This window comes from Hemitrygon akajei, chromosome 11, assembly GCF_048418815.1.
Source record: "Hemitrygon akajei chromosome 11, sHemAka1.3, whole genome shotgun sequence".
NCBI classification, from domain to species: domain Eukaryota; kingdom Metazoa; phylum Chordata; class Chondrichthyes; order Myliobatiformes; family Dasyatidae; genus Hemitrygon; species Hemitrygon akajei.
The window spans coordinates 125,003,421-125,075,509 of NC_133134.1; the positions used below are offsets into that span (position 1 = coordinate 125,003,421).

At 42.2% G+C, this 72,089-nt stretch overlaps 1 protein-coding gene across 2 annotated transcripts; it reads right to left on the minus strand.

Annotated features, from left to right (window-relative positions):
* Positions 1 to 1,503: 1,503 nt before the first annotated feature.
* pfdn4 (prefoldin subunit 4) lies at positions 1,504 to 28,814 on the minus strand. 2 transcript variants are annotated; one of them, XM_073061627.1, is made up of 4 exons: positions 28,679 to 28,814; positions 20,297 to 20,404; positions 16,473 to 16,613; positions 1,504 to 2,051 (listed from the first exon to the last, which is right to left on the minus strand). In XM_073061627.1, exons 1-4 carry the CDS (start codon positions 28,700 to 28,702, stop codon positions 1,920 to 1,922), a joined length of 405 nt encoding a protein of 134 aa, XP_072917728.1. In that variant the 5' UTR covers positions 28,703 to 28,814; the 3' UTR covers positions 1,504 to 1,919. The 2 variants fall into 2 exon arrangements, with proteins under 2 accessions (XP_072917728.1, XP_072917727.1); XM_073061626.1 differs by lacking the exon at positions 28,679 to 28,814 and adding an exon at positions 26,902 to 27,111.
* Between the last annotated feature and the right edge of the window lie 43,275 nt (positions 28,815 to 72,089).

The following is a 72,089-nucleotide window of genomic DNA, read 5'->3' on the forward strand; positions in this document are numbered from 1 at the left end:
TGGCTGAAAGAAGATTGTAGCTGTGAGCTTAATGTCCAAGGATACACATTGTATCAAAAGGACAGCCAGGTAGGCAAAGGGGCTGACATGGGTGACTAGGGTGAGGCTGAAGGCAATGATCCTCAATCTCATTTAGGATTGAGATGAAGAAAATGTTCTTCATTCATTCAGAGATTGCTAAATCATCATTCAGTGTAGATAGAATTCTAAAGGCTAAAGAGATTAAGTACTATTGGGTGAAAGAAGGAACAAGGTAATGAATTGGGATGATCAGCACTAATCTTATCGAATGTTGGACCTGTCTGGAAAGGCTGAATGACCTACTGTTTACATTTCTCCACTAATAGGGTAATTTGAGATATCCACAATATATCACAGTGAGTTAAAATTAGACATTTTAAATCCATTGTGGTGTATTGTGGACTCCTCAGATAAATGACTACAAATGAACAATGTTGTCAATCTAGAAAAATATAATGAAATGCAATGTCCACATACCGAGATTAATTATTTACAAAGTATATTGCTCCAATAAATAAGAACTGCCAATAGTCGTATAGTGTCAGTGAACCTACAAATTATGAATGAAACCATTTTCTCACCTGCTTGGGATTTTTTAAAAATCCAATCATTACCAGCTTAAAAACGGAACTATGGCAAATTGGCATCTTGTTATATCAAACCTAACTCTCAGTTCACACATTAACAATGTACTACTCAGGAGGCAAGCTTTGCTCTCAAAAATCTCGCTCCTTTTCTGCTGATACACAGAATGCTGTAAGGAAATCATGCTTGAGTATCAAGTGAAGGAAATCTAGAGGGAAAATATAGACGGAAAATAGAAAAGGACTAATTCCACACAGTTGGGAAGTCAGTTGTGTAGGTATTCAATTTTAAATTGTCTGTAATAAAGGTGAAGAATGCAAAGCAGGGGTTAATGAGAAATTTCTACATGTAAAGCACAGAAAGCTGGGCCAAAGGGAACAATTGAGACAGAAGCCATTGCATCTTTTAACAAGACAATTCAATTTCCTTTAAACCCATATCATTTAAATCAGCCATTAATTTTGCCTGTATGTGTAATTTTTTTTATATACTACTGTTAACACTGCTGGGACCTTTTCATCTCCTTGTCAATTCCATATTCACGTGGCATTTTCCCTTTAAAGCCATAGGCTACAATTCTGCCAATACAGTATGTAAATACTTCGTTATTTATGAGTTTGATTATTAATAGATCAAATATCAAATGTATATAATTCTATATTCACAACTTAGTAAAATGAAAGGCAAGTAAACTCTACTTTAAACTTAAGTATCTAAGAATACTTGCACAACTGCTCCTTCAGAGTATTTAATTGGCTATGTCAGAATGAACAGTAATATTCAATATTAAAACTTATTTTTCCCTCAGTCTATCATAAATATATATTTTTTAAGATTATACATTAAACATTGATTATATTATAATAAACCAAAGAGTTCAGTTATATTCAAAATACATTGTGATAAGTTAGTACTTTTATTGAGAATGGGGATTGTGCAGGTGAACCAGGATAGACTCTGTCAGCATATGATAATGCATTCAAAATAATAAACTTGAACTTGAATGTGAAGGATAAATCTTCTGTGTTTTTTTGTCATACAGGATTTCGGATCTAAATGTTTCACAAACATTTCAAAAATTAAAGTGTGAAATCACTGTAACAAATAAATAACGAGTGCAAGCACGTATAAAAAGATTTTCCATCAAGTAAATGGAGCCGTAGATCAAAAATGTTAAAAGATTGTTCCATAATAATTAACAAAATGATAACTTTTTTCTTAAATTGGCATTTCCTAAAACAAACTGCAACAGCTGACCATCCGAAAAGTTAATCATTCAACTGAATGAGATGTGACTTTTGATAGTAAAGAGCTCAGTTGTCATCTGCTTCAAGGTTAATGTTGTTTCCAAATTTTGCATAGAGCTGAACTTTAAGATCGGATAACACCTGCTGAATGGCTTCCACACGAGACTGCAAAGCCTGGATCTCATCTTGAAGACTTTGCTGAAAAATAAAGTAGAAACTTATCAGGGTGCAGTTAAGCTAATGGATATACAATAATAATTTCATTTGTGGATTATTTAAATGTCTGAAACAAAACTGGACAATTTATTAACATTGGGTGTACTGAGTCACTTTACAATCAAAACAAACAAGATGAACTGGTAGGGTCAAAGACAAAGTGGATTTTCTGTTAGCCAGGCAGTACCATCCCTTGCATGATATGAGCTGTCAGCACCTCAAACCATCACTGCTTCTTTATTCTGGTATTTTGCCTGTGTAAAGAAAATAATTGACAAGATAGTCATGTACATAGCAGAAACAGGCACTTCTGTTTACACTGTCTGTGAACATCAAGTAATCCCATTTACCAGCACTTCATCCATAGCCATCACCATGTTGTTGATTTAGGTGCTCAACTAAATATTTAAATATCGTTGGAGTACCCACCTTCATCACCCCATCAGACAGAACGTTCCAGATTCTAACCATCTGACTTTCATAAACACTCACTGATGTTCAAAACTATTAAAAATCAAGTTTATTATTAAAACATGTGCATATAATTATCTTAATATTTAAGTTACCAACATATTTTTAGCTAATTATATTACTTTGAATTTAGAACTCTTCCTCACGATCCTACACATTCCAACAAAGTAATGCAGTCAGGAAACTCCCAGTGAGCACTCCTCAGGAAGTTTGGGCAATTTAAGCAACATTGCAAAAATTCCTAATGCCTCTGAAAGAAAGTACATTTCTCAGAAAGCAATTGTCACAAAACATAATATCCAGTTAGCAGTGCATTTCAATTTCCTGCTTCAACCTCCTGTCACGAATCACCACTTAAATCACACTATACACTCATTAAGACAACGCTGCTGCAAAACTAACTAGTTTTTTTAAATGAGCAAACACGAGGAAATCTGCAGATGCTGGAAATTCAAACAACACACAGAAAATGCTGGTAGAACACAGCAGGCCAGGCAGCATCTATAGGGAGAAGCACTGTCGACGTTTCAGGCCAGGACCCTTCGTCAGGACTGATTTTCCCTGACAAAGTCCTGACGAAGGGTTCCAGCCTGAAACGTCGACAGTGCTTCTCCCTATAGATGCTGCCTGGCCTGCTGTGTTCTACCAGCATTTTGTGTGTATTAGTTTTTTTTTAATACCTAGCCCCTTTTTAGACAGAACGAGAGAAATAGAACGAGACTGGAAAGATCCACTGATTTTCACTAACTTAGTTTCTGGCTGGATATTTTCTTCCATCAATATGTTATTCCTTCTTGGACATGTGTCTCAGTTTCATGATCTGCTCTGGGTCTTAAATGGGTAACCTTTTGCCATGCAGCAGATTGATACTCTTCAATTGCACTTTAGGTCTGGATATCTCCCAAATTGATACCTCCCCCAAATGAACTTGCTTAATACAGGCTTAGTTCAAATAAAACAACATTGAAATAAGTACATTTATTTGCATTTGCATTGTTATATCCAATTCCTCAAGGTTGTCATATTGTCATAACCGGGGGGGGGGGGGGGGGCAGATAGCGGGGATGAGATCCTACTACCTATTAAATGCTCCCAATGGTGTGCGTCTCAAATAGCCTGCAACAACCAAGGCCAGCTCCAGGCCTTTACATGTGGCTTAGCTACTAGGCCTGTTGCAACAGTTTCTATTGACAGAAGAAGGGGCAAAGGTAGGTTAGTGACACCTTAAAACTAGTCGCTTTGGACAGATGGGACTCGTCAGCCACGTTTGGCAACTTATCTGGGAGAAGGAAAACTGATCTCAAACCTCCGCTGCCCTCCAGCTATACCTACTCATGGGAAAGGCTTTGGGAGTAAATCCCAAGGGAAAATCCAAAGCTGGAATTCCTAAGACAGTCCTATATGGAGTTCAACGCTGACTGGCAATTCTCACGACAGCACTGATGCCAAACTACATTGGTCAATGCATTTGCTTTGGATTCATCAGATTCATGGAGAAGGAGAGCCTGCTGCATGGGCAAAAGCTTGGTCACCAAATCGTACTCTCCTGCCTTGTGTATCACGTAGACAGATAGGAGACAACATTCATGGTTGACCTCAACCAACCGAGCGCCTCAGTTATATCCAACTGTCCTCCCCCAGAAAACCTAACAAAAGCTTATTTTATTCTTGGCTTATAGTTCTCAAATTACTGAGAAGAGTATAAGGGAACAACTGGTAAAAGTTGAATGGGATACTGAATTAAAAAGCAGGCACAAACAAAGCATAAACAAACTTCAAAAGGACAACAATCAGTATACCTAATGAAGTGATGCGTAAAAATTATGGCTAAGCATTTGGTTCATCAGTTAGCAGTTTTGGTAGCCAACTAAAATACCCATTGTATTTATTACAGTTTTAAAGCAATAACAATTTCTAACATAATTAAAATTGTAAACTAAATAGTCAAGGAAGTAAATTCTTGATTATCACTATAGTTCCAGGCAAAATGTTGTGAGAATATACAAATAAACAAAATAAATATGTAGGTAAAGAAATGCTCAGGAAGGAAGAGTTCCACTTCATTTAATATTTGTAACAATATTAAGACAGGCATCATCAAAATCTGCCTGGGAATTTCAGGGGTGAAGTTGGGAAACACATCAATGTACAAAGAATGCTGAAGGTTTGGTCTGTTCTCAAGAAGTCATAATTTAACAGGTAGATGTTCCAAGTAAGAAAGTTTCTAGCAATTTTTTTGCCCTGTTAGTACATAGCCAGTGTGTTAATAATGGATCCAGAGATAGTGAAATGCTCCAGCGTCCCTGATAACTACATCTGCAAGAAGTGAATTGAGATGTACTTCCTTAGAAACCATGTTAAGGAACTGAAGCTGCAGCTCGATAACCTTCAGCTCATACAGGAAAATGAGGAGGCGACAGAAAGGAAATAGCCACCCCTAAGTTCCAGGAGGCAGGTACCTGGGTGACTGTCAGGAGAGAAAATGGAATGCACAGACAGTGCAGAGCACCACTAAGGCTGTTCCACTCAATAATAAGTACACTGCTGTGAATACTGTTGTGGTGGTGAGGGCGGGGGGAGGACTTACTGGAGGATGCCACACCGAACAGGTCTCTGGCACTGAGTCTGGCTCTGCGGTTCAGAATGGAAGGGGAGAGAAGAACGCAGAAGTGATAGGGGAATCCATAATTGCCGGTGGACAGTGTTAGAATGTTTATTTGCGACTTGAGCTCTTTGAGGCATCAGTGAGGAGAGCCTTGTGTGAGAGAAAGCGGAAAAGCTGTAGGTAACATTTTTTTTCTCCAATTGTTTTCCTTCTTTATATTTGCACAGTTAGAACAGTAGGAATGCCAATCAGGACAGTTGAATGTTCCTCTTGTGGTATGTGGGAAGGCAGGGAGATGTCCAGTGTCCCTGATGACTTCCCTTGTGAGAACTGCATCCAGTTACAGCTTCGGACACTCTACGTTCAGGAGTTGGAGCTGCAACCGGATGAACTCGTGGCTGAGAAAAGGCCATAGAGGCCATAGTTGGGAGCTTAACATCGAAGAATATACTTTGTATCAAAAGGACAAGCAGGAAAGTATAGGTGGTGGTGTGGTTTTGTTGGTAAGAGGTAGAATTACTTCTTTAGAAAGAGATGACACAGGGTCAGCAAATGTTTAATATTTGTGTGTGGAGTTAAGAAACTGCATTGATAAAAAAAATTATGGGAATCATATACAGGCCTCTAAATAGTAGCCAAGATGTTGGGTTGAGATTGCAATGGGAGCTAAAAAAGGCATGTAATAAGGGCAATGTCAAAATTGTAATAGGGGACTTCAATACGCGCGGGGATTTTGAAAATCAGGTTGGTATCAGATTGCAAGAGAGGGAATTTGTTGAAAGCCTACAAGATGACTTTTTAGAGTAGCTTGTGCTTGAGCTTTATAGGGGAAAAGCTATCTTAGATTGGGTGGCGTGTAACAACCCACATCTTATTAGGAAGCTTAATATAAAGGAACTCTTAGGTAGCGGTGATCACAATATGATTAAATTCATACTGCAATTTGAGAAGAAGCATAAGTCACATTTCTGAGAATCACAATGGAATAAAGGGAATTACAGGGGCATAAGCAAGGTGCTTGACCAGGTGGATTGGAGGAGGATACTGGCAGGGAAGAGGGCAGAGCAGAGGTGGCTGAAGTTTCTGGAAATGGTTCACAAAGCACAGGATATATATGTCCCACAAAAGAGGTAACTGACAAGGGAATTTAAAGACTGTATAAAAGCCAAAGAAAGGGCATATAAGGTAGAAAAAGTGAGTGGGAAGTTGGATGATTGGGAAGCTTTAAAATCCAACAAAAGGTAACTAAAAAAGCTCTAAGAAGGGAAAAGATGAAATATGATGGCAAACTAACCAATATAATAAAGCAGGACACCAAAAGTTGGAAAATGTTGCTGGTGAGGTACTAATGGGGGACAATGAAATGGCAGATGGACTTAATGAGTACTTTGCATCAACCTTCACCGTGGAAGACACTAACAGTGTGCCAGAGGTCCGTGTTAGGGAGCAGGGATGAGTGCCATTGCTATTACAAAGGAAGAAGCACTTGGCAAACTCAAAGGTCTTAAGGTCGATAAGTTACTTGGACCAGATGGACGACATCCCAGGGTCCTGAGAGAGGTTGCTGAAGAGGTAATGGGTACATTGGTCATGATCTTTCAAGAATCTGTTGATTCTGACATCGTCCCGGATGACTGGAAAATTGCAAATGTCACTCTATTCTTTAAGAAGGGAGGAAGGGACACAAGACATTATACAAAGGACGCTTCACATTATGGATCATATACAAAAAAATAAAATTGAAGCAATAGTAATAAGTGTGGATGCTGAAAAGGCATTTGATTCGGTTAATTGGAATTTTCTTTAGAGTTTTACGTAGATTTGGTTTCCAAGACACAATTATTAAAACTATAAAGACACTATATGACAATCCTACTGCTAGAATTAAAATCAATGGATATTTATCAAATAGTCTTACCCTAGAAAGGGGCACGAGACAGGGTCGTGCATGGTCACCACTACCCTTCGCGTTATATCTGGAACCATTAGCTCAATACATCAGACAAAATGAAGATATCAGGGGAATTACTATTAAAGGGACAGAGCATAAATTGACTTGTTATGTGGATGACATTTTGATCTATCTAGGGCAACCAACATACTCTTTACCTAAATTGATGCAATCTTTGAACAATATGGTCAATTATCAGGATACAAGATCAAACCAGATAAAACCCAATTACTTTCATATTACTATAGCCCACTAAGAGAAATTGAAAGTAGATATCCCTGGGCATGGCACATAGAGTCTTTCAAATATTTGGGCATCATTATACCCAAAGATTTGGCAAAATTATCAGAATGTAATTATCAGCCTTTATGAGGATGTTAGGAGAATTCAGGGTGACTTGGATAGGCTGGGTGAGTGGGCAGATACTTGGCAGATGACGTTTAATGTGAATAAGTGTGAGGTTATCCACTTTGGGAGTAAGAACAGGAAGGCAGATTATTATCTGAACGGTGTAGTTAGGTAAGGGAGAAATACAAAGAGATCTAGGAGTCCTTGTTCATCAGTCACTGAAGGTGAATGAGCAAGTGCAGCAGGCAGTGAAGAAGGCTAATGGAATGTTGGCCTTTATTACAAAGGGAATTGAGTACAAGAGCGAGGAAATCCTCTTGCATTTGTACAGAGCCCTGGTGAGACCACACCTGGAGTATTGTGTACAGTTTTGGTCTCCAGGGTTAAGGAAGGACATCCTGGCTGTAGAGGAAGTGCAGTGTAGATTCACGAGGTTAATTCCTGGGATGTCTGGATTGTCTTACGCAGAGAGGTTAGAGAGACTGGGCTTGTAGACGCTGGAATTAAGGAGATTGAGAGGGGATCTGATTGAAACATATAAGATTATTAAGGGATTGGACAAGATAGAGGCAGGAAATATGTTCCAGATGCTGGGAGAGTCCAGTACCAGAGGGCATGGTTTGAGAATAAGGGGTAGGTCATTTAGGACAGAGTTAAGGAAAAACTTCTTCTCCCAGAGAGTTGTGAGGGTTTGGAATGCACTGCCTCGGAAGGTAGTGGAGGCCAATTCTCTGGATGCTTTCAAGAAGGAGCTAGATAGGTATCTTATGGATAGGGGAATCAAGGGATATAGGGACAAGGCAGGAACCGGGTATTGATAGTAGATGATCAGCCATGATCTCAAAATGGTGGTGCAGGCTCGAAGGGCCGAATGGTCTACTTCTGCACCTATTGTCTATTGACTATATAAAAAATTAAGGAAGATATGGCAAGATGGAACCTGATTCCTTTTTTTCAGTTTCAGTTCAAGGATTGAGTCTATTAAAATGAATATACTGCCCAGACTGTTACATCTCTTTCAGACCCTACCAACAGAGATTAACCAAAATCAATTCAATGAATGGAACAAGATGTTATCAAGGTATATCTGGCAGGGTAAAAGGCCTAGAGTTCGTCTCAAAACTTTGCAATTAGCAAAGGAAAAGGGGGGATGGGGCCTACCTTCTCTTAGAGATTATTATTTTGCAGCACAGTTGGGAGCTGTGATATGTTGGTGCAACCCATTATATGACGCTCAATGGAAAAACATTGAGGAGCGGGTACTTCCCATCCCCATACAAGCAATTTTGGCTGTTAACAACCTGCAAAGGTACATAAATACTATTGATAACCCATGGGTGAAATTGACTCTTAAAATATGGAAAACTACTATAAAAGAATATAATCTAGAGGGAGATATTGCAATTCTTAAATGGTGTGCATATGACTCTGATTTTACACCAAATAAATTGGATGCTAGATTTAAGGACTGGACAGCTAAAGGAATAACAGTTCTTTGCAACATAATGAAAGAAGGAACACTGTTCAGTTTTGAAATGCTTAAAGAGAAACACTTATTAGAAAAACAAGACTTTTATCAGTATTTACAAATGTGAAAATATGCTAATAAGACACTTAAAAATGTAACCAAGGCAAGTACATGCTTGATAGAGCTATTTAGAAAAGCATATAATTCAGATAATGGTAGTAGAATCATTTCAAGCATGTATAAGGGGTTGTCAAATCTTAAAACACATTCAACTTCATACATTAAAACAAAATGGGAAAAGGAAGGAGGGATAACTATATCTGAGGAAGAACAGACAATAATATGGAGGTATCAATAGAAGTGTACCAGTTCACAGAAATGGAGGGAGTTTGGATGGAAAAACTTGATAAGATATTTTATTACATTCTCTCAGAAATCCCATTATGATAATAACCTCCCTGTTTGCTGGAGAAATTGTGGAAATCACAATGCAAATCATTATCATATTTTTTGGGACTGCCCTGTTATCAAAAACTATTGGAGGGGGATACACAATGCCCTACAAGACATCTTTACATGTGAAATACCCTTAGAGAGTAAGACCATATATTTTGGATATATACCTCAAGAATGGGTGAAAAGAGATAAATATTTATTGAATATACTGTTGGTGGCTGTTAAAAAGACTCTTACTAGGAAATGGTTATCACAGGAGAGCCCAACTTTAAATATATGGATGGAAATTACAATGGACATTTACAAAATGGAGAAGATAACAGCATCTGTTAATCATAAGCTGGAACAATTTGATTCATACTGGGAAAAATGGTTTAACTACATAATGCCTCATAGGTCTGATTTTATTCTCACAAATCAATGATTCTGTTGTTAAAAAAAAATCACTTCCTACTTGTATATAGTTTTTTTTCCTTTTGCTTGTTTTTTCTTTCCACTCTTTTCTGTAAGTGTATACCTCAGATAAATATTTTGTGGAGATTTGTGATATATATGATTAGATGATATATATGTACAATGTCTGAAATAAATCTTACGGAAATGTTTGTTTGATGATGAACTTCAATAAAAAAAATTATAAAAAAAGGGAGGAAGGCAAAAGAAAGGAAATTATTGGCTAGTTAGCCTAACCTGAATGGTTGAGAAAGTGTTGGAGTCTATTATTAAGGATGAGTTTCCAGGGTGCTTGAAGACTAATGATAAAATAAGTCAAAGTCAGCATGGTTTCTGAAAAGGGAAATCTTGCCTGACAAACCTGCTAGAGTTCTTTGAGGAAGTAACAAGCAGGGTGGACAAAAAGAGATACAGTAGATGTCATTTACTTGGATTTTCAGAAGGCACTTGATAAGATGCCACACATGAAGCTGCTTAACAAGATAAAATCCTATGGCACCACAAGATACTGGCATGAATAGAGAAATGACTGACAGGTAGGAGGCAGTGAGTGGGAGTAAAGGGGGTATTTTCTGGTTGGCTGCCAGTGACTAGTGGTGTTCCTCAAGGTTCAGTATTGGGACAACTACTTTTACATTGTTCGTCAATGATTTAGATAATGGAATTGATGACTTTGTGGCAAAGTTTGCAGATGATACAAAGATAGGTAGAGAGGTAGATAGTGCGGTGGAAGCTATGTGATTGCAACAGGAATTAGACAAATTGGAAGAATGGACAAAAAAGTAGCAGATGGAATACAGTGATGGGAAATGTATGATGATGTATTTTGGTAAAAGAAATAATGGTGCAGACTATTATCTAAGAACCTAAGGTCTACAAGAATGATTCTGGGAATGAAGGGATTAACATATGAGGAGCATTTGGCAGCTATGGGCTTGTACTCTTTGGAATTTAGAGAATGCGGGGGAGCACATTAAAACCTACTGAATGTTGAAATGACTAGAGGAGATGGATGTAGAAAGGATGTTTCCTCTGGTGAGTTACCCAGAACTAGAGGACACAGCCTCAAAATTGAGGGGTGACCTTTTAGAACAAAGGTAAGGAGGATTTTTTTTTGCCATAGAGTAATAATCTGTGGAATGGTTTGCCACAAACTGCAGTGCAGGCCAAGTCCGTGGGTATATTTAAAGAGGAAGTTGATAATTTCCTGATTGGTCGGGGCATCAAAGGATATGGTGAGAAGGCAGGTGTATGGGGTTGTGAGGGATCTGGGATCAGCCATGATGGATAGATGGAGCAGACTCGATGGTCTGAGGGGATGACGGATAGGACATCTATGTTGCAAATAGGCTCGGACAGAATGAAAATGAAAGTAAGCTTTCCAGTGAAGTATCCACTAAATAAAAACAATGTAATGAAAAGAATAGAATGCAAGGATGACCCTTGTATGAATCCAGAAAAATGCACATAAGTGGGGGAAAAAGATATTGCTGGAAATGTTGGGCAGAGTTGAATACATAAGAACTGAGTAAAAAGAGACAATTTTACAATACTGGATAGAAGATAAATGCTTCTCATTTCTTTGAAGAAATGGCTATCAATTGTCTTAAAAGATATCAAGCAGCGGAATTCATCAAATCAAATGGCCAGGAAGGAAAAAAGGTGGGGACAGAAAACAAACGAGAAGCAGGAAGAGATTAAGCAAAACCAACTGAGTAGATAGCTCATCTTAATTGCAAACAAATCCACCACTCGTTCATGTTGGTATTAGAAATAAATGAAAAGGTAATAAAGCAAATTTATGAGGTTTAGACCGAAGAAAGTCATCCCAGGATGATTGTTAAAGAAATTATATTTTTTTTAAAGCAAAAAAAAGTTAACAGCTTCCTGTAGAGAAACTGTACAAACAAACAATTAAAATTTCATTCAATAAGACACTTCACTAATCACACTATTCACACAATGCTATTTTTTGATCCAATTCCAAATCCCTCACACTCTCTCAATTTAACATCAGTTTCTGTCCTTTGAGCTTGAAGATAGATACATATTTGAAGGATAATGCTGAGAAGCACTAATGATTTCAAAGCTAAGCAGGTAACTGAGAAAACCTACAGCTACAGAAATATAAATGCATCATCTTGAAATCAAACAAGCCTAATGTTCCCCAAAACAAAAAAAATCAATCTAATTTTCCTATGCAATATGTTGCAACAGCAACAGAAAATTACTTTAGTACAATGTTTCTGAGATATTTATTTTCAATTACATAAACAGCTTGATAAAATTTCATATCTACACTTAAAACTTTATAAAAAGATGTCATTCAGCACACCATCAATTTTTGGCACCATGCCTGTTCCATATGTATAATCTTTCTAATTTCATTTTCACTGAGAGTAGCTTATTTTGCAATTACAGTGCCTATAAAAAGTATTCACCCCCCTTGGACATGTTCATGTTTTACTGTTTTACAACACTGAACCACAGTAGATTTAATTTGACTATTTTGACACTGTTCAACAGAAAAAGACTCTTTTGTGTCAAAGTGAAAACAGATCTCTACAAAGTGATCTAAATTATTTACAAATATATAAGAGAAAATAATTTATTACATAAGTATTGTTTCTCTTCAAGTCAGTATTTAGTAAATGCACCTTTGGCAGCAATTATGCGTGGATAAGTCCCTATCAGCTTTGCACATCTGGACACTGTAATTTTTCCCCACTCTTTACAAAACTGCCCAAGCTCTGTCAGATTGCATGGAGAACATGAGTGAACAGCCCTTTTCAAATCCAGCCACAAATTCTCAATTGGATTGAGGTCTGGACTCTGACTTGGCTGGTCTAGGACATTAACTTTGTTGTTTCTCAGCCATTCCTGTGTAGCTTTGGCTTTATGCTTGGGGGTCACTGTCTTGCTGGAAAACAGATCTTCTCCCAAGTCGCAGTTCTTTTGCAGACTACATCAGGTTTTTCTTGAGGATTACTGCATTCATTTTACCCTCTACCTTCATAAGCCTTCCAGGGCCGGCTGCAGTGAAGCAACCACACCACATGTTGCAGCCACCACCATGCTTCATGGTAGGTATGGTGTGCTTTTGATGATGTGCAGTCTTTGGCTTATGCCAAACACAGCATTTAATCTGGTGGCTAAAAAGCTGAATTTTGGCTTCATCAGACCATAGATCCTTTTTCCAGCAGACTTCAGTCTCCCACATGCCTTCTAGCAAACCCTAGCTGAGATTTCATGTGAGGCTTTTATTCAATAGTGACTTTCTCTTTGTCCCTCTCCCATAAAACTGTGACTGCTGAAGCACCTAGGCAAGAGTTGTATGTTCAGTCTCTCTTACCTCAGCCACTGAAGCTTGTAACTCCTCCAGAACTGTCATAGGTCTCTTGGTGGCCTCCCTCGCTAGTTCATTTCTTGCAGTCACTCAGTTTTTGAGGACGGCCTGCTCTAGGCCGATTTACAGCTATGCCAAATTCTTTCCACTTCTTGATGATTGAATTAACTGATGATTGAATCCCTCCTTATCCGCGGGGGATTGGTTCCAGGAGCCCCCGCGGATACCAAAATTTGCGGATACTGAAGTCCATTATATAAAGTGCCGTAATATTTGCATATAACCTACGCACGTCCTCCCATATACTTTAAATCATCTCTAGATTACTTATAATACCTAATACAATGGAAATGCCATGTAAATAGTTGTTACACTGTCTTATTGACAAGAAAAAAAGACTGTGCATGTTCCTCCCGCTCACAACGCAAGCAGTGAATGAACGAGACACAAGGCAAACAATGATCAAACGACGAGTAAAATTTGTAATAACTATACAGTAGTTTTTACACTGTCTTATTTATGGAATGAGGATGCTTTGGAGGAGGCTCAATAATACTAAAGTCAGGAACTGTGGAGGTTGAGGGCTGAGGATCTTCAAGTGTTGAACGTCGAGACTTCAGAACTGAAGATGCTTTAGTTAGAAACATTGTTATAGGAAGCTGTCTCTTCTTTTTCTTTGCATCATCGAACAAATCTTGCAATGGTTGCAGGCATGTTGTTATCCCTCGGGTGTCATGGAGGCTTTATTCCATCAAAGGGTCATAGTCGAGGATCATATCCTTTAACACTTGCACCTGGTGAAAAACTGCTGCAAATTTTTCAACTGTCCAAATTGATGGCTCTGCCTCCTCTTCATCATCATCATCTGCAGAGGCTTTCAGCAGATCTTCAAGTTCTTCGTTGGTAAGGATTTCTCTATGCTCTTATACAAACGGTTTGTATGTGTTTCTCGACGTCGTTCTCGATCATGTCAGAGAAGTCTTCCTTGCCAACTTACCTTGCAACATTCAGGATATCCCTGACTTCTGCATCAATAATGGGGAAGCCCCTAAAACCATTGACTGCCTCACTCCATAGTGGATTTCAACATGCATTCACTGTCTCGGGCTTTACGGCGTCTACAGCCTATGCAATAAGCACAATTGCATCTGCAATTGTGAATTTCTTCCATAAATCCATGATGCTGCAGTCAGGGTTAGCATCAAGGGCAGCACAAATCCTCCCAATGCTAATACTGGATGTACCTGTTCCAACTTACATAGTAAGAGAACTTCCGATTTTTTTCGATCCCGATCCACTAACCTACACACATCCTCCGTATACTTTAAATACTAGATTACTTATAACACCTAATACAATGTAAATGCTATGTAAACTAGTTGTCATACTGCATTGTTTAGGGAATAATGACAAGAGAAAAAAAAAACTGTACATGCTCAAACAACAAGTGCTGGAAGAGCACTTCCAGGTTTTCTCATTTCGCGGTTGGTTGAATTCGTGCATGTGGAACTCGCGGATAAGGAGGGCCGACTGTAATAAGTAAAGAGGTAAATCAATTACGTATATTGAATAGATTTTTTTTAATGTGCAAAAGAAAACAGAAATACTGTATCTTAAAAAAAGTGTGGTAGTGTCCAAAGCTTCAATGTTCATTTAGGAATTGGATGGCAGAGGGGAAGAAGCTGTTTCTGAATCGCTGAGTGAGTGCCTTCAGGCTTCTGTATCTCCTACCCGATGGTAGCAGTGAGAAAAGGGCATGCTCTGGGTGCTGGAGGACCTTAATAATGGACGCTGCCTTTCTGAGACACCGCTTTCTAAAGATGTCCTGGGTACCTTGTAGGCTGGTGCCCAAGATGAAGCTGATTAGAATTACAACCCTCTGCAGCTTCTTTCGGTCTTATGCAGTAGCCCCTCTATACCAGTGATGCAGCCTGTCAGAATGCTCTCCATGGTACAACTATAGAAGTTTTTGAGTGTAATTGTTGACATGACAAATCTCTTCAAACTCCTAATAAAGTATAGCTGCTGTCTTCCCTCTTTATGACTACATCGAGATTTTGGGACCAGGTTAGGTCCTCAGAGATCTTGACACTGAGGAACTTGAAACTGCTCACTCTCTCCACTTCTGATCCCCCTATGAGGATTGTTGTGTTCCTTCAGCTTATCCTTCCTGAAGTCCACAATCAGCTCTTTTGTCTTACTGACATTGAGTGCCAGGTTGTTGCTGCGGCACCATTCCACTAGTTGGCATATCTCACTCCTGTACATCCTCTCGTCACCACCTGAGATTCTACCAACAATGGCTGTATCGGTCAGCAAGTTTGTAGATGGTACTTGAGCTATACCTAGCCACACAGTCATATGTATATAAAGAGTAGGGCAGTGGGCTAAGCACACACCTAAGGTGTGCCAGTGTTGATCGTCAGCGAGGAGGATATGTTATCACCAATCTGCACAGACTGTGGTCTTCTGATTAGCAAGTCGAGGATCCAATTGAAAAGGGAGGCACAGAGACCCAGGTTCTACACTTCTCAATCAGGATTGTGGGATGGATGGTATTAATTGCTGAGCTATAGTCGATGAACAGCATCCTGATGTAGGTGTTTGTGCTGTCCAGGTGGTCTAAAGCCGTGCGGAGAGACATGGAGATTGCGTCTGCCGTTGACCTATTGTGATGATAGGCAAATTGCAATGGGTCGAAGTCCTTGCTGAGGCAGAAGTTCAGTCTAGTCATAACTGTAGAGTTGCTATGCACCTGATATCGCCTCCAACCTCATTCAAAATTGCCTCTTCACCCTTGAAATAGCCCTCCACAAATCATACCTGGTTTTCTGGTACAGGCCTGGGTTGCCAGACTTGAATCACTAATGCTAGAGAATGGGACTGGGGATTTCTAGGCAAGTCCTTTGCAGTGGGGCAGGAGATCTCCACTCATTTCACTGCAATTTATTTACATCTATTAAATAGCTATCTTGTTTGCCTACTTCACAATACCAGCAGCATTTTAAGCAGAGCATACATGAACGACTTTGAGAAATTTGGATAAAATGCAAATCTTTTTCTTATCCTTATTTTTCTCTTAAGCTATCGTCTAAAATGAAGGTGAACATGTAGTTTAGCTATTAAAAAATGTTTTATGAAAACTTTCAGAAAAAACATCTGAAACTCAGTCCAATTTTAACTGCAAATTTAAGCACTTACCTAGTTCAGCCTTGCTGTATTATAGATTTACAATAATTACAAAGGCATTAATTTTACCTTCAGTCCAAATGCAGTAAGATTGAGACATCTGGAATATTTATTACCTTTGCAGCTTCCAGCATTTCCTGTGTTTCATCCTGGGAGTGGCTAATAAATACTTCTCCAATTTGATAAGGCACCAACACAGCATCTTCATCAAGCATCATGATATCATCCGAAGCATCTTCTAAATTCTGTAACTGTTTCTAATTTAATCACAAAAAGGATTAGTGGCAATTAAAGTAAAACATGTACAATTATTGCATATCTAGACTACTGACGGTGTGAATGTATTTCTATAGTATTTTCTTTGCATTAAATCTTGCCTCAAAATAATTCATTGACACTTAAGGCATAGTTGATTTCCTTTTGTAAATTTACCAGTGCAGCAGCTTGCAGTTAGAAAAATCTGCAGCTTAGGTTGGGCAGCTGAGCTACCCTTTTTAGTAGAAAAACATTTACAGAAAAAAAATATACACTTTGAATTGATAAATTCTATGCAAGTCCAAAGATAATTTTAATTATTTATAATGGAATATTCAATCACCTTACTTGTTATCAAGTGACCCTGACCTAGTGTAGTGGAGACAAATGTGGAGAAGGTTTTTCTTTAAATAAAACACAAGCAGTTTTTGTGTTCCTTCTGGCACATTCTTCCAAATTCACTATAACACACCACTGATGAAGGAGGCTGAATACAGGCATTAGTCAATGCCACTTGCAAGCTTACACCAAAATGAATGCAATTCTCAACTGCATATTGGGCACTGCCATTAGAATGCCTCCTTCAATAAAACTCAATGATACAATTCAATGACCTGGACCCAATTGGGTCATTGGACCTCATTATACCTCCCAACCCCACTCCACCACCCCCCCCCCCCAACCCTCCTTGACTGAAAGTGCAGGTTTTGAGTTAAAAATGAATGTTTCAATTTCCCAAATGCAATTCATCTTGTAGTTTCCACTACAGTTTTATAGTCAGAAATCAATAAGTTATACCAACATAGGATTGAAAGGTGTAGACTCGTGGGTAGAGCTAAGAAACTGCAAGGGTAAAAAGACACTCATGGGAATTTACACAGACCTCCAAATAGTAGCAAAGATATGGTCTACAAATTACAACAGGAGAAAGGAAATGCATGTTAAAAGGGCAATGTTATAAAAGTCATGGGGAATTCCAATATACAGTTAGATTGGGAAAATCAGGTTGGTGCTGGATTCCAAGAAGGGGATTTTCTAGAATGGCTACAAGATAGCTTTTTAGATCAGCTCATGGTTGAGCCCACTAGGGGGATCAACTATTCTGGATTGGGTGGTATGCAATGAACCGGAATTGATTGGAGAACTTGAGGTAAATGTAACATTAAGGGAGTGATCATGATATGATAAAATTCACCCTGCAATTTGAAAAGGAGAAGCTAACATCAGATGTGTTGGTATTACAGTGGAATAAAGGGACAAGAGAGGAGCTGACCAAAATTGTTTGGGAGGGAACACTAGCAGGGATGACAACAGAGCAACAATGGCTGGAGTTTCTGGGGACAATTAAGAAGTGCAGAATAGTAACATCCCAAAGAAGAAATATTCTCAAGATGCAACTGTAGCTGACAGGAGAAGTCAAAGCCAATGTGAACACCAAAGAGAGGGCACATAATAGAGCAAAAAGTTAGTGGGAGGTTAGAGGATTAGCAACTGACAAAGTCATAAAGAAGGAAAAGATGCAATACAAAGGTAACCTGATTTTATTCTCACAAATCAATGAATCTGTTTTTAAAAAAAATCACTCCCTACTAGTACATAGTTCTTTCCTTTTGCTTGTTTTTTTCTTTCCACTCTTTTCTATAAGTGTATACCTCAGATAAATACTTTGTGGAGATTTGTGATATATATGATTATATGATATATATGTACAATGTCTGAAATACATCTTATGGAAATGTTTGTTTGATGATGAACTTCAATAAAAAAATAAATTACAAAGGTAAACTAGAGGATATCAGAAGTTTCTTCAGATATATAAAGAGTAAAAAAGGTGAGTAGATATCGGATCACTGGAAACTGATGCTGGAGAGGTAGTAATGAAGACAAAGAAATGGCAGAGGAACTGAGTAAATATTTTGCATCAGTCTTCACCGTGGAAAACGCTAGCAATGCGCTTGAAGTTCGAAAGTGTCAGGAGGCAGAAGTTACTAGGGAGAAGGTGCTTGGGAAACTGAAAGATATGAAGGTAGGTCAGTTACGTGTACCAGATGGTGTACACCTAGGGTTCTGAAAGGGGAGGCTCAGAGAATATGGAGGCATTAGTAATGATCTTTCAAGAATCAATGGATTCTGGCATGGTTCTGGAGGACTGGAAAATAGCAAAAATTTCACATCACTCTTCAAGAAGGGAGAGAAGCAAAAGGGAGGAAATTAGAGGCCAGTTAATCTGACCTCAGTGGTTGAGAAGACATTGGAATTGATTGTTAAGGATGTGGTTTGAGGGTACTTAGAGGCCAAAGTCAGCATGGTTTCCTTACGGGAAAATCTTTCCTGAGAAATCCGTTGGAATTCTTTGAAGAAGTAACAAGCAGGATAGGCAAAGGAGATGTAGTGTATAGGGATTTTCAGAAGGCCTTTGACAAGGTGCCACACAAGGCTGCTTCTCAATTAAGAGCCCATGTTATTACAGGGAAGATACTAGCATGGATAGAGCATTGACTGATTGGCAGGAGGCAAAGAATGGGAATAAAGGGAGGCTTTTCTGGTGGCTGGCAGTGACTGGTGGTGTTCCACAGGGATCTGTGTTGGGAACACTTCTTTTCGTGTTATATGTTAATGATTTGCCTGATGGAATTGATGGCTTTGTGGCTAAGTTTGTGGATGAGAAAAAAATAGGTGGAGAGGCGGGTAGTGTTGGAGGAGTAGAGAGGCTACAAAGGACTTAGACAGATTAGGAGAATGGGCATGGAACTGGCAGATAGAATACAGTGTCAGGATGTGTATGATCATGCACATTGCTAGAAGAAATAAAAGTGTTGACTATTTTTGAAATTGAGAGAAAGTTCAAAGATATGAGGTGCAAGGAACTTGGGAGTCCTGATGCAGGATTCTCTAAAAGTTAATTTATAGGTTGAGTCAGTGGTGAGGAAGGCAACTGCAATGTTAGCATTCATTTCAAGAGGCCTAGAATATAAAAGCAAGGATATAATGTTGAGGTTTTATAAGGCACTGGTGAGGCCTCAGTTGAAGTATTGTGAGCAGTTTTGGGCCCCTTAACAAAGAAAGGATGTGCTCACATTGGAGAGGGTTCCAAGGAGGTTCACAAAATTATTCCAGGATTGAAAGGCTTATCAAGGGGGGTGCATTAGATGGCTCTGGACCAGTACTCAATGGTATTCAAAAGACTGAGGGGGATTTCACTGAAACCTATCGAATGCTGAAAGACCTCAATAGAGTGGATGTTTCCTATAGTAAAGATATTCTAAGACCAGAGGACACCGCATCAGAATAGAGGGACTTCCATTTAGATCACAGATGAGGAGGAATCCCTTTAGCCAAAGAGTGGTGATTCTGAGGAGTTGTTGCCACAAGCGGCTGTGGAGACCAAGTCACTGGGTATCTTAAGCCGGAGGTCAATATATTCTTGATTATTCAGGGCATGAAGGCATTTGGGGATAAGGCAGGAGATTGGGGTTGAGAAGGAAATGCACAAGTCAGAGCAGACTTGATGAGCCAAATGGCCTAACTGTGCTCCTATATCTTATGGTCTTATAGTATTACACACAAAGGTACTCAGAACAATTCAGCTGGAACGTTTGAGCCAAATAACAAAGACTGAGGCAATACATATACAGTAGTATTTAAATTATCTTCATAGTTGAATATAATGAAACTCCACATTTACCTTCTTCAGTTCTATTTCTTCCCTAAGTTCTATGAGCTTGTTATTATTTCTTGCAAATTTGTTAATCTTCTGTTGGTCTTCAAATGTAACATTAACATCTTCTACTGCCTATAAACAAAATGTATTTTCTTGGTTAATTTATACACACGTTTCACTTAAACATTACTCTAGATTTAAGTAACCAGGAGATCTACACTGCTATATCAGTATTTATCGGGAAATTTCTGTCAAGTATAATCGTAAGGCAAGCCAATGAATTGTCAAAAATATACATTTGCAGTGTTGGATAATTTACAGCATCTTTCCACTTTTGTGCTAGCGTGAAATCGTATGACCTACAAACTGAAGGAGCCTTAAAACTAAATTCTTCTTTAATTACTAAACCCGGAGTATCACAAGCTTTCATTATTTCAAGCCGCAGGAGCTTCCACATCCAATATGCATGCTTTTTGCAGAGATTGTTTCTGTTGTGCACTGTGGAATATCCAATTGCTCACTGCAAATGAAAGGGTCAGTTATTTGAAACTGCAAATTTACAGACGATGGAAAATCCTTAAATCTTGGTCTTGCAGACAGCCAACAAAAACATTTTCAGCATAGTAATGAAGCCAAAAGCATCTGTAACACAATTACAAATACCTTAAGTATAAATACAATTGACTGTTTTTGAGGTAGGGACTAGATTACTTCAGTCAAGATGAGAATGATGTTTGCAAACTGCACAGTTATGTGATGTTGTAAGTAAGATTTTTAATCTTGCAAAAAGTCCAGATGGATATTCAATAAGTTAGAGAAATTGAAACATGGGCCATGAAAATTCTCATTACTTCCAAACAACAAAGCAGGACATTCAGCCCATCAATCCATGCCAGCTCTCAAGAGAAATATTATAAATCCCATTCCTCTACTTATTTCCCTGCAAGTTATTCTCTCTCAGATATTCATGAAATCCTCTCAAATACATCTATCACCCAGCAGCACTACTGGTAAGTTACAGTAGTCAATTAACAAACCAACTTACATGTCTTTGTCACGGGGAAGAAACCTGAACACGTAAAAGAAGTCCAACGGGTCATAAGCAGAACAAATTCCATGCTTTCTGGATCACTGGTGCTGGGAAGCATAGCACTACCTACTGCATCACTGTGCCACCCATAAAGTTTGGTTAAGGAGTTTAAAAGATTCTTGATCTGAAGTGTAATACATCATGCTTATTTCACTGTAACTTTAATGACAGCAACCTGTGCCACCAACATGGTACCACTAGTTCTCAAAAATTATGTCTACTTGGTAATTTTGAGGTCTTGTCTACTCTACGAAGTAGTCAATGCATCAGTAAATTTAGTTACTGAATTAAATTTACATAATTCTAAAATTCATCAATTGCTGTAAAAGTGGAGGATCTTTCTCAAAACTAGACACTGCATCTTAAAAGCATTCATTTATGATGTAAAATGTGAAAAATAAATCACTTTTGAAATGGATCTGAACCTAAATTCTTGTAAATGCAGACCAAACAATACTTCTCAGTCTGTACCGGATTGATAAAAGTTCAGCACTACTATCAGAACCAAGCCCGGAACTTGGAAATGAAAGAATGCATTCCATTTTCCAAGACAGCAATCTCTGAGAACTATCAGTACTCAGTCTGGTTACATTTTTCATTAATTGCATCTTGCCTCTGAATTTTCTCCATTTCCCAACTAAGCACCAATCATTATGCTTTCCTCCCCACATTCTGTTAAAGGCCTGAGTCCTCACTCTACCACAATGTGTAATCCTCTTCACACCTCTTAACAGGAGCTAATAGGGTCTGCAAAATTTCTCCATTTTGTATTCCAATTTAATGGAAACCATCCCAATATTTTTCCCTTTGAGAAGGAAAATGAACAATAGGAGGTGTGAAAATGAAAAAAGTACAGTAATTTAAAACTTATTGAGCAAAAAGCTCCTCCAATTTATCAGCATGAAATTCTACTACTTTGTTTACTTTATGGATCAGATGATTCACTGACCATGACTAACAATGTCCTTCAGAACTTTGGGTTATTACTTAATGGATCTTATCTGTGATATGCTTAATAAGCATTTAATACACAAAGACAGCAGCATGCTTGAACATTTAACAGTACAGTATATAAACTGGCCCTTCAACTCATGATGACTGTACTCACCATAATGCTAGTTTAGCCCAACCCATCTACTTCCACATGATCTATATTCCTCCATTCCTTGAAAGTTCTAAATGTCTCTTTCAAGTTTCTATCATATTTGCTCCCATCACCTTCTAAGGCAGTGCATTCCATGCACCTATCACTCTTTGTAAAAATTTGCCTTGGAAATCTCCTTTCTCACCTTCCATCTATGCCCTCCAGAACTTGAATGTTTCACCCTGGGAAAAATGGACTATATCTATGTTACTCGAGTGAATCTGCAGATGCTGGAAATAAATAAAAACACAACTTGCTGGCAGAACTCAGCAGGCCAGACAGCATCTGTGGGAGGAGGTAGTGACGACGTTTTTTGGTTTCGGCCCGAAACATCGTCACTACCTTCTCCCACAGATGCTGTCTGGCCTGCTGAGTTCTGCCAGCATTTTGTGTTTATATCTATGTTACTTGTGCTTTTCATAACTTTATATACTTCTATCAAGTTGCCCCTCAGCTTCCGATGCTTTAGAGAAAACAGTCCAACTTTGTCCAACCTCCCCTTATTGCTAACACTCTGTAACCCATGCAACATCCTGGTGAATCTCATCTGCACTTACTTTAAAGCATTCACATTCTTCCTGTCCTGTGACAACCAGAAAAGCACACAGCAGTCCAAATAAGGTCTAACTAAAATATTATACAGCTGCACAGTTGATTGCTCATTTGTGCAAATAATGAGTGTGCTTCATTTAAAAAATATTATTCTTCAACATATTCTGGCTACTTTTATTTATTTTTCCCCACCATATCAACAAGAGAAAAAGTTTTTTTAAATACTTTTTTAACCTGGTTCCTGTTTCATTTACTCCCAAAATGACAGGGCACCTTTTATTTCGGATTCAGATTCAATTTAGTTTATTGTCATTTAGAAACCACAAATGCAATGCAGTTAAAAAATGAGACAACGTTCCTCCAGAATGATATCACAAAAGCATATGACAAAACAGACTACACCAAAAAATCCACATAATGTTTGGCAATCCCTAATCCAGAGTCCGGAGAGGCTGCTGCGTATTAATATCGCGCTACCGTCTTAGTGCGTTCCCCGTAAAGGAGCTCCAAATCCACCAGATAAAACACGACCAAAAACTAAAGCTACAAGACCTGCACAAAATGACATAGTTATAACATATAGTTACAACAGTGCAAACAATAGCAGAATTGATAAAAAAAAACAGACCATGGGCACAGTAAAAATAGTCCAAAGATGTTAAAGGACTATAAGTTCAAAAGAAATCACCACACAGATTCCACAGGTCCCCAGGGTCCCCACAGACTCGCCATCCCATGCCGGCGACAGAAGGGAATACCCCCAGCTATGGGAATTCCACAGTGCCGCCCAACTCAGCCTCGCAGACGCAGCACACACTGAAAGCGACCTGACCGCAGCGGACTCCGAGTCCATCGAACCTCCGAGCCGACGACCATCCCCTCCAGCACAGCTTCTCCAAGCACCATCCTCTGCCGAGCGTATTAAGACGCCCCCGCCAACGGCCATCGGCAACGCTACCCCGAGGACTGGGGGTCTGTTCTTCTCAGCAGAGTCCCAGACCTCACAGCAGCAGCAGCAACGAAGAAGGTCTTCCTGGAGATTTCCCGATGTTCCTCCATGCTCCCACGTTCGTTTTCAATCGATAATGATTGTGCACGGCACCACACTTCAGAAATAACAGATAATCAACTCCGGAGTGGCCGCTGCAAGCTGCATCACGCCGCCATCTTGAATTTGGGGTTGTTGATGGGACCCAGCATCTTATCAGGGTTGATAGACCAACCTTTCCCCCTGCAATCCAGAGCCTGTCTCACTGCCTCCTGCAAGGATCCCTGTAGTAGCACATCGTCTATGTAGTGGGATCAAACTGTATCCCCTGCAGGTCTCAGGCAATTATGTCACTGCACAAGGTGGGACCGAAAGGCAGCAAAAGGTGAACTGCTGACCCTCCCAAGTAAAAGCGAACTGGCACGGTGACTCCAGACTTAGGGCGGTGTAGAAGAGGTCATTGGCCAAATCCAATACTGCTTATTAATACTTCCCCTCCTTGCCCCTGTCCTCAGTAAGGGTCAGTACATCTAGAACAGCTGCCATGAGGGGCGGTGTATACTTGTTCAACTGCCTACAGCCAATGGCCACATGCCAGGTGCCATCTCCCTTCCACAAGAGGCTATTGTACGGGGAGGTTGCAGGGCTGATGATCCCCTTCTGCAACAGGTCCTCCATTGTATCCCTTGATCTTCGTGGAGCCTCCCAGGACCCTGGACTGCTTCTTGTTAACCACCTTGTTCGGTGGTGGGGGTAGGGTCACTAAAAGCTCCCATATGGCCAATCCCAGTAGTACCTTTACCCATGCTGCTCCAGAGACAAAACAACCCTTACTTGTCTGCAGAGGTCTACTCCTCAGTATACTCATGCCCAAAATGCAATTGTGGGAGGCTGCTAAGTCATGGGTTCAATGGCCACCAGCAAGATAACGTTCCTTAGAGAAGTGTGCCCCCTAACCCCTCTATGGTAGCCCTGGATCTCGCTAGCTATCAGGTTTACCCAGAATGACAGTGTGCTTGGCACCAGTGCCATCCATCACTGCATATGCCCCTTCCCCCAATGTACTGCAATGGGTAGTAATAAGGCCTTGTAACCCTTGTCTGGAATAGGGTCACCAAGCATACCTGCTGGGAGACCTTCATCCCTATGCAAGTGGGTGGGAGGCCAACACCTACCACCTGACCCTTGCTGCTGATCAAGGTTCACCAGTGCCTTTTACAGAACCTCCAGCGAGGGACACAAGGAATGTGAAGAGTGTGAGGAATCCTGTGGAGGACAGAAGAAACCCTTATCAGGGGAGGACGTCTCTCTTCAGGGCCTCCTTGCACCTCTTCCCTCTATAAGGCATGGAGGATGGGAGGGAGAACCTGATCTACCTTCTCCCTTAGGATCCCGGGTCTCAGCAACACCAAGAACATTTCCTTTGGGTCAGGTGGGACCCTCCACCCCCAGGCTGTTTGTCTAACTTGCACCCCCAACCATGGAGACCTTTTCACAAATACCCTAATCCCTCAAACGACCTGACGGCGGCACCTACAACACACCCTATTGCCAGTCCCAATAAGAGCAGTACCATTCCCTTTAAATGGTGAGTAGCTGCTTTAGCTAACCCCAACCATGGCTGATGTTAACCTATGACCCTCCAGCAGGTTGTTGCTACACTGAATGATCCCTGTGCTAAGGGCCTACTGGCAAAGAGCTCTAGTCCCTTCCTCCACTGTGGTCCATTTCTCCCGGGGCTTCAAATCCCACTTGAACAGTGACCTTAATCACCCTCTGACTCTGCTCTATAGCAACTCACCACCCTTGTGGGAATCAGGTTGCACTCTCAGGGCATTTTAATCGCATTGTGAGACGGCAGCCCCCCTCCAGGACACCCATCCCCCTGTTGGATAAACTCACTCCAGCATCCCCCATATTGCAAATCCTTAGCAACTATGTGAGCAGAGGCTCCCCTGGCTTCTGTCTGTACCTGTCTCCCAACTCCACCAGATTCTTAGCAAAAAGCTCTCTGATAATAGTAGTTTTGGTGAGACTCACTGTGTTATGCTCCCCAGGTCCCTCTCTACCAGCCTGCTGCTCTTCCCCACCCTGCTCCACGGAGGCCGGAGGGGCTATGAACCAGCAACCCCTCAGTAGATCTGGCCTATACAGGTACAGCTGCAAAGGAGGGAGGGTGCTCACTTAGAGGGACATCACTGAGGTTATCTAACCTCTCTTCTCCATCATCACCATCTAAACAAATGTCACCATCCCTATGTCAGGGTTACCTCTCTGCAACATCAGGGCTCATTAGCTCTGTAGGCAGCCACTAATTGCTGCACCTTTACTCGCCAACAGGCCAACTCTGTACTCCCATTCTCCAACTCTTTAGCCCAAACCTGTGCTGACTGGGCGGCCTGCCCCATGCCCAAGCTCCCCATTTTATTCTCCTTCTGCAAGACTGAATCAAAAAGTTCAAAGTAAATTTACTATCAAAGTACATAAAATTCACCATATACAACCCTGAGATTTGTTTCCTCACGGGCATACACAGCAAACCCAAGAAATATAATAGAATCAATGAAAGCAGCACCCAACAGAACCAATAGACAACCAGTGCCCAAAAGGACAACAAACTGTGTTTAACAATTTTAACAAAAAAATTAACAATAATGAACAAATAAAATCGAGAATATGAGAAGAGTCCTTGAAAGTGGTTGTAGAAGCAGTTCAGAGATGAGGCAAACGAAGATGAATTAAGTTACTCCCACTGGTTCAAGAGTCTTACAGTTGAGGGGTTATAACTGTTCCTGAACCTGGTGGTGTTTACTGTGGCTGCCAACATCCAGAAAACACTCCTCTGGCTCCCCTACCTCATTAAATACAGAAACGATGTGGTGTCTCATTTTCACCTCGTGGGAGGCCCTTTTGTCTGACCAGTCTATTGGTGGACTATGGCCCGTCAAAAGGTTGGCGAGACTCTCACATCCCGCATTGTTGTTGGTCTGCCCCAGGCCCTGGCACTCCTCACATGGGTTGTTTTCTCTCTTATTTCTGCCTTTCAGCATATTAATCTTCCATTCAATCACCAAACACTGCTCACAGTGCTAACTGTTGCGTGAAATCAGGTTCACAGGTCTGGTTAGTGGGGACGGAAGACACTTACTACCAGTAAGTAAGTTAACTATTTATTTACAGGACAAGACAGCAGACACTAATTTACACCCAGTTACAAATACTTATTTAAAATGTGCACTCAGGGTCTCTATTGAGCACACTTCCACTGTTCTCGCAACACTAGTCTCAACCCCCAGTCTGTCGGTAAGCCCCTGAAACAAAAGAGACCAGCTGCTTGCAGGGAACTAGATATATACTCCACTGTAGTGCCAGTGGAAGGGCTGCAATGCTCCTTAAATGGGCCAATTCCTAGCTAGCACATGGGAGTGCCTTTCAATGAACAGGTAAGACTGTGACTTACTGCAACAGTACTTCATCAGCAATTGACATAATGAAGGTTTCTGCTTTAAATTCAACCTCTCACTTCTATCTGCAACGACTGAGAGCAAAAACTGTCATTCCAGTGTCAGTGCAAATAATTGTTCTACAGCAGAAGCTTCATTTAAAATTGAGTGGTAGAATCTGGGAGACATTGATCAAAATGTATGGAGAAGAAAAATGCCATTCCTGTACAATTCATGTTACAAGCTGTTTGATGGTTAATATGTACTTAATAGACTTAAAGTTCTATTTCTGTGTTGTGTGACTCTATCCAATAACTTGCAGTTTTCATTTTGTTTAAACGCTTTTTCATTAGACACAGTGGTATGCCATTAGTGTGCCATCCCAGATCTCCGTTTTGTCATGGTGCTCTTGATCCTGGTGCCTAAACACTCATAAGTGAATGTCCTGTTATACTTAAAACAGACTTCCATTCAAGGTATTCGGTAGTGTGCCAGGAACCTGGTCCTGATGTAGCAAGGAAAAGATGATTCACTGCCCAACAACTTGGTGTGGAGTGAACCACTTCAGGAATTTACAGAGGCTGTCTGCAAAAGCGAGTGTACGGCAAGCAAGGCAGATGATGCAGTTACTGTGGCCCGATCAGCAGCATGAGCGCAGGCCATTAAGGCCAACACTTCAGTACTGAGTGACTGCATTATCCACTCTTCATGCTCTGCACTAACCTTGGCAAATTCCTATTCTCTCTATCCGTCTCTTCACCTCTGATTTTTTTGTCCTTCCTACCTACCTCTGTGTTCCCTTTTTCTCATGTCTTCCCTCTACTTCCCCTTCCATTTCACTCATTCATTTCCCCTCTCCTATTCTCTCTCTCCGTCTACTCCATCGCCATGTCCCTTTCCTGTTTCTCCCTCTCCCCCATACTCTCTCTACTCATTCTATCCCACTCAGATTGCGGTTTTTCCACTCCCTCATGTTCCCACTTTCCATTCTCCCTTCCCCGTGTTCTCCTCCTACTTTCCTCCCCATCTCCCTCTCTCTAAACCTCATTCTTCCCCTCATGTCTCTCCCTTCACCCCTCCTCTCCTCCATGACCCGTTTTCTTCTCTTTCTTCTTATTTTCCTTCTCTTTCTCTCTTCTCCTTCCCCGTTCTCCCTCATGCCGCTTCCTCCTTCCCAGAACAGACTCACCGTTCTCTTCATGGTGGCGGCCATCTCCGGACTCTACCATTCCTACCCCTCGCCCTTCACTTCACTCGGGCAGTCCCGCTACTGCCCCGAGACGAAGTTCTAACTCCCGGACAAAATTTATGTTTAAAAAAAAAGCGGCAGATAAATCTGCAGTGAAGCTCCCCGAAACCAAGACGAAACTTAAATTTTACTTCATAATAAAAAGTGGTATATTCTACTTAAAGGGATCGCCATTTAAGGGGTATTTATGGCGACATAAATTGGGCCTCACAGCGCCGCTCCAGGCCATTGCAACAATAACAGCAAGAGTTGTTGGGACATGGATCATCAAATTTCTCATCTCTTAGATGTTATTAGACTTTTAAATGCTTCTTTTTTTGACCGTGACATAAGCAATAAATAATTTAAGTAATTTCATCTATCATTTCAGATGAGTGAATGAATGTTTGTTATCCTTGTAACTTCATTCTGCAATTTTGTTCTTTTGCATTTATCAAAGCAACTCAAGTTAAAATTACATAAAGAGCTACCAGTGCAGCTATTTACTTGAATAAAACCAAATTAGAACAACTTCCAATCTTTAATTATTACAAGTTCCATTTGCCTCTCACTTCAGAATCAGAATCAAAATCGTTTATTATTACTGACATGTATGAAAATTGATGTATTGCAGCAGGAATACAGAGCAATACGTAAAAGAACCTACCATAAGCTGCAATAATAAATTGGTTCAAAATAAATAAATAATGCAAAAACCTAGAAAAATAGTGAGGTAGTGTTCATAAGTTCATAGACCATTCAGAAATATGATGGCAGAGAGGAAGAAGCTGTTCCTAAAATGCTGAGTCTACATTTTCTGCCTCCTGTACATCCTCCCTGATGTTAGTAATGAGAAGGGGGAATATACTAAATGTGATATTCCTTAATGATGGTAACAACCTTCTTGAGGCACCAGCTGGTGGGGAGGTGAATGCCATAATGAATTTGGCTGAGTCTAGAGCTTTCTTCGGAGCCTCCGCATTAGAGCTCAATACCAGACAGTGATACAACCAGTCAGAATGCTCTCCACAGTACATCTGTCAAAATTTACTAGAGTCTTTGGGGACATACCAAATCTCCTCAAACTCCTAATGAAATACAGCCACTGTTGTGCCTTCTTTGTAATTGCATCAATATGTTGGGCCCAGGATAGATCCTCAGAAATGTTGACACCCAAGAACTTGAAACTGCTCATCCTTTCTATTGCTGATCCTTCAATGAGCACTGGTGTGCAATTCCTTGACATGCCCTTCCTAAAGTCCACAATCAATCGCTTGGTCTTACTGATGATGAGTACAAGATTGTTGCTGCGACACTACTCAATCAGCTGACCTACCTCGTTCCTGTACACCTCTTCCTCACTGAAATTCTGCCAACAGTTGTGCCATTGGCATATTTATATATGATGCTTGAGCTGTGCCTAACTGCACAGTTATGGGTGTAAAGAGAGTAAAGCAGTGGACTAAGCACACATCCTTGAAGTGCACCAGTCTTGATTGCCAGCGAGGGGGAGATGTTACTTTTGATTCACTGAATGTCTCCTGAGGAGGAAGTCAAGAATCCAGCTGCAGAGGGAGGTAAAAAGGCCCAGGTCCTGGAGCTTGTTGAATAGTACTGAGGGTATAATGGTGTTGAATGCTGAGCTGTAATTAATAGACAGAAATAGTTATTGCTATTTTTCAGATGGTCCAAAGTGAGTGGAGAGTCAGTGAAATTGCATCCACTGTAGACCTATGCGGAAAGGCAAATTGCAATAGGCACGGGGCCTTGCTTAGTAGAAGCTGGTTCTGGCCACGACCAACCTCTCAAAGCACTTCATTACAGCACATGTGAGTGCTACTGTCCGATAGTTATTGAGGCAGCTCACCCTGCCCTTCTTGGGCAATGATTTGATTGTCACCCTTCTCAAGCAGGTGGGAACCTCCGATTGTAGTAATGAGATTGAAGATCTCTCAATGAGCTTTGCAAAAGAAACAATCTGCGGGAAGAACCCAGTGGCTCAAGCAGCATCTAAGGGAGGAAGAGAATTGTCAATATTTCAGGTAGAAACCTTGCATCAGGATCCACTCACAATAAACATTAATCCACTAAGAATATTTTACTTTAGTGGAACTTTCCTGTACTAATATCCATGACTGGTAATCCTCTTGATCTTTTTCTTCAACATACTCAGTGACTGGGTGTCCATAGTCCCCTGGGTAGAGAATTATACAAATTCAGTGCCCCTCAACAACAGGAATATCACTTTAGATACTTTCAGTTGGGGGGGGTGGAGGGTGAGGTGGGGGATAACCTAAAAGAGGAAATTCACAGTGATCAAATCTCTGGCACTGAGTCTGCCTCTGTAATTCAGAAGGAAAGCAGGGAGAAGAGGCACACTGTGTGATAAGGGATTTGTTAGTTAGGGGAATGGGCAGGAGGTTCTGTGGGCAAGGACAAGATTCCAGAAGCTGATTCTGGCCACGACCAATTCCGGCCCCACTCCAGGTCCTGTACATTCTGGTAACTATGACCTCTCCTTTCTGGCACCTTCTCTCTTCATCTTCTGCAGAAAAAAAGACCCAGATGACCTCGATCTCAGGTACACAATCTCTGGCACTGAGTCTGCCCCTGTAATTCAGAAGGAAAGCGGGGAGAAGAGGCACACTGTGTGATAAGGGATTTGTTAGTTAGGGGAATGGGCAGGAGGTTCTGTGGGCAAGGACAAGATTCCAGGATGGTATGTTGCTTCCTGGGTGCTCGGGTCCAGGATATCTTGGACTGAGTCCTCAGCATTCTTAAGTGGGAGGGTGAACAGTCAGAAGTTGTGGTCCACGTAGGTACCAGTGACATGGTTAGGACATGTGACAAGGTTCTGCACAGGGAGTTAGGTGATAGGTTAAAGGACAGGACCTCCAGGGTTGTGATCTCAGGACTGCTGCCTGTGCTATGTGCTAGTGAGGTCATAACTAGGAAGATTATACAATCTTGTACATGGCTCAGGAGTTGATGTTAGGAGGGAGGGCATAAGCTTTTTGGGTTCTCTTCCAAGGAAAGTGGGATGTGTTTGCAACTGGAGGGGGACTAATATCCTACAGGGAAGGTTTATTAACGTTACACGTTAGACTAGAGACTAAGTTAGAGTTTAGACTAGAGTTGCACGGGGATGGGAACCAGAGTGCCAGAACAGTTAGTGGAGCTGCAATGTAAAAGGTGGACAAAATCCGAAGGTTTTGTATTTGAATGCATGCAGTTCACAAAATAAGGTAGATGAACTTGTAGCACAGTTGCAGACTGGCCGGTATGATGTTGGAGGTATCGCTGAATCATGGCTGAAAGAAGATTACAGCTGAGAGCTTAATGTCCAAGGATACACATTGTATCAAAAGAATAGGCAGGAAGGCAGAGGGGACAGTGTCGTTCTTTTGGTAAAAAATTCAATCAAATCATTAGTAAGAGGTGACATAGGGTTGGAAGATGTTGAATCATTGCAGATAGAGCTAAGGAACTGCAAGGGTAAAAAGACCCTGGTGGGAGTTGAATATAGACCCCCCAAACAGTAGTGAGGATGTGGCCTATAAATTACAACAGGAGATAGAAAATGAATCCCAAAAGGGCAATGTTACAATAGTCATGGGGGATTTCAATACGCAGGTAGATTGGGAAAATCAGGCTGGTGCTGAATTCCAGGAGGGGGAATTTCGAGAGTGCCTATGAGAAGGTTTTTAGAGCAGCTTGTGGTAGAGCCCATTAGGGGATCAACTATTCTGGATTAGGTGTCTGCAATGAATCAGAATTGATTAGACATCATAAGGTAAAAGAATCTTTAGGGGAAAAGTAATCATAATATGATCAATAAAAACACAAAATGCTGGCAGAACTCAGCAGGCCAGACAACATCTATGGGAGGAGGTAGTGACGACGTTTCCGGCCGAAACCCTTAATCAGGAGTGAAGTAACATGGGATGGTCGAGGCGGGATAAGAAGCGGGGGGGAGGGATAAAGTAGAGAGCTAGGAAGTGATAGGCTGGAGGGAAATGGGCTGGGGGAAGGTGGAGAATTATGGGAAATAAAAGAGAAAGAAAGGTAGGGCTGGGGGGAGATAATAGTGAAGGGGAAAAAGAGAGAGAAAGAGAACCAGACTAAAATAATACATAGGGATGGGGGTAAGGGGGGGGGGGGGCAGGGGTAGCAATGGAGGTCTGTGAGTTGAATGTTCATGCCGGCAGGTAGGGGGCTACCTAGGCGGGAGAAAAGGTATTGCTCCATCAACCTGTGTGTGGCCTCATCTTGATGGTACAGGAGGCCATGGACAGACATGTTGGAGTGGGAGTGGTCTGTGGAATTAAAGTGTGTGGCCACAGGGAGACCCCGCCACTGCTGGAGGACTGAGCGCCGATGTTTGGCGAAACGGTCTCACAGTCTGTGGCAGGTCTCCGCAATGTATAAATGGCCACATCGGGAGCACCGGATACAGTATATCACCCCAGTTGACTCGTAGGTGAAGTGGTGCCTCACCTGAAAGGTCTGTCTGGGGCCTAGGATTGTGGTGAGGCATGTTCCCGCCTAGGTAGCCTCCCACCTGCCGGAATGTTGGAGCAATACCTTATCTCCCACCTAGGTAGCCTCCTACCTGCCAGCATGTCCTCCTTACCCCCATCCCTATCTATTATATCTGATATCTCATCTTTACGTCTCAGAGAGAGTTATTGATGGTGCATCAATTTTATTGACTGGAAGTTTTAAAACATGGAAACCGTTTTACGCCCGGATTTGGACCCCCAAGACCCTGAAGCAGCTCTTGCCTTTGAACTCTGGCTTGCATGCTTCCACTCATACTTGGAGGAGGTTAGTGCAACTGAACCCGCTGTTATGCATCGAATTCTCCTCTCGAGGGTCACCTCAAAAGTTTATTCACTTATCAGAGGCCTGCCGACCTACGAAGGGGCACTGGACGCCCTCAAAAGACAGTACCTGCGGCCGGTGAACACCGTCTATGCAAGACATTGCTTAGCTACACGATGACAGCGGCCTGCGGAGTTGAGCGCCCAATTTCTCCGAGCCCAACAGACACTTGTCAGGACTTGCGACTGCAAAACGCTCATGGCGGAACAGCATGCGAAGCTCCTCGTACGAGACGCCTTTGTTACAGGCATTAGGTCAGTGTATGTGCGCCAGCGGCTGCTGGAAAATGCCGATCTTACCTTATGCTCGGCGATCGAGACGGCCGACATGCTGGAGGCTGCTCTGCACAACGCTGACGCTGTCCAGCCGCGCGATCCCCCGCCGGTTCCGTGGACACCTCAGACCCCGCCGCCGCTGGTTCCCGCGAGCGAATTCGCCAACGCCGCTGCCAGTCGCGATTCCACGAACTCCCCGAACCCGACCACGGCTGCGGCCAGGCAAAAGCCCGAGCTGTGTTACTTCTGCGGACTCAAAAAGCACACCCGAAAACGCTGCCTGGCATGAGAAGCTACCTGCTCCAGCTGCGGGAAGAAGGGCCATTTCACCAAGGTCTGTAAGTCTAAACCACGAGCGGGGTCGGGCAGCACTGCGTGTGAGACATGGGGGCCGCCATCTTGCATACCCGGATGTGGGCGGCCATCTTTGTCGGCGTCAACATGCCCCACCCCCGACCCACTGGTGTTTACCGGGCACCAAGACGGCTCAACTCTGGCCTCCGTAACCCTCGACCAAAGCGCCCCACACCAGCTTGCAAGGTCAATGATGGACATCCTGGTGGAGGGGCACAGGACTAGCTGTCTGTTTGACACGGGCAGCACTGAGAGTTTTATTGACCTGGACACAATGCAACGCTGTGGACTCGTGACACGGCCAGTAAGTCAGAGGGTCACCTTGGCTTCTGGGTCGCATTCCACAGACATCCGGGTGGGTTGTGTAGTGACATTGGTGGTGCAGGGCACAGAATATCGGAACTTTGCGCTACTGGTCATGCCTCAACTGTGCACCCCTGTGCTATTGGGGCTGGACTTCTAGAGCCATCTTGAAAGTGTGCCCATGTGACCTCCGATTTCGCGCTTGCTGCTACCCTCAATCAGGCAGGCAGGCCAGTAGCATTCTTTTCTCATACCCTTCAAGGCTCTGAAATTCGGCACTCCGCGGTGGAGAAAGAAGCCCAGGCCATAGTGGAAGCTATTAGGCACTGGAGGCACTATCTCGCCAGCAAAAGGTTCACCTTGCTGACCGACCAGCGCTCAGTTGCGTTCATGTTCAGCAACCAACAGCGGGGCAAAATCAAAAATGATAAAATTTTGCGGTGGAGAATAGAACTCTCCACCTACAACTATGATATCCTGTACCAGCCTGGCAGACTCAATGAGCCCCCGATGCCCTATCCCGGGGAGCGTGTGCTAGCGCACAGCTCGACCATCTATTCGCCCTTCATGCACATCTTTGCCATCCGGGGGTCACCCGATTTTACCATTTTGTGAAAGCCCAGAACCTGCCGTACTCCCTGGAGGACATCAGGACGATGACCAGGGACTGCCAAATCTGCGCTGAGTGCAAACCGTACTTCTACCGTCCTGAAACGGCGCAACTTGTCAAGGCCACCCGCCCTTTTGAGTGACCGAGTGTTGATTTTAAGGGCCCCCTTCCCTCCACCGACCGCAATGTCTATTTTCTCAATGTTATCGACGAGTACTCGCGGTTCCCCTTTGCCATTCCCTGCCCCGACACCACTACCACGTCCGTCATAAAAGCCCTGCGCCAGCTCTTCACTCTGTTCGGATATCCCTGCTATATCCACAGTGATAGAGGGTCCTCCTTTATGAGTGACGAGCTGCGCCGGTACCTGCTAGCTAGGGGCATTGCTACTAGTAGGACCACGAGCTATAATCCCCGGGGAAATGGACGGGTGGAGAGGGAGAATGCCACAGTGTGGAAGGCCACACTTTTAGCCCTTAAGTCAAAAGGGTTGCTGGTCTCTCGATGGCAGGAGGTCCTCCCTGAGGCACTCCACTCTATCCGCTCCCTGTTATGTACGTCCACCAATGCCACCCCTCACGAGCGCCTATTTTCTTTTCCCAGGAAGTCTGTCACTGGGACCACCCTACCAGTTTGGCTGACGTCCCCAGGGCCAGTGCTGCTCCGGAAACATGTGAGGAGTAATAATTACTCTCCGCTGGTCAAGAGGGTTCACCTTCTACATGCAAACCCCCAGTATGCCTACGTGGTCTTACCTGATGGGCGGGAGGACACGGTCTCCGTCCGCGACCTGGCGCCCGCAGGAGCAGCAGACCACTACCCTGAACACTCCACGGTAACCATGAACCCTGTACCCGAGGTGACACCGCGCACACTGTGCCCCACACAGACTCCTCACGACACTCATATACTGCACGTCTCATACGCGTATATTCCAGGCGCCTCGCACATGCGTGAGGGATCACTGACGCCTAGTGGGCTGACACCTCCAGTTAGGCCGGAACCAGCACAACCTCCGTCTCCGGTGCAAGCACCACCGGCACCTGTGCAATCACCACCACCGGCACCTGTGCCATCACCACCTCCGGCACCTGTGCAATCACCACCACCGGCATCTGTGCAATCACCACCACCGGGATCTGTGCCATCACCACCTCCAGCACCTGTGCAATCACCACCACCGGCATCTGTGCAATCACCACCACCGGGATCTGTGCAATCACCACTGGCACCTGTGCAATCACCACCACCGGGATCTGTGCAATCACCACCACCGGGATCTGTGCAATCACCACTGGCACCTGTGCAATCACCACCACCGGGATCTGTGCAATCACCACTGGCATCTGTGCAATCACCACCACCGGGATCTATGCAATCACCCCCACCGGCACCTGTGCCATCACCACCTCCGGCACCTGTGCAATCACCACCACCGGCATCTGTGCAATCACCACCACCGGGATCTATGCAATCACCACCACCGGCACCTGTGCAATCACCACCACCGGCACCTGTGCAATCACCACCACCGGCATCTGTGCAATCACCACCACCGGCACCTGTGCAATCACCACCACCGGCACCTGTGCAATCACCACCACCGGCATCTGTGCAATCACCACCACCGGCACCTGTGCAATCACCACCACCGGGATCTATGCAATCACCCCCACCGGCACCTGTGCCATCACCACCTCCGGCACCTGTGCAATCACCACCACCGGCATCTGTGCAATCACCACCACCGGGATCTATGCAATCACCACCACCGGCACCTGTGCAATCACCACCACCGGCACCTGTGCAATCACCACCACCGGCATCTGTGCAATCACCACCACCGGCACCTGTGCAATCACCACCACCGGGATCTATGCAATCACCCCCACCGGCACCTGTGCCATCACCACCTCCGGCACCTGTACAATCACCACCACCGGCACCTGTGCCATCACCACCTCCGGCACCTGTACAATCACCACCACTGGGATCTATGCAATCACTACCACCGGGATCTGTGCAATCACCACCACCGGGATCTGTGCAATCACCACCACCGGCACCTGTGCCATCACCACCTCCGGCACCTGTACAATCACCACCACTGGGATCTATGCAATCACCACCACCGGGATCTGTGCAATCACCACCACCGGGATCTGTGCAATCACCACCACCGGCACCTGTGCAATCACCACCACCGGGATCTGTGCAATCACCACCACCGGCACCTGTGCAATCACCACCACCGGCACCTGTGCAATCATCACCGGCACCTGTGCAATCACCACCACCGGGATCTGTGCAATCACAGCCAGAGCTACGTAGATCGCAGTGACAGATTCGACCACCTGATACACTTAACCTGTAAATATACTTGTAAGAAACTTCACCACATGGGGACTCTCTTTTAAAACAAAGGGGAGGTGAATGTGGTGAACTACATATACCTGTCTGGACACACCCCCTGCTGACTGCTCCTGTGGCTCCTCCCACAGACCCCTGTATAAAGGCGATTGAGGTCTGAGCCCGGCCTCTCAGTCTCCAGGATGTAGTATGGTGGTCAACCACTGCTTGTTCCTTCTTCCAGTCAATAAAAGCCGATATCTCGCCTTTACGTCTCAGAGAGAGTTATTGATGGTGCATCAGCCGCATCTGTTCATGCAGTTTCGTTAAAACTGCCAAGCTTCTGGACGCTGCAACCTCACCTATGGTTCCAGCAAGCAGAAGCCCAATTCCACATTCGGCAGATAACCTCGGATGCCACACGTTACTACTATGTGGTGAGCTCCCTCGACCAGGAAACAGCAGCCCAGGTTGAGGAGTTCATACAGTCTCCCCCAGTGGACGGCAAATACACAGAATTCAAAGCCTTGCTCATAAGGAGTTTCGAACTCTCACGGCGCGAGCGAGCTGCCCGCTTACTGCACCTGGATGGTTTGGGGGACAGGCCACCGTCGGCTTTGATGAACGAGATGCTCTCTCTGGCCGGAGGTCACAAGCCCTGCCTCATGTTTGAGCAGGCGTTCCTGGAGCAGCTGCCTGAGGACATACGCCTGCTGCTGTCCGACGCGGATTTCAGCGACCCCCGGAAGGTGGCGGCCCGGGCGGACTTGCTGTGGAACGCCAAGAAGGTGAGTGGGGAGTCCATCGCACAGATCACCAGGCCACGCTCCCAGCAGTAAACCAGACCAGGCCCGGCCGCAGAGCCCACTAACCCCAGAGGCAGGGGTGAGGAGACCAACGAACAATGGTGCTTCTACCACCAGCGGTGGGGCGCAGAAGCCCACTGCTGTAGCCCGCCCTGCAAGTTCCCGGGAAACACCAGGGCCAGCCGCCGCTGATGACTATGATGGCTGGCCATCGGGATAGCCTCCTGTATGTCTGGGACAAGCGGTCGGGACGCCGCTTTTTGGTCGACACCAGAGCCCAGATCAGCATCTTACCTCTGACGAGTTACGACACCCGCACAGAGAACCGGGTCCCACCCTGACGGCTGCGAATGGCAGCACAGTAAGGACCTATGGCACCCATACAGTGCGGCTACAGTTTGGCTCCAGCTGGTTCACGTGGGACTTCACACTGGCTGCCGTAGCCCAACCACTCCTGGGAGCGGATTTTTTGAGAGCTCACAGCCTACTGGTCGACCTGCCAAGGAAGAGACTGGTCCACGCCGAGACCTTTCAAACGTTCTCCCTGGGTGAAGCCCAGTTGCCGGCCCCACACCTAGACTCCATCACACTGTCCGACAACGACTTCACCAGAGTCCTGGCAGATTTCCCATCGGTTCTGGCGCCGCAGTTCACAGCAGCCATGCCCAGACATGGCGTACAGTACAACATCCCGACCCAAGGACCACCCCTCCACGCCCGTGCTCAAAGGCTTCCCCCAGACAAGCTCCGACTGGCAAAGGAGGAGTTCAAGAGGATGGAGGAATTGGGGATCATACGGCGGTCCGCCAGCCCATGGGCCTCCCCCCTGCACATGGTGCTCAAAGCAACAGGGGGCTGGAGACCATGCGGTGACTACCGCAGGCTGAATGAGGCTACAACACCGGACTGCTACGCTGTGCCACATATTCAGGACTTTGCAGCAAACCTGCATGGCGCACAGATCTTCTCCAAGGTAGACCTCGTCCAGGGATACCATCAAATCCTGATGCATCTGGACGACGTTCCCAAAACGGCTCTCATCACCCCGTTCGGCTTTTTCGAGTTCCTCCGCATGCCGTTCAGCCTAGAGAATGCCGCACAGACATTTCAGCGGTTAATGGACGCAGTGGGACGTGACCTGGACTTCGCTTTCATCTATTTGGATGACATCCTCATAGCCAGCAGCAGTCGTCAGGAGCATTTGTCCCACCTCCGTCAACTCTACGCCCGAATGAGTGAATACGGCCTGACAATCAACCCGGCCAAATGCCAGTTCGGGCTCGACACCATCGACTTCCTGGGCCACAGGATTACTAAAGACGGGGCAACCCCTCTGCCCGCTAAGGTAGACGCGGTCCGCCATTTCCCCCGACCCAACACAATCAAAGGCCTTCAGGAATTCGTGGGTATGGTGAATTTCTACCACCGCTTCCTCCCTTCAGCTGCCCGAATCATGAGGCCCCTGTTCGCCCTGATGTCAGGTAAGGGCAAGGACATTACCTGGGACGAGGAGTCCGCCGCCGCTTTCATTAAAACCAAAGAAGCCTTGGCAAATGCCGCGATGCTAGTGCACCCCAGAACAGACGTCCCTACTGCCCTCACAGTGGATGCATCCAACACGGCAGTCGGTGGAGTGCTGGAACAACTCATCGAGGGTCACTGGCAACCCCTGGCGTTCTTCAGCAAACACCTACAACCACCTGAGCTCAAATACAGTGCTTTTGACCGGGAACTGTTAGCGCTATACCTGGCAATCCGGCATTTCATATACTTCTTAGAAGGTAGGCCCTTCACCGCATTCACGGACCACAAACCGCTTACCTTTGCGTTCACGAAAGCATCCAACCCCTGGTCGTCCCGCCAGCAGTGACATCTGTCCTACATCTCTGTATACACGACGGATGTCTGGCATGTCTCGGGAAAGGACAATGTCATGGCGGATGCCCTCTCCCGCCCTAACATCCAAGCCCTGTCCCAGGGGGTAGACTATGAAGCACTGGCGGAGGCGCAGCAGGCAGACGAGGAGATCCCTAGTTACAGGACTGCAGTCTCTGGTTTGCAGCTCCAGGACCTCCCCGTAGGCCCAGGTGAGAGGACCCTACTCTGTGACGTCACCACCGGCCAACCCCGCCCCGTCATCCCGGCAGCCTGGCGGCGGCGCGTTTTCAACTCCATTCACAACTTAGCACACCCCTTCATCAGGTCAACCGTCCAGATGGTGGCCAACAGGTTCGTTTGGCACGGACTCCGCAAGCAAGTCAGTGAATAGGCCAAAACGTGCATGCACTGCCAAACAGCCAAGGTGCAGCGGCACACCAAAGCTCTGCCGCAGCAGTTCCACCCCACCCGCCGGCGTTTTGATCACATTCGTGTGGATATTGTGGGCCCCCTGCCAGTGTAGCGAGGAGTGTGGCACCTCTTAACTATCGTAGATCGGTTCACAAGATGACCAGAGGCAGTCCCGCTCGCTGACACCACCTCCGAATCCTGCGCCTGAGCACTAATTGCAACCTGGGTATCTCGCTTTGGTGTACCGGCCCACATTACCTCCGACAGGGGTGCCCAGTTCACCTCCAGCCTGTGGTCGGCTATGGCCAGCCTTTTGGGGACACAGCTGCACCACACAACTGCTTACCACCCACAGTCAAACGGACTAGTGGAGCGTTTCCACCATCACCTGAAGTCGGCTCTCATGGCCCGCCTCAAAGGGCCTAACTGGGTGGATGAGCTTCCCTGGGTCCTGCTCGGAATCTGCAAGGCACCCAAAGAGGATCTGCACACCTCGTCGGCCGAGTTGGTGTACGGCACACCCCTAGTCGTCCCAGGAGAGTTCATATCAGCCCCAAGGGGGCAAGAGGAAGAACCCACAGCAGTCCTAGGCAGACTACGCGAGAGGCTCGGTAACCTGGCCCCCATACCCACTTCACAGCATGGGCAGAGCCTGACCAGCATACCCAAAGACCTGCAAAACTGTAAGTTCGTTTTTGTACGACGGGGCAGACATCGGGCACCGCTACAGCGGCCCTACAAGGGGCCGTTTACGGTGATCAGAAACAATGGGTCCACATTCATGCTGGACATTGGGGGGAAAGAGGAGGTTTTCACGGTGGACCGACTCAAACCGGCCCATGTGGACTTGGCGCAGCCGGTCGAGATTCCGGCACCGCGGCACAGAGGCAGACCTCCCAAACAGAGTCCGACCCAGACTGTGGACATTGGGGGGTGTATCGCCAGTTCTGGGGGGGGGGGGGGGGTTATGTGGCGACCCACTTCCCAGCGCACTTGAACCGGCTCACAAAGTGGCGCACGCCGGCTTTGAGGCCAGTCCCAAAGAGGGTGCCAAGCCTGCTTCACCAGCAAGGGGAAAAACTCGCGCGCGGGACCGGACTGTGAATACGTGCCCCCTACAGCATTCCCGCCCGGGGAGGGTGGGAACAGGAAGGCTTTAAAGCGAGGCCGCGAAGTTTGAATAAACCTCTTTGCAACTGCAGCTCACCGACTACGTGTCATTATTTCAGCGCTGCGTGTAGCACACTGCTACAGTGTGACATGTACAATTTTTCAGTCTTAAGAAACAATTCTCCTTATTATTTAGGTCTACTCAGAAAATACAAAAATCATTCCTTTTAAATGTTTAAACTGGTTTTGAACTATACTAAAAGTTTTCATCATCACTCCCCACTGCTCATTTTTCACTTCACCCATTGACATATTTGTCAATTTACCACTGGCGGTTTATTTAACATGAGGCTGAGACCAATCTCATCTTAACAGGATTCCCAGCAGCTGTTTGGGATTTCAATTTCTCTCAATCACCACATTGTGATGAAAGTTTACCCAAAGTTAGGCTGCTTAGATATTTTTTGAATCTAAGATGGCCTATTGTGTTGTTGGTTCAAGAACATGTTGCTTCACATTAAGTGATTCTGTTGTTCTGATGTCAAAATCACTTCGCTTATGATGGTTACAAATCCCTTTCACACAAAATGTTGACAGTAGGAGAGAAAAAAATAACCTTCATTACATGGAATGCAAAATACAGCAGCAGAGTATTTAGCCATCTGATCCTAAATATACAGTCAGTGGCAACTTTATTAGCTGCACCAGTACGCTACTCATTAATGCAAATATCTAATCAGCTAATCATGTGGCAGCAACTCAATGCATAAAAGCATGGAGACATGATCAAGAGGTTCAGTTGTTGCTCAGACCAAACATCAGAATGGGGAAGAAATGTGATCTAAGTGACATTGACCATTGAATGATTGTTTGTGCCAGACAGGATGGTTTACGTATCTCAGAAGATGCTGATCTCCTGGGATTTTATGCAGCATTCTCTGCAGTTTACAGAGAATGGTAGGTAAAACAAAAAAGCATCCAATGAGCGGCAGTTCTGTGGATGTAAATGCCTTGTTAAAGAGAGAGGTCAGAGGAGAATGACCAGACTGGTTCGAGCAGACAGGAAGGTGACAGTGACTCAAATAACTGTGCGTTACAACAGTGCTGTTCAGAAGAGCATCTCTGAACACACAGTACGCTGAACCGTGAAGTGGATGGTCTACAGCAGCAGAGGACCATGCTTGGTTTCACTTCTGTACCTAAGAAAGCGGTCATTATATCTCTGACAAGCAATGAGCTTCAGTCTACATGCCCACTTGATATCTTACCCCATTTTGTTTTTCTTTCTGTATTTTGCATATATTTAAGTATTTCCAGTCCTTGACAGAATAGGCCTGTTACAGCTCTACATTCTTTCTGACTTGCTAACCATCATAAATCTGTTATAGTCAATCATATATTTACAATCCTATCTTTCTAACCTGGGATGATTTTGTTTTCAATTCCTACTGCCCCATTTCTTTAAAATTTTAAATTTCACTATCTTTATTAAACTTATTAAAATTAAAGAACACCAACTTATTGTTTCAAATCTTACTTTGGATTTGTATGTTATTTAATTAATAGCATGTGGTATACTGTATTCATGTCCTTGGAAACATCTACTAGATTGCTTGCAGTGGCCATATTAACAGAATATTACATCTAGAACACCCACAAGCAAAAGTCTGCATTTTCACCATGATAAGATACAACATTGGAAATCATGCCTTTTTTTCTGTTCTCTCCTTCTGACCCCGTGATATAAATTTAAGCTCAAGTAACTCCCTCCTTAGAGTGATAAGTTTGCTCAATAACTTGTCCATTTACTTGCATCAAGGACATCACTGTTGTCTTAAGCAGTTTCAATTAGTCTCAATGAAAGTAAATGTTTGACACTATAATCTTGCATCTCTTGGAAAATCTGTTGGTAAGTAAAATGTTTTAAAGTTTGTATTTTAGCAATTTGATTGGAGTATACCATTTTTAAAGAACACCAATTAAGACTGTACACACATTCTCAGAAATCACCTTAAACCTTTCAGCTTCAAATTTATGCATGGCCAATGCAGCATAAAATTGTTCTACTTTATCTTAATTCTCTCTACAACTGATCTGATTGGTTCAGTCTACCCCTCAGTTGTGCTTTCAACTGATCTGTTGATCATGCTGACAGGCTCCAATCCTGGAGAAAAACTGTCTGTTCTTGAAAAATGCTGACAAGCTGACAGGTGGGCTGACAAGCTGATTGCTGCTTAAAAAGCCAATAGTGGCATGGATATGTATGAATTCTCATGTACTAACTTTAGCATTAGTTGCTATTATCATCCCTGTTGATCATCACAGAATTCACTTATCCCCTGGCACTTAGCTGCATTCTGATTATGCTAGTTACTCAACAAAAATATCTGCACATCATAGACTACAGTGGAGACAAGAGAATGTCAACACTCCTGTACTCTTGCATTAAGGCATGAATAATAAACTCTCTAACACCAGAGGGCCCTCTAATACATAGAACTGCAGCCATGTGACGTACAGAATTTCTTTGTACTTATAAGGCAGATCCTTTGCTTCTTAGCATGCATAACCCTTTAAAATATGCCGTAACATTTTCTTTAACATCTCAGATATAAAATAAAATAATAAAATAATTCAGTTATCCATGTTCTAACGAAATATAAAATTTAACATAATCTGTAGCACCCATTTTTACCAGGAAACTAAATCCTTATTGTCCGCTGCTGAATGTTGTGTAGGCCAAGAGAACTGCTGAAGAAGGAATCACAAATAATCAGCTTTCTGCCCTGAATATAGTCCTTTAGGAAAATTGGACCAAAACACATATTACGTGAATATTACAGACAAGAGAAAGTCTGTAGATACTGGAAATCCAAGCACCACACACAAAATGCAGGAGGAACTCTGCAGGCCAGGCAGCATCCATGGAAAAGTGTAAAGATTGTTCTGATGACAGGCCTCAGCCTGAAACATTAACTATTCGCTCTTTTCCATGGATGCTGCCTGGCCTGTTGAGTTTGTCCAGTATTTTGTGTGTTCTACATGGATATTATGTGGAGACTTAGCAACATTCAAAACATTCTTCTTTATAAACAAGAGGTAAATGAATTAAATTAAATCAATTTATAAATTCAGTGATGGGCAGGAAAGCTTGTTACTTACATGACACTTGGTAATTATGATGACTTTACCAACTAATCCACATTAACTTTTGTTCATTGACTGAGCATTTCATCCTGGTTAAAGTCACAAAGGGAATGTACACTGAAGGCAATACAGGTACTGTTAGAAATTTGACAAGTATCAATGGCCCAGGAAAATGCAAAGGAAGTTGAAATACGGGCAAAATGAAGTTCCATATTTTTCAAACTAGAGGCTTAAGTGTAGTAGTTAGAAAGTTAGAAAATGTAGTGTACTGTAACTGTGTCCAGAACACCTCCAGCTTGCACTCAGAATGTAACAGGGGAAATAACTCTCCTAAACCTTCTGGGCATTTTGCTTCAGGAATTAAATAGGCTTACAAAAGTAGTCAAAGTCACTTTGAAGTTCTGTATCTTACCAATGTCACAACTTATCAAACCATCTCTCCTCTTAACCAGCTAGCAACAATCTCTATCAATAAAGACTCATATCTGTACACTGTACAGCATTCCCACAAACTTAACCTGCTGCTGCAAGCATCTCATCTACAACTTACAGCCTTCACAGATACTGCCATGTGGCGTTGAGGCAGCCAAAATAACATGGCCATTTCATGATTGCCTCGAACAAGAGAAAATCTGCAAATACCAGAAATTCAAGTGACACACACAAAATGCTGGAGGAACTCAGCAGGCCAGGCAGCATCTATGGAAAAAAGTACAGTCCAAGTTTCGGGCCGAGACTCGGATTGCATAAGTTGGCTCTCATAAAGCATAGCAGAAACCAGTCAAAAGGGGGCAAATATCCTTACATTTCCTAACACTGTCCACACCTTCAGAATGGCTGTGGTCAAGAACGAGATAAGAACCATCAGAATCAGAATCAGGTTTATTAAGAAAAATTGGCAAGATCGTGTTCATGAGTTTTTAGAGCATGTTGGATCCAGTGATATAGATCTAAGGTTCTCTGAAGTCAAGAATGAAGCATAAAACTTAGTGGTTACGCCCAATTCAGCAAGTGCTTCAAGAACAAAGGGTGAACAAAAAAAAGATGAAGAAGAAAAAGTCAGGTTCATCCATACTCAAACTAGAGATGAACAATTAACCTATAAAGCAGACAGTTTAAGTGACATGACATCTGCTGCAGAGAAACTGAGAAGCTTCTAGAAAAATACAAAAACCAGCAATACTACAATTACTGGAAGATTTACTGCATATTGCATACATGCATATTGGCAATTCAGGTTCAGGTTTAGTTATTAGATACAGTGCAGTGGCAACCAGCACACCTGAGTATATCGCTTTGGGTGTCACTGCACATATTGGCACCCAGGATGTTTCGTAGAGCATTGCAGATGGCAACATGAATAACAGAAGGGTGGGCTTCTTTCCCATCCCTCCCACCCACCCACTCACTCACATGCCCAGGCAAGCCTCAAAGTTCAGGATAGGCCATCTCTGAGTCTCCAGACCTTACCCCCAGATTCTCGGGTCTCCAGCTTTGGACTTCAACCAGGATTCTGATCAAAGGTAGACCTTTGATTATATAAATATTTTTTTTAAATGCAAGCAAGCATAGGAAAGTTAAAGTACAAAGAAAATGCACCCTATCAGAACAAATCTGAATATGGGTGCACATCCTGTTCTCTGGGGACTGTCACCTTGTCACAAAATGCTTGCGAGTTCCTGAGATCCCAAGATCTAAGCCACCTGGTGCTTAGCTCCTTGTAGGTTCACCTATGACTGTAAGGTCAAGGGGGTTCCAGGCAAGGATTGATACATCCAAGACCTCAACGGTGGAGATGATGACACATCACAATGGCAGTGAAGACCATCTGTGAAGGGTCTCCAGTTGTCTTGCATTCCAAGCCACTGGACCCAACTCCGATCTGTCAAGGACTGTATTGTGGCTGCCCATGCATCAACCTCCTGACATTAAACAATGTCATGAACAGGCATTCTCCATTAAGGGAATAATTTGTGGATCCCAGATCAGCCTCTACAATCACCAGAGGATCAACCAATAGACAACCGATTATGAGAGTATTTTACTCAACTGAATTGATCACACTATTACTAGTGGTTTATTATCACTATCATATGGTGAGAAATTTGTTGTTTTAGAAATTTGAGAATTACAATAATTTACAAAAATAAACAAATGAACAATTAAATAAATATTCCAAAAAGAAAGCAATAGTTAGGTAGAGTTCATTGGTTTACAAAGAATGCAGAAATCTGGTGGTGAAAGCAAAGAAGCTATTTCTAAAAGATTGAGTACGTGTCTTTAGACTCCCGTACGTTCTCTCTAATAGTAGTAAAGAGAAAAGGCCATGTCCTGGATGATGGGGGTCCTTAATGATGGATGTCATCTTTTTAAGGCATTGCTTTTTGAAGATATCCTCAATGGCGGGGAGTTTTGTGCCTATGATGGAACTGGGTACATTTACAACTCCTTGCAGCCTTTTTTAACCAAGCATATATTGGAGCCACCATACCAAACAGTGATGCAACCGGTCAGAATGGTCTTCATTATACATCTGTAGAAATTTGCTAGAGTCTTGGGTGACATACTATATCTCCTCAAAATCCTAATGAAGTACAATCACTGGTGTGCCTTCTTCCTGAATGCATCGATATGTTGGGCCAAGGATGTTGATGTCCAGAAACTTGAAGTTGTTCTCCCTTTTCACTATTCACCCTTTAATAAGGGTTGGTGTGTGTACTCCTGACTTTCCCTTCCTGAAGTCCACAATCAATTTCTTGGTCTTGCTGAAGTCGAGTGTAAGGTTGTTGCGACGTCACTCAACTAGCTGATCTATCTCACTCCTTTAGCCTTCTCATTTTCACCTGAGGTTCTGCCACCAATAACGGTGTCATTAGTGAATTTATAGATGGTGCTTGAGCAGTGTCAAGCCACACAGGCATGAGTGCAGTATTTTATTTCTCGTGTTTCTCACATCCCGCCCTCTCAATCCAAACTTTCTTCTCAGTTGCAAGTAGTATATTCTTGTTAAGGAGACCACTTTAATCCCCCATCACAATACCCTAGCATGCTCCTAACCTCCCCCATCTCTCACTCTCACAGACTCCACCTTCATGTTTATTGCTGGGTTATGTTTCATATCTCTCTTTCAGTCGCTTTCAGTGATTTCCAGCCAAACAATAGCAATCTTAGCCTTTTCAACAGCAAATTGGCCTTTCAGCTGCAGAATTCAGACACAAGATGACTCCTACTTGTGCTGTTGTGAAATATGTAAATTTTATATTCGTATCTTCAAATTTCCCTCATTTTGATCATATGACTCTGCATCTACAGGAGTCTATTAGGGAATAGATGATAGGTTCTGTGGGGTCAGGGAGCTGACTGGCAATGCAGCCTATAACACTCTGAAGATAGTGGGTCAAGCAATGAGGAACAAAATACATGTTTCTTCTGCTAGGTTGTGAACTTTTTCTTTTTGAGTCATCGGCCATGGAAACAGGCCCTTCAGCCCACCATGTTCATGCTATCAAGCACCAATCTACACTAATCTGTTTTGCCAGCACGTGGGCCATAGCCTGCTGTGCCCTGGCAATTCAAATGCTTGTCCAAATACTTCTTAAATGTGAGATTACCAGTTGCCAGTATCCTTTTAAATAATAGATTTCAGATGCCATTCACTCTCTGGCTAAAAACGTTTTTTCTCACACCCTTTCCAAAACATCAAACCCTTTCATTTTGTTACGCCTTCTTGTTTTAGATAAAACCGGAGTGTAAAAGTTCCTGCTGTCTACGCTATCTATACCCCTCATAACTTAGTAACCCTCCATCTCACAATGTCAGCTGCAAAGAAAGCAAATCTAGCAAATAAATCAGAATCAGGTTTATTATCACCAGCCTGTGTCATGAAATTTGTTAGCCAGCAGCAGCAGTTCAATACAATACATAATATAGAAGAAGAAAAATAAATAAATAAATAAATTGTGCTATACGTATATTGAATAGATTAAAAATCATGCAAAAAACAGAAATAATATATGTTATAAAAGTGAAGTAGTGGTCATAGTTTCAATGTCCATTTAGGAATCAGATGACAGAGGGGAAGAAGCTGTTCCTGAATCGCGGAGTGTGTCCCTTCAGGCTTCAGTACCTCCTACCTGATGGTAACAGTGAGAAAAGGGCATTTCCTGGGTGCTGGAGGTCCTTAATAATGGACACTGCCTTTCCGAGACACCACTCCCTAAAGATGTCCTGGCTACTTTGTAGCCTAGTGCCCAAGATGGAGCTAACTAAATTTACAACCTTCTGCAGCTTCTTTCAGACTTGTGCAGTAGTCTCTCCATACCAGACAGTGATGCAGCCTGTCAGAATGCTCTCCACGATCCATCTATAGAAGTTTTTGAGTGTATTTGTTGACATACCAAATCTCTTCAAACTCATAATCAAGTATAGTTGCTGTCTTGCCTTCTTTATAACTGCATCAATATGTTAGGACCAGATTAGGTCCTTAGAGATCTTGACACTGAGGAACTTGAAACTGTTCATTCTCTCCACTTCTAACCTTCTATGAGGATTGGTATGTGTTCCTTTGTCTTACCCTTCCTGAAGTCCGCAATCAGCTCTTTCATCTTACTGACATTGAGTGCAAGGTTGCTGCTGTGATACCACTCCACTAGTTGGCATGTCTCGCTCCTGTATGCCCTTTCATCTCCATCTGATTATATCATCAGCAAATATACAGATGTCATTTGAGCTATGCCAAGCCACACAGTCATGGGTGACTCTGCTTAAAATGGAAAAGCCTCAACCCAGGCATGTTTCTGATAAATCTCTCTGCACCTCTGCAGTGCAATCACATCTTTCCGTTAGAGCAGGGGTTCTCAACCTGGGGTGCGAGATGGAATTTCAGGGGGTGCGACAGAGAGTGGCTTGTGTCCTTGAGTGACGAGTGATGAGTCACGAGTCATCACTCAGCCAGCTGTCAATGTGCCTTGAGAAGTGGTAGTAACGTTTGCTCCGAGCACACTCCAGTCTCCCGCTGCCCAAGTCGAGAGAGACGTAAACTCACTCCGAGTCAGCGTTGAGGATTCTCATCAGTGTTACCTGGGAAGTTACACCTCAGATTTGAGGAGTCTCATCAATGTTAGCTAGAAGTTTACATCTCAGAGTTAAAAATCATCTCATAATGCCAAAATCTTTATACATTCTGAATCAACCATCAAGTAACGACTTCGCGTTAAAACCAAACCGGCAGACGGTAGGTAAGTTATTCAATTATAAAATTTTAAAAACCAGCTGAAGTCATTCATTCATATTTGTCTCAATGCATTAAAGAAGTTTTTGAATTTCAAAGGTTTTTTTTCTCTTAAAAGATTTTTTTCTTGAATCGTTGATAATTTTGAATTGTGTTAGTTGAGGAGGTATCATGGTTAGCACTAAGGACTTTGAATCGTGTGATGGGAGTTCATATCTCCGGTAATCATCGGAAATAGGTGTGTAAATTCAGTAGACAGTAGACTAATAAGTCGCATCGCGTTCCCGTAGCATTTCCACCTGACGATTTATCTTGGTGTAACCGCAGATAATATCGTAATATAATATTCGAAAGCGTATTTCTCACGATACTTTGCTGTAGGCCTGTCTGGTTGAGTAAAGTGGTCATCCCTGACTTAGTTTTTTTTAATATTAGCTCATATTTTTCTTTTTACCCTTAACTCTTCATTAACCCTTCATCATGTCAAAAAGAAGGAAATGGAATGATGACTATGTGTGCTTTGGTTTCACTTGCACAACAGGAAATGATGGCTTGCAAAAACCCCAGTGCATTCTTTGTAGCGTTGTGTTTTCCAACTCAAATCTGAAGACATCCAAGCTTCAAGAGCACTTCAAGAACAAGCATGGTGGAGCTGATGTTGAAGGACATGATGTTGGGTCATTGAAAATCAAAAGAGCTCGTTTTGATTCACAAGGATCTCTTCCAAAATTAGGTTTCATTTCTGTTGAAAAACCACTACTTCTTGCTTCATACCAAATGGCATATAAAGTGGCCAAATCCAAGAAGCCCCATACAACTGCGGAAGATCTCATCAAGCCATGTGCACTGGAAATGGCAACAATTATCCTGGGCAAAGAAGCAAGAAAAAAATTTGAACAGGTGCCCCTATCAAAAAATGTCATTCACAACCGAATCAGTGATTTGAGTGAAGATATTTTGGACCAGGTCATCTCAGATGTCAGAGCTAGTCCTCGTAAAATTTCTATTCAGTTGGATGAGTCAACTGATGTCTCCAGTTGTAGTCAACTCATCACATTAGTGAGGTATGTCAATGATGGTGCTGTGAAGGAAGATTTCCTGTTTTGTAAAGATCTGAAAACAAACATAACTGCAAAGAATGTGATGCAGCTGGTGAAAGACTTCTTTGCCAAACATGATTTAGATATCAAAGTCATTGGTTCTGTGTGCACTGATGGGGCACCTGCAATGCTTGGAAATAAATCTGGCTTTTCTGCATTGATGAAAAAGGAGATTCCAGACTTGCAAGTTACCCATTGGTTTCTTCATCGGCATGCTTTGGCATCAAAAATATTACCTCCAAATTTGAAGAAAGTCCTCGATACTTGTGTGAAGATCATCAACTGGATCAGGGGGCATGATTTGCATCTTCAAATCATTTTGTGAGGATCTGGGAAGTGAGCATTCAGTTTTGCTTTTCCACATGGAAGTTCGTTGGTTGTCACAAGGACAAGCTTTAACCCGCTTCTTTGAACTGCGGGAAGAAATCAAAGTTTTTCTGGAGGAGCGTGAATGTGATCTGGTTGGGGCAATGGAATCACAGGAATTCACCCAAATGCTGGCTTACTTAGCTGACATTTTCACTCATATGAATGATCTGAGTGTTTCTTTTCAAGGAAAAGGGATAAACATATTGAAGGCTTGTGAAAAGTTGAATGCCTTCAAAGAAAAGTTACGTCTTTGGCATCGAAGGATGGAAAGAGGCAGTCTCTCAAATTTTCCTTCACTAGAAGAGATGTTTGATTATGCTGGATCCATAACTCCTTCTGTGCGTGAAGAAATTGTGGCTCATTTGGAAATGCTGTCAGAATCCTTTGATGGATATTTTGCTGCTGGAGACCTGAAGATTTCAGAAGAATGGATCACAAATCCATATTCCTACAATTTGGAGAAAATGTCAGATGATGAAGAGCTGAAGGAAGATCTTATTGATTTGCAGACAAACCGAGCTCTTGAAATGCAATTTGAAAGCAAGACTTTGGAGGAGTTTTGGTGTGCAGCACTGGATATGTTCCCAAGACTTGGTGGAAAAGCACTCCGTGTCCTCATTCCATTTGCAACAAAATACTTGTGTAAATCTGGATTCAGTTCTCTTTTGTCAATCAAGACAAAATCTAGGAATCGCCTGAATCCACAGGCAGACCTGCGGATCGCAGTCAGCAAGAAAGTTCCACATTTTGACAAAATCATGAATGAGAAGCAGGAGCAAAGAAGTCATTGAATTTTACGTTCACAATTGGGATTGATTTTACTGTTTACAATTTCTTCTGAATAAATTAGAATCTAATTGTTCAATTTATATTTGCATTTTATGCACTGAGTTAAAAGCTTATTTTTTAAGTTCAATTTATTCACCCACAGTATTGTATGTGGTTCAAAAATTAGAAATTAGACTTCTTCATCTTCAAATGTGATATTACTTTTGTAGGGGGTGCGAACATTAATCAAACATTTCCTAGGGGTGTGGGGCATAGAAAAGGTTGGGAACCACTGCGTTAGAGTGATGACCAGAATTGTAAGCAGTACTCCAGCTGCTTTATTGAGTTTGCTTGCATCTGATTATTATTATACCTACCTCAAGATGTGTGTATGTGTGTGTCTGTGTAGGAGGCAATTAAGAAAAGGGCTTATATATCCAGCAAAATATCGGCAGATATCTTCATTCTATCACCAACTACTACAGGAAGTCATTGAGGGATCTATGATTGGATGCTTACTTTTCCAACAGAACTCTTGATTGTGAATGGAAATCAGGATACCTACATTTAATGTAATTTGTACCTGCTTTTGAATTAAAGTAAATTGCATCTCACAATTCTTATGCCCCATGCTTCTTGGTTTAAGTTGAAACTCTTATGAATACCAACATTAAACTGTTGAAATCCTCAATGATTATTTAAACATATAAAATATAACACAATTTGCACCTAAAGCAAATGGATAAAGACAATAAAATATTGTACATTGATGGTAATGACAAATTGATTGGTAAAGGAAGAAAAGCCGTCTCAGTTCCCCATATCCAATTTGAAGGTTCATTCATACACATCTACTTCATAGTGTAAGTTGATGGGGTTTAGAGCTGTTTCTCAAAGAAGCAACCTAAATTTACAAATATTGCATAAATGCATTTTCAGTAATTATGGTGGTTGTTGTATAAAGCCTTAACTTAGATTTATTTTTTAATCCAACTATATATTTAAATATGCTAGTGGCTGTAATAAAACACACTATTCATTGAGCCAAAACATTTTAATTTCCTGCATAATGATGATGGGCATGGTAGTGGAGTGGTTAAGTTACTGGACCAGCTGCTTGGATTCTGGATCATTGATCCAGAGACTTGGCAGCTGGGAAATTGAAATGCAAGTAATGATGTAAACTGAACTAAAGTTAGTTCCGTAATGGTAACCATGAAACCACTGGATTGTTGTAAATACTCATCTGATTCATTAATGTCCTTCAGAGAAAGATATCTGACACTCTTATCTGATTTGGTTTATCAAGGCTTCAGACAATGGGACTGCATCCTTAGTTCAGTGACATTTAGGAATAATATTGTGAAACAAATCCACATCTTGCATATTCAGTATGATTCATTGGATGTGAAGCTCATTAGGCTATATCTGGCAAGATGGATGAAAAAAAATAAAAATTGAAACTTTTTGAGTTTTATCTATCACAATGGACACTTGAATGAAATGCTCAGTGTTTTAATTCTGTGGTAGAATCATGTTCCAACATGCATTGATAACTTCAGCAAAAGGAAACAGCTAAGAGAAATCGCCTTTATGATCTGGAATTTAATGATTTACAATTGAGAATCTTTGTATATGATTTATTAGTCTCCGGATCATTAATGCACTTCATACACAAAATTATCTTCATCCTTCAATGATGATTGAAGAAAAATACGAAGACTATAACAGAGCCATAAGCATGGCTTCTGGGTGGCAAGTAGTGCAGTAGTTAATGTAACACTTTGTAGCACCAACATCCTGATGGTTGAGGGGTAATAACTGTTCCTGAATTTGGTGGTGTGGGTCCTGAGGCCCTTGTACCTTCTTCCTAATGGCAGCAGTGAGAAGAGAGCATTCCTGGACAGTAGGAGTCCCTGATTATTGATGCTGCTTTCCTATGACAATGCTCCGTGCAGATGTGCTCAATGGTGGGGAGGGCTTTATCCATGATGGACTGGGCTGTATCCACCACTTATTTTTCCTCCAAGGGCATTGCTGTTTCCATCCCAGACTGTGATGGAGAATGTGGAGGAGATGTTGTTGCCAATCCGAGCTGACTGGGGTCTGCAAATGAGGAAATCCAGGATCTAATTGCACGAGTAGATATTGAGGACAAGGTCTTGGAGCAGATTAATTCATTTTGAAGAGATGATGTTATGGAACGCTAAGCTATAATTGATAAAGGGGATCCTGATGTTTGTATCTTTGCTGTCCCGATGTTCCAGGGTGGAGCGAAGAGCCAATGAGGTGGCATCTGCTGTGGACCTATTGCTCCGGTAGGCAAATTGAAGTGGATCTAAGTTGCTTCTCGGGCACAAGTTGATATGTTTCATCATTAACCTCTGAAAACATTTCAAAACTCCGGAGCTGATTATCTGTTATTTGTGAAGTGGGGTACCGTGCGCAATCATAATCGATTGAAAACGGACGTGGGAGCATGGAGGAACATCGGGAAGTCTCCAGGAAGACCTTCTTCATTGCTGCTGCTGCTGTGAGGTCCAGGACTCTGCTGGGAAGAACAGGCCCCTAGTCCTTGAGGTCACGTTGCCGATGGCCGTTGGTGGGGCCGTCTTAATATGCTCGGAGAAGCTGTGCCGGAGGGGATGGTTGTCGGCTCGGAGGTTCAACAGACTCGTAGTCCGTTGCAGTCAGGTTGTTTTCGGTGTGTGCTGCGTCTGCGAGGCTGGGTTCGACGGAGATTTCATTATGTGCTGCGTCTGCGAGGCTGAGTCTGGCAACGCCGTGGAAGTCCATAGTGGGGGTATTCCCTTCTGCCGCTGGCGTGGGATGGCAAGTCTCTCGGGACCCTGGGGACTTGTGGAAACTGTGTGGTGATTTCTTTTGAACTTATAGTCTTTTAACATCTTTGGACTATTTTTACTGTGCCCATGGTCTGTTTTTTTTTATCAATTATGCTATTGTTTGCACTGTTGTAACTATATGTTGTAACTATGTGGTTTTGTGCAGGTCTTGTAGCTTTAATTTTTGGTCTTGTTTTGTCTGGTGGATTTGGAGCTCCTTTCCGGGGAACGTGCTAAGACGGTAGCATGATATTAATACACAGCAGCCTCTCTGGACTCTGGATTGGGGATTGCCAAATGTTATGTGGATTTTCTGGTGTAGTCTGTTTTGTCATATGCCTTTGTGATATCATTCTGGAGGAACGTTGTCTCATTTTTTAATTGCATTGCATTTGTGGTTTCTAAATGACAAATAAACAGAATCTGAAAACACTTGGATGTACAGTAAGTGCTACTGGAGGATAGTCATTTGAAGCAGGTCGCCGTGCTCTTCTTGGGCACCAGTATAATTGAAGCCTGCTTGAAGCAGGTGGGTACCTCAGACTGTCAAAGCGAGAGGTTAAATATCTCAGTGAACACACAAATCAGTTGATCAGCACAGGTCTTTAATACCACGGGGACTTCCTCCAGGTCCTCTGGTATCCTCTCATATTCCAAAAAAGTACGAGTTAGGGAGAATAAATTGTTGGTGCCAGAAGCATGTTGACACTTGCGGGTTACCTGCAGATTTCAGACACAAGATTTAAGATTGTTTAATGTCATTTTCCATATATAAATGTAAAGGAAAATGAAGTAATTGTTACTCTGGATCTGCTGCAGCATATAAAAATACTCCAAGATAAAAACACTATAATAAAAACACAATAAATATAAATGCATTAGATAAGTTATATCCATAGATTGATTATATGTCCATAAAGTGACACTGGGTACAGAAATGTTTGTACGTAAAGTGATTCTGACCAGAAATGATGAAGTGGTGGTGGTGGTGCCTCCAGTATATCCTCAATGATGCAAGTGCACATTTTACTGCATGTTTTGATGCTTCAATGTACATGAAACAAATAGAATTAAACTCTCTTTAATAATTACACCATCACAGCTAACAATATTATTCTATGAAAATGTGACTCACGAACATTATTACATAATACAGATTGATAGTCGAAGTTTCTTTTTATGCTATCTTTCTTTTGACGGATTTCAGGTTTGTCTGAATTTTAGGTACCACAGCAATCTTTAGTCCCTTGTTGAACTTAAATATCTTGGAGGTCTTCCTTTGTGGTTGTTAAATAACTTGGGTTTATAGTCCATTCATCATAAAAGATATTTAATTGGTTCCTATTCAGTCTATTGCAGAATATACACTGACTTTATCAGGTACATCTGTACACCTGCTCATTAATGCAAATATCTAATTAGCCAATCACGTGGCAGCAACTCAATGTATAAAAGCTTGCAGACAAGGTCAAGATTGGTGGTCATGGTTGTTGTTCAGACCAAATGTCTGAATGAGGAACAAATGTGATCAAAGCGACTTTGACAATCAGATGATTGTTAGTGCCAGACGGGATGGCTTGTGTACTTCAGAAACGGCAGATCTTCTGGAATTTTCATGCAAAACCGTTTCCAGAATTTATAGAGAATGGGGTGAAAAGCCAAAAAAAAAATTCAGTGAGTGGCATCTCTGTGGGCAAAAATGCCTTGTTAATGAGAAAGGTCAGAGGAGAATGGCCAGACTAGTTCAAGCTGATTATAAGACATGAGACAGGAGCAGAATTAACTTATCTGGCCCATTGAGCCTGCTCCGCTGTTCAATAATGGCTGATCCTTCTTTCCTCTCATCAGCCCCACTCCCCAGGCTTCTCCATGTAACCTTTGATGTCATGGCCAATGAAGAGCCTATCAATCCCTGCCTTAAATACACCCAATGACCTGGCCTCCACAGCTGCCTGTGATACAAAATTCCACAAATTCAGCACCCTTTCACTAAAGAAATTTCTCCGTATCTCCGTTTTAAATGGATGCCCCTCTATTCTGAGGCTGTGCGCTCTTGTCCTAGACTCCCCCACTATGGGAAGCATTCTTTCCATATCTACTCTGTCTTGTCCTTACAATATTTGAAAGGTTTCAATGAGATCCAACCTTATCCTTCTAAATTTCAGCAAGTACAGGACCTGAGACTTCAAACATTCCTCATATGAAAAACCTTTCATTCCTGGAATCATCCTTGTGAACCTCCTCTGAACCCTCTCCCATGCTAGCACATCTTTTCTAAGATAAGGAGCCCAAAACTGTTCACAATACTCAAGGTGAGGCTTCACCAGTGCCTTATAAAGCCTCAGCATCACATCCCTGCTGTTACATTTTAGATCTCTTGAAACAAATGCTAACATTGCATTTGCCTTCCTCATCACCGACTCAACCTGCAAGTTAACCTTTAGACTGTTTTGTACAAGGACTCCCAAGTTCCCTTGCATCTCAGATTTTTGGATTTTTTCTCCTCTTAGAAAACAGTCTGCACATTTATTTCTCCTACCAAAGTGCATAACCATGCATTTTCCAACATTGTATTTCATTTGCCAATTTCTTGCCCATTTTCCTAATCTGTCTAAGTCCTTCTGTATTCTACCTGTTTTCTCAACACTACTTGCTCCTCCACCAATCTTTGTACCATCTGCAAGCTTGGCAACAAAACCATCTATTCCATCATCTAAACTGTTGATATACAGCATAAAAAGAAGCAGTCCAAACATCGACCACTGTGGAACACCACTAGACACTGGCAGCCAACCAGAAAAGGATCCTTCTATTCCCACTCACTGCTTCCTACCAATTAGTCAATACTCTAACCATGCTGTAATATCATGGGCTCATAACTTGGTGAGCATCCTCATGTATGGCACCTTGTCAAAGGCCTTCTGAAAATCAAAACACACATCTACTGCATCCCCTTTATCTACCCTGCTTATAATCTCTTCAAAGAATTGCAGCAGGTTTGTCAGACAAGATTTTCCCTTAAGGAAACCATGTTAACCATGTCCAATTTTGTCATGTGGCACCAAGTACTCCATAATCTCATCCTTAATAATTGACTCCAACATCTTCCCAACCATTGAGGTCAGGCTAACTGGTCTATAATATCTTTAATGCTGTCTCCCTCCTTTCTTAAAGAGTGGAGTGTCCTTCACAATTTTCCAGGTCTGCGGAACCATACCAGAGTCCAATGACTCCTGAAATATCATTACTAATGCCTCCACAATCTCTACCGCTACCTCTTTCAGAACCCTAGGTCTGGGTGACTTAAGTACCTTTAGATCTTTCAGCTTTTTGAACACTTTCTCTCTTGTAATAGTAACTGCACTTACTTCTCTTCCCTCACAGACTTCAATGCCTGGCATACTGTTTGTGTCTTCCACAATGAAGACTGATGCAAAATACACATTTAGTTCATCTGCCATCTCCTTGTCCCCTGTTATTATTTCTGCAGCCTCATTTAATTGTGGTCTCGTATCTAGTCACATCTCTCTTTTAGTTTGTATATACTTGAAAAAAACTTTTTTTTCTATCCACCTTGAGATTGTTTGCTTGTTTGCTTTCATAGTTCATTTTTTCCCTCCTAATGATTCTCTTAGTTGTTTTCTGTAGGATTTTCCCAATCCTCCATATTTCCATTATTTTTTTCTTTGTTGTATTCCCTCTCTTTTGCTTTTACATTAGCTTTTACTTCCCTTGTCAGCCATAGTTGTTCTATTTCGCTATTTGAGTATTTCTTTGTTTTTGTAAAACATCTATCCTGCACCTTCTTCACTTTTCCCCGAAACTCAGGCCATTGCTGCTCTGCTGTCATCCCGACCAGCTTCTCCTTCCAATTTCTTTGGCCAACACCAGTCTCATATTACTATAATTTCTGTTACTCCACTGAAATACTGCTATGTCAGATTTTACTTTCTCCATATCAAATTTCAAGTTGAACTCAATGATATTGTGATCACTGCCTCCTAAGGATTACTTTACCTTAAGCTCCCTAATTGCCTTTGGTTCATTACATACACCCAATCCAGTATAGCTGATCCCATAGTAGGCTCAAAAACAAACTGCTCTAAAAAGCCATCTTGTAGGCGTTCAACAAATTCACTTTCTTGAGACACATTATCAATCTACTTTCCCAATCGAACTGCATGCCATCTCCCATAACTATCATAACATTGTCCTTTCGACATGTAGAACATAGAACATAGAACATAGAATAGTACAGCACATTACAGGCCCTTCAGCCCACAATGTTGTGCCGACCCTCAAACCCTGCCTCCCATATAACCCCCCCACCTTAAATTCCTCTATATACCTGTCTAGTAGTCTCTTAAACTTCACTAGTGTATCTGCCCCCACCACTGACTCAGGCAGTGCATTCCACGCACCAATCACCCTCTGAGTGAAAAACCTTCCTCTAATATCCCCCTTGAACTTTCCCCTTACCTTAAAGTCATGTCCTCTTGTAAGGAGCAGTGGTGCCCTGGGGAAGAGGCGCTGGCTGTCCACTCTGTCTATTCCTCTTAATATCTTGTACACCTCTATCATGTCTCCTCTCATCTTCCTTCTCTCCAAAGAGTAAAGCCCTAGCTGCCTTAATCTCTGATCATAATCCATACTCTCTAAACTAGGCAGCATCCTGGTAAATCTCCTCTGTACCCTTTCCAATGCTTCCACATCCTTCCTATACTGAGGCGACCAGAACTGGGCACAATACTCCAAGTGTGGCCTAACTGCATCATTACATCGCATCTCTTAAACTCTATCCCTCGACTTATGAAAGCTAACACCCCATAAGCTTTCTTAACTACCCTATCTACCTATGAGGCAACTTTCAGGGATCTGTGGACATGTACCCCCAGATCCCTCTGCTCCTCCATGCTACCAAGTATCCTGCCATTTACTTTGTACTCTAGCTTGGAGTTTGTCCTTCCAAAGTGTACCATCTCACACTTCTCGGGGTTGAACACCATCTGCCACTTCTCAGCCCACTTCAGCATACTATCAATGTCTCTCTGCAATCTTCAACAATCCTCTACACTATCTACAACACCACCAACCTTTGTGTTGTCTGCAAACTTGCCAACCCACCCTTCTACACCCTCATCCAGGTCGTTAATAAAAATCACAAAAAGTAGAGGTACCAGAACAGATCCTTGTGGGACACCACTAGTCACAACCCTCCAATCTGAATGTACTCCTTCCACCATGACCCTCTGCCTTCTGCAGATAAGCCAATTCTGAATCCACCTGGCCAAACTTCCCTGGATCCCATGCCTTCTGACTTTCTGGATAAGCCTACCGTGTGGAACATTGTCAAAAATCTTTTCTATTTCCCATTGTAATTTGTAGTCCACATCCCAACTACTGCTATCAGGGTCCTTTTACTCTTGCAGTTTCTTAACTCAACCCACAAGGATTCAACATCTTCCGATCCTATGTCACTACTGATTTGATGCTATTATTCACCAGCAGATCCATGCCACCCCCCGTGCTTACCTTTCTATCCCTCTGAAACAACCTTGGGCATTTAGCCCTCAACTACAAACATCCTGCAACCACCACTCAGTAATGGCCACAGCATCATACCTGACAAACTGTAAAAGTGCAACAAGATCTTCCACCTTATTTCTTATACTCCGTGCATTGAGATATACCATTTAGATTATGGTATTTGCTACCATTTTTGATTCTTCATCCCCAATGCTCTGATACTCACCCTGCTGATGGCAATTTTGTCCTATCATCTGCCTGCCTTTCCTGAAAGTCTGACTGCAAACTATCTTTGTGTTTTAACCATCTGTCCTATCCTGAGTCCCTTTACTCCACTTCCCATCCCCTTGCCTCATTAGTTTAAACCCTCCCCAAAACCTTGTACAAACCTTCCCACATGAATATCTGTCCCCTTCAGGTTCAGATGCAAACTGTCACTTTTGTACAGGCCATCCAATGATCCAAGAACCTGAAGCTCTTCCCCCTGCACCAGCTTCTCAGCCACGCATTAATCTGTCAAATCATCCTGTTTCTACCCTCACTGGTGTGTGGCACAGATAATGATCCAAAAATTACAACCCTGGAGATCCTGCTCTTCTCAGCTTTCTGCCTAGTTCTTTAAATTCTCTTTTCAGGACCTCTTTGTTTTTCCTCCCTATGTCACTGGTATCAATATGTACCAAGACATCTGGCTACTCTCTCTCTCTCTCCAAAATGCTGTGGACACAATCTGAGGTGTCCCTAACCCTGGCACCTGGGAGGCAACATGGCAACATATCATCCTGGTGTCCTGTGCTCATCCACAGAATTTCCTGTCTGTTCCCATGACTATTGAGCCTCTTATCACTACCTCTTTCCCCTATTTCGTTTCTGCACCACGGACCCATGCTCAGTGCCAGTAACCTGGTCTCTGTGGCATTCCCCTGGGAGTTCATCCCCCACAATGGTATCCAAAACGGTATACTTATCATTGAGGGGAATGTCCACAGGGGTGTTCTGTGCTAACTGCCTATTCCCCATCTTGACATTCCTTCTCTTGACAGTCACCCAACTACCCACCTCCTGCAACTCAGAGGGGACTACTTCCTGTAACTCCGATCGATAATCTCCTTACTCTCCCACAGAAGCCAAAGGTCATTCAGCTGCTGCTCCAGATCCCTACCATGGTCTTCAAGCAGCTGCAGCTGGATGCACTTCACACAGATGTAGTTCCCTGGAAGTCTCTGGGTCTCCCAGGACTCCAACATCTGGCATGAAGAACACACAATGGCCATTTAAACTACAATAAGTACCCCTGACTCGGTAAGAAAAAAAAGGAAACTTAACAGAAGCTTACCCAAAGCCAAAGCCTTTTCGAAGCCGAAGCCTCCTTTGAGCCAAAGCCTGACACACCGACTCTCGCCACTCCAACGATGGCCACTCCACTTGTTCCTTCTGTACTTTTATTTACTCCTCTGATAGGAAGGATAGAAACTCAAATAACCACACATTGCAATAGTGGTCCCTTACAGTTGTCATAGGTGGGGAGTTAGTGGGATTAAGCTCCCATTAACTCTAAATACTTCCAATAGCGAGCATCTCAAATAGCCTCTGACAACCAAATCCAGATCATGGCCTTCATGTGTGGCCTAGCTTGGAGAGAGGGATGTGCATGAAATTTCTTGTTGTGCACAACATAGATGATCTAACCTGGAACCACACACCTCCTCAATAGTCAAGAAGACACAGGAGTATCTACACTTTTTGAAGAGTTTGAGGCGTGCAAGTCTCCTCATCCTCATTCTAACACCCTTTTACAGGAGCACCATCGAGAGTGTCCTGTCTGGCTGCGTCATTGTGTGGTACAGAAGCTGTAAGGCATCAAACCATAAGACCCTACAGAGGATAATAAAAAATGTCAAGAGGATCACCGGGGTCTCCCTTTTCCTATTTGTGACATTTATCAGGAACATTATATACTAAGGATCTCTATCATCCATTCCACAATTTCTTTGACCCACTACCTTCAGAAAGGAGGTACAGAAGGATTAGGATTAGGACTGTCAGAGCAGGCAACAGCTTATTTCCTCAGCAGTGAGACCCTACCACCACCAAGGTGTCATCACTAGGACCGCAAGCTGTTTACTATTCACTATATGATTTACTGTTTACCTCTGCTGAGAGCTGTTTATACTTTGAATTATATTTTGTTTTTTATTACTTTATTTGTGGTAATATTTCATTTTATATGAGTTGTGTGTAATCTATTTTGTGGTCCAGAGGAATGTTGTTTCATTTGATTGCATATACGACGACAAACGTGAACTTGAACTTGAACAGTTGTGAGCAAAACTTGTTGGTCAAAAGAACTGAGGAAATGCATTCTTCTGGCAAACAAGTTTGATTTGATCCAGGAAGTACTATCTTATTACAAATACTGAACAAAAGTGTGAAGACCATTGGTTGAGTTGATCAGTTTACTGTAAAGCACCAATGTCTTAGGAGAACCTTTTATTTAAAGAAAAGTAAATACAATATTATTTCTGCCATGCATTGAGAGTCTTAAATGACCAATGGTTCCCTCGGATTTGTAATGACTATCTTAAGCATATATTTTATCATATCCTACCAACAGGAATGGTTGTACAATTGACTGAAATAAAGAAACACATTAAACTTTCCATCTTTATTTAGCTCTTCAATCCAATCATTTTGTCCAGTGTATGCTAAACTACACAATGTACCTTTATTGAGATTCACTTCCATTTGACATGATAGAAGACTGGAACTAGTTCAATGAAGCATTTATCAATATCTAGGAGATTGGATTTGCCACAGCCAAGTTGGTATATCCTTCAATTCTTAGCTATTCTGGGATAGGTAAGAAGTGAAAATTCCAGGATGAATTGAAGAAAAAATTTACAAAGTTCAAGTGATGCAATAATGATGACATCTATAACCCAGATTTCTTTGATACATGCAGATCTTGTGACCAGTTGACACTATCAAATGTTAATAGATAAATCATTCTGGACAAACTGCATATTTTACTAATTGGAAGTTTAGTTTCTGGTATCCTTGTTTGATACGGGCTATTTTAAATTTATTTTCTAGCATAAACACTCAGAACTACAAGGAAAATTGTTGTGTGCTGAAGAAACTCAAAAACTGAAGAAATGGGTAGCTGGAGAGAACAGTACATCCGCCATATTGTTGTCAATTGTCAACCAAAATGCTTCAGTGATTCATTGCTTAAATCAAAACCATTAAATGCTGTTTGAAGTCTTAAAAATGCCTGGAATACCCATTTAGTGTTGGTCTTTGAGAATGAACAGACTCTCAAACCATCTAAGACAGTGAAGGAATGATATGTTTAGACATTTCTATTACTTTAAAAACATTTACAGTGTTGATACAGAATATCTTAGTGACACAATGCCTTGGAGCCTATTTGTTCTGAGCAATGAATGAAACAACTTGAGCCTGTGCCCAGCTTGTCAGATTGTGAGCTCATAATTCCAGTCATAGAATTGCAGATGGGGCTACAGGATGATAGTCGCCATACTGTACAATATTCATCAGTAGTTTCCTTTTCACAATATAAATTGATAATGATCATCAGATGAACGGCAGTGAAATACATAATGATTTCCAGCAACGTGCAGGGGTAGGAAAGATTTGTCATTGCCCTAACTATCAGGGGGGTAACAATCAGTAAGTAATACACAAGGGGAATAAAGATCAAAAATGAAGTAAAATATAATACACAATTTGAGCCATATATCATAATACATATCTACACCATTTTGATTGTCAGTGTGATCTATACACAAATAATGAAAAAGAAGCTGAAGTAATTTATTATTTTACAGTAATTTCAAGACATTTTATCATATTTATACATGCAAGAATGTGAAATTGAACCATGGATGGGATTGTATAATCTTGACACTGATTGTATCAGTTCCTATTATTTATTTTGGTTATAATGTCAGTGCAAATTAAATAGAAGCTGCATTGCAACATTCACATTGCAATAAATAACTGTGTCTGTGTCTCTGCTGACTTTTCCATTGGGCAACATGGCCATGTTTGCAATTTATGGTTCTAGGAACTGAAGTCTCTTGACTGAAAACTCCCTCTTGTATTAACAGTTCATTTTATTGAATATCTATTTGTTGCATTGTCTGATGTGTTCAAATTGTAACAGACAAATTTACACCATGTGTAAAGAAATCTGTTATTTTGATTCTGAAGTTTAATATTTATAGGATCGTGTTTCTTCAAGATGTTTTCCTGTATCTTCTGATCCCTGTGCTGTGGAGACATGGCACAGGTTTTGTGTCTATTACACACCATTAGAGTCAAATATAAAACAAAAGTCAAAGGAATTAACTTCACTGTGGGATCACCATGGATCCTAAAACAATTGTTCGTGTAGCTGAGATTAAATGACTCCCATCTGAGTTATTTTTGGTCCAATTCTTTGTCATCTTTCACTTTCATTATTAGATTATTAGAGAGCTCAGGGAAGATTTTAATGTCATGCATGAAACATTCTGCCAGAGGGGCAGGACAGATTATTATGACGTGAATGAGCTGCAGTCCTAAATGGCTGCCCTAAAACAGTTTGTCAACATAGGGCTACACAATAATGACTGATGAAGTTCAACCCAATTAGAAGGTAGGTAACTCTGTTGGAGTTGTGAAAAAGGTGGGGCACTCAGAATATGTATTGACAGTGCCCCACGCATCCTTACTTTGCATCTCTTAGTCCGACAAAACTAACTATTTCATTATGTTTTCAAAATGATTTCCTATTCACTACCTTTTTTAACTGGCACAAGTTATATATTTCACTCCATTATTGCTCAAAGTTGCGATAATGGAGGTCCTGTAAGTAATAAGAACCTGACCGGTAAGTACTGTAAGACTCCAGCATCAGTCTGACTACTGCTTGGATTACTCAGCAGAGAACGGATAAAACATTATGTAGAACAGTGAAAGAAAGGTAACTATTACACATACAGTAATTTTAACATTTCTATTGCTCCAGTTATATGGAGCAGTGATTATTTGGAATAAATATCAGAATCACTATTGTAGAGAAAAGAATTATGAGGGCTAACTATTAGTAAGTAGAGATGTGGATTGTGCTAGTGAGGTAACAGGGAATTGCAGACAAATATAGAAACATGGAAAAGCAGCATCCATCATCAAAGATCCTCACCACCCAGGCCATGCTCTTTTCTCGCTGCTGCCATCAGGTAGAAATACAAGTGCCACAGGATCCATGCCACCAGGTTCAAGAACAGTTACTACCCCTCAATCATCAGGCTCTTGAATGAAAGGGGATAACTTCACTCATTCTATTTCTGATGTTCTCTCAACCGATGGTCTCACTTTAAGGACTCTTTATCTTGTTATTTCACACTCTTTTATTTCATGTTGTTTCATACTTGTTATTTATGCTATTTACCTGTATTTATATTTGCATTTGCTCAGATTGTTGTTCATTGATCCTGTTTGACATTTACTGTTTTATAGGTTTGCTAATTATGTCCACAGGGAAAAATATCTCTAATGGTGACATGTATGTACTGTGGTAATAAATTTTATTTTGAACTTTGAATTTTAATCTTTGAGAGACATGGAATGTAACAGCAAAGACAACCAAATTTCAGGAACTTCACTCATTATGTTATAGAATGTGCCCATTGCTATAAAGAAAATTGAATTTTCTGCTAGACCTGTGGATAATCATTTGATTCTGTAATCAGGACCTAGTCTGTTATTTAATTAAGTCTTCCAGTAGCCACCATTCTGTTATCAAAATGTAGTTTTACTGGCAATCTCATCAACTAAGAATGTAGGATCTGCACCAATTTCATGCACAGGTAGATCAGCTTTGACTGGTCTCCTGGTGACATCAGTTTTTAATAATTCTCCCGTTATTTGAATGCCAACTCCACGTGACCTTTCAGGTTGTTCCTCCAATCACTATTAGCTAAAGATTTGGAAGTTTGTTAATTAATAGATTTTCTAGAGCAAAGTTCCATCAAAACTGTTTCCCCAAACAGTGTTCTAGTAAAATGCCATGGGATGATCAGTTACAAATTTCAAATCATATCTTTCAAATTAATCCCAGTCACATACAATGGTTTCCTCTCCAGGTGTAAACAGTGAAATAATTAGTCACCTCCTCTTTGAACCTATAGTGGCACTGAAAGCAACCATTAAGATTCCTCGTTCAATTATAAAATGACATTATTTTGAATTGGATAGAATTTTGTATTTTCAGGCACCTGTCCATCACTAAATGTTTTAAAACTTAATGAACTCAAGATAACCTTTCTCAGTGGCCTGATCAAAGTCAGTATGAGCAATTTGTTTTACAATTTCTCCATACAAAGACTTCAAATTATATGCTTTTAAATAGGAAAATATTCTGTGCCAGAAAAAAGTAACGTGCTTTTTCATAACCTTCATTGTGATCATTATAATTTCTATTTTGACTATCTTGACTGACTCTTCATTTAAATGCACTGAATCTCTTCTTTCCTTTTCAGTGTATAGAATTGTAATGAAAGATTCTGCTCTCACCAATTCCATAAAGATGATCATACCATTGCTATCTAAATCAAACATAAGTTTCTAATTAGATATAATGACAACAAATTGGATTAATAAATTCATGTAAACTATAAGAATTGGACAACGTTCAGACCTGGTCAGATAAATGCCAAATAATATCATGATATTCAAGTGCCATTCCAATGACTATTTCCAGTGAAAGAGAGTCCAAACATCTGTCATTGGCATTCAGTACCATAACCACAGTAAAACCCCAACGGCCAATGTCCTGGGCCTCATCAAGGACCTGAAACTTATTGGAAATGCCTCAATTTAAAAAAAAAGATGTAATTAATAAGATGTGACATTGTTGGCAAGAGAGTATTCAATACTCTTGTTTAGTTGTTTTTGATAAGATGACAGTGATTTGTCTTGTTGTGCTATTGGATTCATTGGCCAATGAGGACAATACAGAAAATATTATACTAAGGCCTATTACAGCAGCCAGTTAACAATCAGCATATCTTTGGCACATGGAAGTCAACTGGAAAACTCAAAAGAAATCCATGATACCAGAGGAAGATCATGCTGACATCACACGGACAGCACCTAAGCTCAGAATTGAAACCGTGTCACTGGAGCAGGCATGTAGGTGCACTTGCACTCCTTGCTGTCCTACTAGGCTGCCTACTTATAGTTCATACATCAGTACATTAGAACAGATTTTAAAAAATCTTGTTTTGAAGATAGGCTTTGACCTTGAGAGATTATGAATGTTTTCAAAACAGAGGAAATGCCATGGAAATGCACATACCTTCCATCATGTTCCATCGCCATTGGAACTTGCACTACAGGGGACTCTATTCCTGTGAATTTGATGGAAACTAAACAGGTACCAGCAAAAGATCCTGTACTGCCTCCAGTAGGTTTTGAAAGGATGGTTTACAGAAACAACCTGATCATTGCTGGAATGAAGAACGAATTGAGAGGTATGGATCCATGCAAGTTAGAGTTTTCATTTCTCCGTAAGGCTGGCACTGCTTCTGAAACAACCACATTAGTTGTGTCCAGGATGAAGGGCTTAGCTGATTTTCCCTTCTGGTGATATGGTAGCACACTCATATGCAGCATCCTCTCCAAAGCTAGGTGTTACTAACCCTTTGTACAATCACAAGTCATTGCTGGGCATTAAGAACTTAAAGTAAGCTCTGTAACATAAGCTCTGCAACATCAGCAAGTTGCTCATTATTGGAGGAGCTGGACTTGGTACGGACCATGTTGCTGCCTGCTACAGAAAAGTGTCAGAGTTGGTGCGCAAAGTTGGCATACAGTATAACAGTGAGTGACTGTCTTGAATGTTTCTCTGTGATTGCAAGACCCTGTTGCACATTGGTAATGTAGAATACTGGAAGTCTGTTTCACTGGTTTATTGGTGTGACTGATGGTGAGAGAACTGTATGGGCTCAGTTGTGTCATGGACTAGGCCTCAAGCTGCGGCTTGCCTGTTCCAGCCACTCAGGAGGGGAGACATCAGAGGTGTACGTTATGGCATCCCTGCTGGATTTGAGACTGGCCCCTCCAATCAGTTCTGCCCTCCAGTGTTCACTCGGTGGGAGACAAGATGGATTGTGTGCATGTGTTCATCTATGGGCTGCTGAGGGCTTGTTCTTGCACAGCCATGCACCAATAATTTATAGGAAATGTCACTCAGGGACTTAAGCTATATTATTTTTTGTGTGACTGTATGTTTACTACTATGTACTTTATGTGCCTTGTTCTGTGTGTGACTGTTGGCATGGTGTTTTGCACCTTGTCCCCGGGGAAATGGTGGTTTGTTTGGCTGTATTCATGGGTATATAGTTGAACATATAGTTGAATGACAATTAAACTTGAACCTGAACCTTGAGATACTTCATGTAGTAACCCAATATGGTCTCTTGGTGCTGTATAGGAAGTGCAGTCTTGCACCAAGTGCTCAAAACAAAAATCAGCAATAACAACAAAATAAAAATGTACAAGTTTATAGAGTTGTTATGAAGGCGTATGGTGTGTTGGACTTCATTCGTCAGGGGATTGAGTTCAAGAACTGTGAAGTAATGTTGAAGTTTTATAAAATCCTGGTTAGATCATACTTGGAATGTTGTGTTCAGTTCTGGTCACCTCATTATAGGAAGGATGTGGAAACTTCAGAGAGGGTGCCGAGGAGATTTACCAGGATACTGCCTGGATTAGAGAATATGTCTCATGTTGGTAGGTTGAGTGAGCAGGGGCTTCTTTCTTTAGGAGGAACGACGATAAAAGGTGACCTAACAGAAGTGTACAAGATAATGAGGCATATATTGAATGGATAGCCAGAGTCATTTTTCCCAGGCAGAAATTGCTAATACCAGTGTAGGTATAAATTTAAGGTGATTGGAGGAAAGTATAGGGGTGATTATTGACACACCAAATGCTGCTGCAACGCAGCAGACCAGGCAACATCTATAGGAAGAAGTAAAGTCGACGTTTCAGGCCAAGACCCTTCGTCAGGACTAACTGAAAGAAGAGATAGTAAGAGATTTGAAAGTAAGAGGGAGAGGGGGAGATCCGAAATGATAGGAGAAGACAGGAGGGGGAGGGGTGAAGCTAAGAGCTCGAAAGTTGATTGGAGAAAGGGATACAGAGCTGGAGAAGAGAAAGGATCATGGGATGGGAGGCCTAGGGAGAAAGAAAGGGGGAGGGGAGCACCAGAGGGAGATGGAAAGCAGGCAAAGAGTGATTGTGAAAGGGGCAGAGAGAGAAAAAAGAGAGAGAGAAAAGAGAAAAAAGGGTAATAAATAATTAAACAAATAAATAAACAAACAAACAAATAAATAAGGGATGGGGTAAGAAGGGGAGGGGGGGCATTAACGGAGGTTAGAGAAATCAATGTTCATGCCATCAGGTTGGAAGCTACCCAGACGGAATATAAGGTGTTTTTTTTCTTTTTTCTCTCTCTGTCCCTCTCACAGTCACTCTTTGCCTGCCAGCCATATCCCTCTGGTGCTCCCCTCCCCCTTTCTTTTTCCCTAGGCCTCCTATCCCATTATCCTCTTCCTTCTCCAGCTGTGTATCCATTTTGCCAGTCAACTTTCCAGCTCTTAGCTTCATCCCTCCCCCTCCTGTCTTCTCCTATCATTTTGGATCTCCCCCTCCCTCCCCCCCTCTCACTTTCAAATCTCTTACTATCTCTTCTTTCAGTTAGTCCTGATGAAGGGTCTCGGCCTGAAATGTCGACTGTACTTCTCCCTATAGATGCTGCCTGGCCTGCTGTGTTCCACCAGAATTTTGTGTGTGTTGCTTGAATTTCCAGCATCTGCAGATTTCCTCGTGTTTGGGGAGATACGTTTTTTACACAAAGAGTGGGGCTTGAAGCAGAAACATTAGGGACATTAAGAAACTCTAGATAGGCACATGGATGATAGAAAAATAGAAGGCTATAGAGGGATGGATTAGATCAATCTTATCAGAGGTTAAAATGTTGGCACAACATTGTAGGCCAAGGGGCTATACTGTGCTTTAGTGCTCTATGTTCTATCCATTTCTAATCCCTTGCATCTTTAGGATGGGCCAATTATCCTGGAAAGAACATCTGAAATGGCTGGGTCAATGTTTTCCACAACAATTGATCTGTTCTGCCTTGTATGTCTAGGATGATAGGGAGTGGGAATTGGGGGGAGGGGGATGGTTATTAGATATTCTACCAGAATGAGGAAATCTCCAGTATATTTGAAGGACTTGAAAAGTAACATTGAATTAGTTTTAGCAGGGATGGGTAATAATGTAGTAATGTGTATGACTTATTTTTGTTGATAGTTTCTTTCAACTCAGGAAGAGCCATGGAGCTTTTGGTAAATACCTTTATGTCACTGCTTAGATCTTTGGAAGACAACATTTTGGTTGATCATTGGAAGATCTTCATTTGAAGATACGTGCACTGGAATGGAATAAAAATATACTTCCCAAAGGAAGCAACTCAATTTGTACCATACACTATCTATTAAAATATAATAGATGTTAGTCAGTATTATTCCAAGATGTTGAGACATAATGATGAAATTAAATCAGATGGGCAGAAGCATTCTCACAGTGAAAAAGCCTTCCTGCAAAAAGAACAAACTCCTGCTCATACTTAAACATTTCACAGAAACATGAATCTAAATTGGGATATTCTCTCAGAATTTTGGAGAAACTGAAATATTATAAAGATTTCTTGTGAATGAAGAAATAATATATTTTAAATTCCATTATATCTACAAACATTTTTTGATGGAATTACATTCTACATAAATGAACAGTATTTTGGGTTAGAGATGTTGCTTAGAAGTTATTATGCTTTTATAAAATAATAAAACATGATCTACATCCTGTAATGAACTGTAACATTTTTAACCGTTTTGTAGCTAGAGGTGTTCATAAGTGCCTGAAATCAACAACAGGTCCTTGATATCTCTTTTTCTAGAAAAAGGCTGCAAACCATTGTCTGTGGAGGATACAGGAATAACTGACAGCAACTTTAGGATTTTATTTTAAAATTGCAGAGATCCTGTAGTTTCACTACAATTAGTCCTCTGGTAAAACCCAGGCCTTTAAGTAATGCTGGTATGACTTGGTGTGCGGGCTACTTAAAAAGGTCATGTTGAGGAAATATATGGACGAACATTTAGTGTTCAGCTTATGGATTCAGCTTCATTTGAAAGTTCAGTCCTTGTCATTCGCTAGTTTGGTCTCAGTCATTTCTTTTCAGCTACACTAGATGGCAACACAATACCTTAACATCCAAGTTTGAAAAATGAGCAGCCATGCTGAGGCGGTGGGGCGGGCAGATCTTGTGTTTCT

Bases quoted from the DNA above. Each gene is read 5' to 3' on its own strand.
- pfdn4 (XM_073061626.1), bottom strand. From the start codon at position 27,096: ATGCTGAAAGGCAGAAATAAGAGAGAAAACAACCCATGTGAGGAGTGC. The intron at 16,614-20,296 runs GTAAATGTGGAG...TGATTAAATTAG, and splicing joins AAGAAATAGAACTGAAGAAG to AAACAGTTACAGAATTTAGA. The intron at 2,052-16,472 runs GTAATAAATATT...TTTATTTTTCAG, and splicing joins AAATGCTGGAAGCTGCAAAG to CAAAGTCTTCAAGATGAGAT.